Source organism: Dermacentor andersoni, chromosome 1 (genome assembly GCF_023375885.2).
Source record: "Dermacentor andersoni chromosome 1, qqDerAnde1_hic_scaffold, whole genome shotgun sequence".
NCBI classification, from domain to species: Eukaryota; Metazoa; Arthropoda; class Arachnida; order Ixodida; family Ixodidae; genus Dermacentor; species Dermacentor andersoni.
Window position 1 is genome coordinate 347,455,291 of NC_092814.1, and position 72,089 is coordinate 347,527,379.

General features: G+C 47.0%; 2 protein-coding genes across 2 annotated transcripts; both read right to left on the reverse strand.

Annotated features, from left to right (window-relative positions):
- Positions 1-252: 252 nt before the first annotated feature.
- On the reverse strand, positions 253-15,456 carry LOC140215370 (sodium/nucleoside cotransporter 1-like). The gene is made up of 4 exons (XM_072285962.1): positions 14,362-15,456; positions 11,620-11,778; positions 7,869-8,049; positions 253-467 (listed from the first exon to the last, which is right to left on the reverse strand). The coding sequence occupies exons 1-4, from the start codon at positions 14,551-14,553 to the stop codon at positions 397-399; spliced, it is 603 nt and encodes a 200-aa protein (XP_072142063.1). The 5' UTR covers positions 14,554-15,456; the 3' UTR covers positions 253-396.
- Positions 15,457-17,401: 1,945 nt separating this feature from the next.
- On the reverse strand, positions 17,402-39,409 carry LOC126516561 (sodium/nucleoside cotransporter 2-like). Its single transcript, XM_072289325.1, has 7 exons — positions 39,383-39,409; positions 38,846-39,231; positions 33,199-33,340; positions 30,710-30,892; positions 29,855-30,016; positions 23,314-23,439; positions 17,402-17,533 (listed from the first exon to the last, which is right to left on the reverse strand). The coding sequence occupies exons 1-7, from the start codon at positions 39,407-39,409 to the stop codon at positions 17,402-17,404; spliced, it is 1,158 nt and encodes a 385-aa protein (XP_072145426.1).
- Between the last annotated feature and the right edge of the window lie 32,680 nt (positions 39,410-72,089).

Genomic DNA, 72,089 nt, shown 5'->3' on the forward strand with positions numbered 1-72,089 from the left:
CGCTGTCGGTACATAAAGGAAAATAAACGAAGACGCGCGGTACGGAAACAACGCCAAAAAAACACAAGAAGAAACATTTAATTAGGACGTACTTGACCAGGAAAAGAGCAAAATAGGTTCGAAAATAAATCCGGTACATTGTAGAAGCCAAAAGAGAACACTGCGTCCAATAGGGCGCGGTCGTGACAGCAGCGTTGCTGAAACCGTCCACCAAAGGTATCGAAGCGTTTGCGTAAGAAAAGAAAAAAACTATCGCGTCGAAGATAAACTTTACTGAGAGTGTATAAGTGCAAAAAACAACAACAAAGGCAGGAACAATGATCTGCTGATAAGCAGCCGTATGGGTGATACTGTAGCAGACGTGCTGTTGAACACGTTCGCAATGCATGTCATATGCTAACTGTCCAGGAACTCCGTGGTGTTGAACATGGTGGTCTCGGAAGGAATGCTCGTTGGGGTCAAGGCACCTGCGTCAGAAACGGCGCTAAAATTATTTATTTGTTTTTTTTTGCACTCTATACGTGCAAGTACAGCATGAAGGAGAAGAACAAAACAATATAGTATGTAACGCTCAGGCAGCGCACAGATATTAATGAACTATAGAATACAAGAAAATACAAAAATATAACACCAATTGGGCATACAGAAACATTTTGGGAAAAAAATACAATGTAATAAACACTACAGTTTGCCTAATGCATTCTTGGAGGGATCAAATTTAAGGTTGATCGTGAAGCCGGAATGTTTTTTTATATTTATTAATTTTTCGAAGGATTTAATGCAAGCGTTTGATTTCATTACTGAGTGAAACTTCAACATTTCGTGGGCGATTTCTTCGCAAAGAGATGCGCGTCACAAAACGGATACAGTGGGGCGCAAGAGTACAATAAAACGAGTGCTTTTTTTTTTCTTTTTTTAGTCTCTATGCAGAATTTTTAAAAATCGCCTGTAGTAGATGACACAATTCTAATCCTTGAACTGGATTACTCAATGAGGCGGACCTTACTTGCACGAGAAAAAAACTGCAAAATCAACTAATTTACGAGGCTGCACCAATGAGGCTTTTAAATAATCATTTCGAAGCATAATAGAATTTACAAATGGTAACCAGTGAGTTCGCAAGAGGGTTTCCGCTTGGAATGAGTTTTCAGCTTGTTTCCAGATATTCATTTCCAGCGCGTGAGACAAGCTACATTGGCGCTCCAGTTACTTTTGTGCTTCAATGCATGAAACGGCACTTGGTTAAAAAACAAAAAGTGGAGAAACGGTGCATTTTATTGCAAGTTAGACGGTGCGTGTGTAGAAACTGGCTATCTTTCTACAATGCCTGGTACGGAGGGTTCCTTTGAAGAAAAGCAGAGTGATCCAGCGCTGCGGCTGGATCACTCCAGTTTATGTTCATGGCTAAGCAGAGCACGGTCGTGTAGAACGTACTGCAAAGATCGTCTCCCCATTTGTATGGCCTAGAAGAGTTCGTCGGCAACAAGAAAGCCCCTGACATCATCTGGTAACGGTCGTGGCCTGCCAGCTAATCGCTCGTAGCAGCGCGTTCCATCGTTTATCAGCGGCAGCTCGAATGCCAAGGCGCCAGATCGGCGTCATCCCCCTCTCATAGAATTGCGTCTTACGTCGACAGCTGGGGACGGCCGTTTAAGTATTAAAAATTGTCTTTCGCTTACTTTTGAGACACGTGCCGAAATTTGCACCTGGGCTATTTTTTTCACACATACACGCCTGTTGTCGACTACAGCGCTCGTTTGTGGAGCGGTGGGCGTCAATCGTAAGCTTGCTGACCTTACGAACGTTTGTAGCTTGGTGAATAGCGTCGGCGCAACCGAGCGAACGAGCGCAGCGAACGATGAAAGCGAACCCGGGGCGCGGCGACAGATGAGAGATGGTCATAGGGGCCCCGACCAGCCTGAAGACCACTCGTCCTATTTGCTAGGGTAAAAGTTTTCTACCACTACGGCGATAGCGAAGAGAACGCGAGGAGGAAGGTGCAGCGGAACCATGAGGCGGAGGAGGGGGTTATGACGAAAGCGCGAGAAGAAAAGCCTAATGCCGCGCAAGACGGGCTTTGCGATGACGGTGTCTACGAGATGGCGCTAGAGTAGCGTGCGTCGTCTGGGACAGATTGTCCGCGCCAGCATCGCGAAGTGAAAACACGTATAGAGCTGTGTTCAAATTTCGCATTAGCGAGTATCGTAATCGTCGGTCAATTTTTTTTTCGTAAGATTTTTCGTACGCTAAAGCTTGTCCTTAAATTGGATTTGCGAATTTTACCCCTGGACTGCGCAACTTCATAGCAGAAGAGGGCTTGTAGCCTTGCCGATGGTCGTATGAAGCACACGCTATAAATGTGGGCAGACTATCATCTCTAGATGACTATATTGGTAATGTGCTACATAATTCAACTCCAGCTAATCCAATGCGACAAGCCGCATTTATTATCCCAATCAAAGTCGTAACCTGAAGAAAAAATCGCGCTATAGGCAGAGGGGTCGTTTATACCGTCTCTTCTACTATAGAGTCGTACGCACTCCCTGCATAAATAAGTGCTGCTTTTTTTTTTGTCCAAATTGTATACGACAATTTCCAAACAAAAAACTATTTTGTATGGAACATCACTGCGCCGAAATCCTTCGTCAGCAGCTGGCTGGACAGGGCGAACTCGAGGGCCAGCCGAACAAGCCCTGACGAACTTATCCCATCACTGAAATGGAGACATGGTTTACCGCTGCGAGCTACAAGAGGACGACAACTGAGACTGAACTATATTTCACATTGCAGAACCTACGGCCCGCGTGGGGTGCTTGTTGTTTTTGAACGCATGTTATAGGGCGTGCCGAGGATGTATTATTTATCATGAATGTTCCCAGGCTATAAAGCCCGCGCACATAGACGGGCATAAAGCCACGTGGAAGCAACACGCTCGCTAGTGCTGTTCGACATTTAATGTATGCACGTTCCTCCACAGGGCACTTGCATAAAGCCGATAACCCTGTGCTGCAGTCACGCGACGCTGGTTTTCGCCCGCCATTGTAAGGGATAGACACGGCCAGGCTGCAGTAGCCAGTTACCTGCCCCACCGCGTGCTTGTAAGTTCCAGCGTTACTTCAATGAAATCCCGCATATATACGTGCAGCTCGGCGTTGCTATGCAAGCACTATGTCTACGAGCAGTTCTGGTCGCAAGGTATGCCGTTCGCCCTTATTTCACACTATTGTAACAGTTAGGTGCAGTATATAGTTTGGATTCACCAGTCAGACAGTATATTTAAAAGAATGTCTGCAGTGCACACGTGGCTAATTATTGGTTCTTGAGCTACGTGGCACAGTCGTAATGAGCTGCGTCACCCGCCTAAAGCCATGTATATGCGATACCAGTCACGTTCCTTGATCCAAGTACGATATGCTGGGCAACGATGGCTTCATTAAGCCTAGCCAATTGTGTGGCCATGTGGCATTTGCGATACCATTTCGGTCGTGCTTTATATAGAGACGGAGGGAAAGGAGGAGGGGATGAAAAGAAGGAAGGAAAGGTAGGGATGTCAACCAGACGCATGTCCGGTTTGCTACCCTACACGGGGGCAGGGGCTTAAAGGATGAAAAGGAAGGAGAGGGAGGGAAAGGCACACTCAGTGTGAACACAAGCGGTTCTCCGGGAACGCACAAGAATGTTACACCAGCACACAGGATATCGCACCATGCCAGACTGCTTTGTTTCTTCCTTTTCTTTTTTTTCTTTCTTGTTGGCGTAGCTTGCTCTGATGGCCGCCATGGCTGCACTTCGATGGGGGGAAACGCAAAAACGTCTGTGGCACTTAGATATGGGTGCACCAGATGTTCCATATTAATCAGGGGTGATCGGGGGCCTCCGCTACGGTATGGTTCACATTGAGATCGTGGTTTTGGCACGTAAAACCCGAGATTTCTTTTGCAGTGGAGCTGTTAGAACCTTTCGTAAGCCTCCAGAAACCTGGAGGCTTACGAAAAGGGTTCTACTTAAATTGAGGACGACACAACGAGCTATGAAAAGAAGAATGAGGGGTGTAACGTTAAGGGATAAGAAAAGAGCAGATTGGGTGAGGAAACAAACGCGAGTTAATGACATCTTAGTTGAAATCAAGAAAAAGAAATGGGCATGGGCAGGACATGTAATGAGGAGGGGAGATAACTGATGGTCATTAAGGGTTGCGGACTGGATTCCAAGGGAAGGGAAGCGTAGCAGGGGGAGGCAGAAAGTTAGGTGGGCGAATGAGATTAAGAAGTTTGCAGGGACAATATGGCCACAACTAGTACATGACCGGGGTAGTTGGAGAAGTATGGGAGAGGCCTTTGCCCTGCATTGGGCGTAACCAGGCTGCTGCTGCTGCTGCTGATGATGATGTTTGAACCTCGATGGGTTTCTCTTGGTTTCTCTTGACGTCCACAGCTTCACTGAGCTGGGAGAGAGAGCTGAGAGAGAGTGAAAGCAGAGTACAAAAATAGCGTCGCGCAGCATACAGCGACGCGGCGAGGATGGGTGTAGCCTAGCAGGGGAGAAGTAGCGAGGAACACGGCCTGCATACGTGCCCTCTCCTGTGGCACGCGAGGCAGGGGGGCAGGCGAGGGAGGAGGGGCGTTCTTCTCCGGCAGATGCTGCGGTGCCTCGATGTCCTCCTCGCCCACCAGAGTGGAGACAACCGCGGCGTTTACTATGGCGTTGGCCACACAAATCGCAGGCGCCGTAGTAGACGCCGTAGGGACACATCGCCGGCATTCCTGTGTCTTGTGTGTGGTTTGGGACTACCTTACTGGCCTTCCTCCAGCTCCGCTGGTCTCTGGTGTTTGCGGTAGCAGAGACACGCATAATTTTAATCTGTAATGGATCATGGAGTGATAAAACATTCGACAAACGTTGTAATTCCTGCAATCAAGGCCTCTAGCTCCCGTTGCCGCTTTCGTTTTGTAGTAGCCAACGACGCCGTCGTGGTTCAAGTGCACATCATGCCAGGGTATTCCCCCTATCCCGTTGCGGGTAACCAAGCTAGCCATCACAGAGCCACGTTTGGCGGCGAATTCACTCTACGTCAGTAAACTCGAGAGATCCGTAGTCGAAATCACTCAGTGCGAGTACGTCCTACGGTCGCCCGTATGTCCATCCTTCACGATGTAGTGGAAAGAGTTGTCGCAGAGAGTTGTCGGCATTACGCAAAAGCTAGAAAGTTATCCACACATATTTACGTTCGACCTAAGCGCGAACGCCTTGGCTCCTTCGGCCTGGGGACTTTTTTAAAATGCTCGTATGCCTCGTGCGCTCGCGTTCGTTCATTCGCAACTCGGTGACATTATTGCGTAAAGCTGCCCTCCTTGACAAAATATTACGCACATGCCGGGCACGGTTCTCGCGTCAAGCAACCTGTGCGCATACGCAGAAGCGCTGCGTGGTCAAAGGATAAGCGGCAACCCAGTGCGTGCCGTCCCGTTTTTTTTTTTTTTTCGTTTTACAAAACTAAGCAGACGCTTATTTTGACAACAGGGAAGGAAGGAAAACAAGACATTGTTGTTCCTTCCTGTCGTGTCGTCAAAATGAGTGTCCGCCAGACCCTTGGAAAGACTCTGCTCGTGCGTCGGCGATTGTGGGCGCTCTGGTTCTTCTGCCGGACTTCGTCCAGTCAGCTGTCGGCGATGGATGTCACGGTATACGGGTCCGAAACAGCCGCTCGACTTCGGGTATCGCGCACTGCTATCGCGACAGGCTTCGGACGGGAAGGGCACCTCAGGCCGACCGCGCGAGCTTGCATGCCGTCTGACTGCGCTCACCGCGGCGAGGGCCTCGCCTTGATTGCGAATTGCTTGAAGTGTGTCGCGTGTGCGTGCGTCTCCTGAAGTGGGCGACGTGCGGGTCGCGGACGGTTCACGCCACGAACGGTTGTTTCCCCAGAGAGTGGAGTGGTATCGGGCAAAGTTGGTCCGCCAGAAACGGTTTTTTACCGCGTATGCATAACTGCTGTGTGATCCTTTCCTTTCGAGGGTCTTCCGCCGTACCGCAGCTCAGGCTGTAGAAGCTTAGAGCATTCTCGTTGTTGTTCATTCATGATCGCCGGGCATTTTGCTTCGTCTCTGTCGGAGCTTTGCTTTTTGCCAGGAATGAATTTGATATGTTCCGATTCGTCATTATTGTTTCTGTTTATTTTTCTTTGTTTGTCTCCTTTTCTTTCTTTCTTTTTTGACGCCTGGGTCAGGGCTCACGAATCATCTGTCAGCATAAATTTCCAAAACAGGTGTCCAATAGCTGCGCTTCTAATATAATGACGTAAATAGACTTTGGACGCATACTAGATTGTCGTTCATTTGGACGCATGCTGGCCGGATTAAACTATCTTACATAAAGAAGCAAGAATGCATCATAGAACACAACGATCCTTCGATCATTCCAGATTGCGTTCAAACAATATGCGGCAGGTGAGGGACGCAGAGGCACCGACAACTCAGTGAGAATTAATACTGAAACTATTGACAGCACGAAACGGCATGAAGTACACAACAAAGATACACACACAGGCGCTTGTTCGTGTATCTTTCTTGCGTATTTCGTGCCGTTTCGCGCTGTCAGTACCTTCAGTATGGAATACCAACATGCCCAACGTGCCGTCCTTTTCGAGGACTAATATCACGCTTCCTGCTCGACTGATGTTTGCGTTGTTGAAGTGGGCGCGCAACAGTATAAGCATTTTCTTCCTTGGTGGCTGACAACTGTGCGAATAAACCACAGTCGAGGCGATGTGAGGAACCAAATTTACATGGCTAAGAAAATTGAATTTTGACTATTTTAAAAATTTATTGTTGCCTTCAGGTACACATAAACTTAAATTTTCTGGTCAGTCTAAGCACAAAGCGCTTGTTCGCGGGCCCGGCAAATGCCAAAGCTAATTCCATTTTAACGTGATAGCGTTAGGGGCCCCGTGTCGCATAAAATTCGATGTTGGCAGAATTTAAAAAAAAATTAAATTATGGGGTTTTACGTGCCAAAACCACTTTCTGATTATGAGGCACGCCGTAGTGCAGGACTCCGGAAATTTCGACCACCTGGGGTTCTTTAACGTGCACCTAAATCTAAGTACACGGGTGTTTTCGCATTTCGCCCCCACCGAAATGCGGCCGCCGTGGCCGGGATTCGATCCCGCGACCTCGTGCTCAGCAGCAATGTTGGCGGAATTGTCCGTGAGCAAAAATTTCCACGTGCATTTAGGTATACGTATTTGCCACGCCTTACTATATGACATGCGGTATATGCGGGCTATATTGCCACATCATTTTGTTACTAAAGTTGCTCATACCTTGTGTGATATTCTTGACAAAGTTATTCCTCGCAAATTTGATAATGACATGCCGCAAACAGGTGTCGTGAAAAAAAAAAAAACGCCGACAGCGCACGCCTTTTATGGTAAAGATTCCGAGACTGAAATATTAAAAGTGTGAAACAATAACAGAAACCTGAAAATGATGCAACTTTTTTGGCGCGGCTATGGGGGGGAGTACCTCCGGGATAGGCCTGCGCAAGTGGCCGCTTTTATACCAGAAAGCTCGCCTTCGTGCATAGCGCTCGCTGCGAGCGTTTCCCGGTAAACATTACGGTCACATAAGCTTCAGACACTCTAGCTGCAGTTGGCCGGAAGAAGCAGCCATGGATCTTTGAATGCTATCGTGTTCCATACTCTTAAAGGCGAAGCTTAAGCGTCATCAAATTTTTTTTCTCGCGCGGAATAAGCATTGACTTCATTGTACTTCGCTATCTCTCGACTGCGACTGCCCTTATCAGATGCCTTAGTTTCTTTATCTCAACATCGGCTGGAGAGAGGCTAGCTCTGAAGATTGTGCAGATACCTGCCACGCAGGCGGTCATAACGTCGCAGAGCGCACCGGCGGCCACCGCTCGCAACCCGATCGCCGACAGGTCCTCCAGGCGCCGCTGTCCCCAGGTGGACCAGGCGGACAGCTGGATGCCCAGGGAGCCCAGGTTGGAGAATCCAGCCAGCGCGAACGTCACCATGGTCAGCGAACGAGACTGTCAAGAGAAGTGACATGCGACCGCGTCGGGCTCCAGCTGCAGTCACCGCGGCATGATGGTCATTCGCGCAAGAGCGTCTGGTGATGACCGTCTTGGGCACGAAGTGGCCTGGTTTTCGCACACTCGAACGTTCCTCGCCCTCGTTGGCACATGTCATGAACACAGGGGTCGAACTCGCAGTTTTTCGTTCGTAAGAACTTTTCCGGATTGGGGGCCTGCTGCCTTCGCTATATAAGGGTGTCTTTTTTTTTTGTGTGTGTAGCTGTGCCATTCTTTTTTAAAAATTGCCTGTGGCAGATAGCACAATTCTAACGCTTGAACTAAATTACTCGATGAGGCGCCCATTACTTCTACGAGAAATCGAAATGATTTTTATTAACTACTTTAGGACGCATATTTCAATGTACGAATTGTAGCGAATGAATTTGCAAGGTGTATCGACTTGGAAAGAATTCTGAGGATGGCGCCGGCTTCGAGATATGTGCTGTCAAATTTCGATGAAGATGCACAGTTGTTCAACTTACTTTTTACGAACACGGTGTTTTATGCATTGAAGAGAAAAAGTAAATGGTACGCCAACGCATATCGTCGGACACTTTGAAAATTATCATTTCGAAACTGGCGCAGTCGTGAAAATTAGTTCCAAATGGACACGCCTTGCGAACTCACCGGCTACAACTCGTAAATTGGAATATTTGCCGTAAATTATTCAATTTAAAAAAAAGATAACGTGTGTATTCTGTTAATTATTCAATTAAGCATTTTTATTTCTCGTAGAATTAAGTAATGACCGCCTCATCGTGTAATTTAGTTCAAGGGTAAGAACTGTGTTGTCTGCCACAGACAATTATTAAAAATTCAGTGCAGCTTAAGAAACGAAACTGGTATTTAATAAGGTCGCTGTCATAGCTCTTCTTTATTTTTTTACGGATTTAACGCAAACAGTTTTTACAGCGAAACTATTAAATTGGTAAATCGGTATTCTCACGACAGAGGAATCTGCTCCGTCTGACGTCACCCAGTGACAGAGGCCCCTCAGCCGCTCCTACATTCTTCACTGTCCCACACAGAAGGACGCGCCTCTTCCTTCTCTCCCGCGCGCGCTTTTTTCACCTTTACTGAGGTTCACCTTTACTGAGTGATTTGGTCCTATAAGATAATTTAGCATGAGAAAAATAAAAATCATACCGGCACACCGAGGCCTCGGGACAGCTCCCGAGTTTATGTACTATCTGCCGGGCCGGATGGAAAGTGAGATTTTGCGCAAGTACTACGTGCAAACAACGCGTGAGTATTTAGTATATCTTGGCGGCGTCTCCAGCACGCCAAATGTGCAGCGGGGACACCAAAGCTGTGACCTTGACTGGTCCACGGTTTAGGGGCTCGGCGTGTCGGGGGTGTATAAGATCGACTGTCGGCGATATTTAGTATGCGAGCACCACTAGAGTGCCGCGATGCGGGCACTCTCCACTCGTAGAGCAGTGTCGACGACCTCCGAAGACACTTTCCCCCTAACTCGGATACAGCAATTCCGTAGATTTCCCCAGATTTTTGTAAGACACGGTTGCTTAGTTTGTCAATATGGTTTCTCTAAATATATTTTTTATTGTACAAATGGGCTGCCAATGCATATTGTTACATTTATTGATGAGCTGGTTTTAAAGTTTAATATACTCGCTACATTCCAGCTAGAAGGATGTCGCAATGCAAGTTGTACGGTCGACCGATTCTTTAACAGTCCTGCAAAAGCGTCGACTGGCCGGCCGGTCAGCGCCTCTAAAACAGCGGGAAGCGACGAGGTCAGCAAGAGCAAGCGCACGCGCACCAAGTTCACTGGAAGCGCAAGTTTCGTGTGCTATACGCTATTTCCATACTAGCACTACACAGCCTCTGGCTCGATTAACTCGGTGCAAGCTCTCCGGCCTATCGGAGATAACGGCTTCCAGAGAACTTGGTGCGCGTGCGCTTGCTGACCTCGTCGCTTCGCGCGGTTAGGAGGCGCTGACCGGCCGGCCAGTCGACGCTTTTGCAGGACTGTTAAAGAATTGGTCGACCGTACAACTTGCATTGCGAATGTAGCGAGTATATTAAAACTTTAAAACCAGCTCATCAATAAATGTAACAATATGCATTGGCAGCCCATTTGTACAATAAAAAATATATTTAGAGAAACCATATTGACAAACTAAGCAACCGTGTCTTACAAAAATCTGGGGAAATCTACGGAATTGCTGTATCCGAGTTAGGGGGAAAGTGTCTTCGGAGGTCGTCGACACTGCTCTACGAGTGGAGAGTGCCCGCATCGCGGCACTCTAGTGGTGCTCGCATACTAAATATCGCCGACAGTCGATCTTATACACCCCCGACACGCCGAGCCCCTAAACCGTGGACCAGTCAAGGTCACAGCTTTGGTGTCCCCGCTGCACATTTGGCGTGCTGGAGACGCCGCCAAGATATACTAAATACTCACACGTTGTTTGCACGTAGTACTTGCGCAAAATCTCACTTTCCATCCGGCCCGGCAGATAGTACATAAACTCGGGAGCTGTCCCGAGGCCTCCGTGTGCCGGTATAATTTTTATTTTTCTCATGCTAAATTATCTTATAGGACCAAATCACTCAGTAAAGGTGAACTTCAGTAAAGGTGAAAAAAGCGCGCGCGAGAGAGAAGAGGCGCGTCCTTCTGCGTGGGACAGTGAAGAATGTAGGAGCAGCTGAGGGGCCTCTGTCGCTGGGTGACGTCACACGGAACAGATTCCTCTGTCGTGTGAATACCGATTTACCAATTTAATAATTTCTCTGTAAAAACTGTTCGCGTTAAGTCCGTAAAAAAAAAATAAAGAACAGCTATGACAGCGACCTTATTAAATACCCGTTTCTTTTTTTTAAGCTGCGCTGAATTTTTTAATAATTGTCTGTGGCAGCCAACACAGTTCTTACCCTTTAGCTAAATTGTTACCCTTGAGCGCGGTATTGTTAAAGAATCGGTCGACTGTACGTGCTAGCACAGCCTCCCGCTTGGAGCCATATTCGCAGAAGACGTCAGCATGTTGTTACGTCTCGATACGGCGATGAGAATTCCTTAGGCGTTTACCACGAGGCCGTACTGTCATCAGCGCACGCCCAGTCGACGACGTGGGGGCCGGCATAAAGTGTGACGCGCAAACAAAGGGGCGCACTTCGAGGCGACAACAGCTGCCGCCCTCCGTAGAAGCGGTAACTACCGCGAAGACCACTCTACCCGACCGTGACTCAACCAGGGTCGCGGTCGGGTTTTAAACGCATTGGCGTTTAAATTTTGGTGACTTAGACTCACCAAAATTCTGCTTAAGCGGGCTCACTCGGACTCGTAACATAATAACATGCACCACCCAATCGTGCTTGCTCAGACTCACTGGTCGGTATACGAGTCTCCGTGAGCCGACTCAAAAGTGAGTTTGCCGACCTGTGCCTCTACCAGTACGCAGAATAGCACTATTCAGACATTTCGGTGAGGCAAAGAACGGCGGCAGGATAATCAGCTGTTCCTTAATTTCCCCTCTCCAGTTTGGACGCGAGAGAGCGCACCGATATGAGCCTCGCCTGGGCGTAGTTGCTCAGTTCCATGAAGGCGACCATTTCGTCCACGTAGGTCTTGATGCCGACGATCCCTGCCACCAGCACGTACTCGCTGTAGGGCACCCCCAGAATCAGTGCCATTGGTTGTAGCATCAGGCCCACCAACCACTGCACACACAGAGTACACGGAGCGCCACTCCTTTACATGGCCGCTAATATACACCAGTCCCCCTGCGTTATAACCTTGCAGGTTTGACCAACTGTAGCGCCAAGAAAATGCAGGAACAGAACGCGAAGCACACAGGTTACGATGCTAGACTTCAACTCTGGTTTCGAGTCGTACTTTTATTATTATTTTTTTTTTGGGGGTGGTATGTTTCAATCATATGTAGCACGCATAGACTGACCTAACTTTCTAATCTCGCAGCCGTTGTGCTTCACAGAAGCATGCCGCAAAACGAGCAGATGCTATTGCGTGAGGGCTCATGTGATTCTGCATTTTTGTAAACTACCACTAATTAGTAATGTGAGTTCATTTTTTGTTTCTTATATTTGGGGGGAATTTGTACGGTGCATGGAATTTAAACTGATTCGCATCGCTGATGAGACGTCTGCAGTTGTTCATTTACTTGCTTTTTGTTGTCATACTGTGTTATTGTATGTGTTCGTATCTTCCACTCCTGTAATGGACCTTCATGGGCTGACAGTATTATTAAATAAAATAAATAGATAAAATAAAAATAAATAAATATTTAACGGCTATTCTTCAGACCAGTATATGTTCTAAATGTGCTGCTAAGTTAACCGTTGGAAAGTTAACTAGCTAATTGTTGATTGCGAGATAACAGAGGAGAACACCGCACAAAAAAAAAGACACTGGGAGCTTCAGATGGCAGCATGTACAGTTAGTTTTATCTGCACAAAAGGCCTCGCGCTTTCCTTGTAGGGGGAGATGTGCCTCAGAGATCCATTTTCATTAATAATATAGGTAATTAGATAAACTGTAGAACATTTTCTGCTATTTTCGACTAATAGTTTACCTTTTAACTAACTTACATGGTTATTTTTCTGTGCTTCCTGAAATTGAGAAAAGTAGGGTTTCTTGTGCAATGTTTGAGCTTCATACCAGCAACAGGGGAGTGTCATAAAATAGGCTATACGGATTTTTATAAAGGAATAACTGCGAATAACCTTCAAAAATATTTTATTTTAACCTCACTATTCAAAATATAAGCTTAACTTTGGTCATCGAGACAATGATGATTGGTTTCCTAAATTGCACATCACCAAGTTTACTGCAAATTAGAATAAAACCTATATACTTGCAGTTTACGCATTTCTGTGTATGCGCATGCAAAATTTGACCGAGATTGAGTCACATTATGCACAATAAATTTTGCGCACAAGTACTAAAAACAGCGCAAGAATGAAAAACGAGAAAAACGAAGTTGAATGTTTCTAAACATGCTGAATACTATAGCATGTTATCAATTTGCGTGAAATGCGACCAAAGTGCAGACTATTCTTTCCAGCAGAAGTGCAGGCTTCAAGCTCTCCTGCTGCGCAGGTGGTAGGCTCAGAACCATTGCGAACCTCCTCCTCCAGCCAGCCTTTCATTGCTACACTGCAATGACGAAATTTAGCTCCAGCTGTCTGTGTTCCAGGGATTCTTTTGTTTCTCCCTTGATCTTCTCTGGTTGCTCAGAGCGATTAACACACAAGGAGGAAAGAAGCCCAACTCCTACCTCATCAAAGCCCTTGTGGCCTTTGGTGAACCACAGCTGTACAAGTGGCCATCTGCGCAACCTTGCGTGAAGAAATTATTGTTTTTGGACGCAGAAACCAAATTTTGTGTTTGAGAGACTCGGCAGCATTTTATGACATGGTACGACTGCAACAAAACAACAGCTTTCACTTGTAGGCCTCTCATATGTGGGAAGCAGGGGCTTCGCCTCAGCGCTGGTGAAAAGTGAAGATCTCACTTTTCGCCTCATCTCACTGCTGGTGCTCGCTTGTGGTTACACCAAGAAAGCTCACCATCTGGACCAAACTTGTAGCTGTGAGCCCCGTCACTAATGAATAGAAAACTGTGGCCCCTACAGCTACCATGCCTCGGTTATATATAGGCTAATTTTGCGCATTTTTCTGGTGGGATCGTTTGCTGGAAAATTGGGTCGTTAGAGGACGTTGGCTTGTTGAAGCAGGATTTGGCAGTAAAAGTCCGAAAAAATGATTTGAAAAAATGTAATTATTCGAACCGCATCTCCCCTTAAGTCTCTCGCATGTGTGACACCGCTGTTCGGCAGCTGGAACACACGGGGCATTTCGACTGTTGAAATTCAGTACATAATTTAGGTATGCTTACTAAAGCTTTCTCAACATTTGAGCAGCTGCTCAAGCAACACACGCTCGAGCTGGTGCCTCTGTCGTAGAACCGTCTTTGCGGACCCCCAAGTTCTATTATTGTGCATTCATGATAACTTCATCACAGCGACACAGGTCAAGGTAAGTGCCTCAGCCGAATGCGTACACACGTACACTTTAGGAATGCAATAACTACAAAAAAAACCCTCATTAGGTATGCAGAATGCAAATGAGACGTACATTCGGCATTTCTGTGCGAAGCATATACAGGAAATGCAGCTCTCACCTCTAGGCGCCATGCTTAGGCGGCCAAGCATTTGAGGCTTTTTTTTTTTTTTCAGAGTTTTTCGCATTCGTTCGGGCTTCTGCAGGCGTAACTGTGCATACCTGGACATCGACGACGTGCCATCCTACCGTCTCGGTAGCCTGGACCAGCGCGGAGTTGAGCAGGTCCAGGAAGGCGATGATGCCCAGCAGGTTGACGCACATCAGGGCCAGCACGCGCACGTTGTTGCGAATGGCGTAGAGCGACGCCTCGAGCCAGTTCTTCTCCTGTCGGCTGCGCGCGTCCAACAGCATGCGCTGGCATTCACGACGAGCTCGTGTTAGCCTAGTTCTGGGAACATGCGACAACGACAAGCAGGCCTTCTTTCTGGGGTTACGCAATGAAATCGAAAAATCTAGTCCTCGAGCAATTTAGAGATGACGTGGTGCCACTAATGAACTTAAGAGACAGTGAAACTTTAGCTGCGCCTCCCTTTTTTTTTTTATCAATTCAAACAGTCGAGGTATGAACCTGGAGGCGGGGTTTTGTGGCTTGTGACAATAAAGTGAGATGAGGAGAATGGATGGGATAAAAGGCAAAGTGAAGAACAAATAAAGTGGTGAGCGCAGTGACTAAGGGGCAGCGAGCGGTTTGATTTTTTTTTTTTTTTTTTTGTACACCAACAGACAATGATGTCAGGGAAAGCATATAGGGGGAAAATGAACTGTTGTTTTAACTGAAGTGCAGGAATATTGAGGAAAAGGGAAATGTTAGTTGACGAAAAGACAACTTCGCACAGGTGGGTTCCGAACCCGAGCTTTCCACCGGTAACCACCGGTGGTTATGTTATTGGCTGAGTTTATACTTCCGTCGTCGGGACACTTATGTGCTCGAAAAAAAAAAAGAAGACACATGCAAGGCGGTAAACCTCATCAAACCGCAATGGCTTGCTGCTGAACACGAGGTCGCGGGTTCGATACCGGAATATGCGAATGGGCGTACGGTTTGGTAATCCATACTGGATAGCAAACCGACGACGACGAGTCGTCTAGTCTTTTTGCTGGCGCTGTTCTATTCACTTCTATACCGCGCTGGGGCGGCCACATTCGTACATGTGACGTAATGCAAAAACGCTCGTGTATTTACATATGTAGATGGTCGTTAAATACAGCCTCGGGTGGTCGAAGTTGTTACGAAGCCCGACACTACGGCGTCTGTCATAGGCCGCACGTTGCGATGGGACGTTAAACCGCTCTTACGATTGGCGTTTAATGCCCATTCCTAATAACAAGATTGTCCAAAGACTCTGCCGTGCCTCATCGGAAAGCGCAGGGTAGCGCCCAAATTTCTGCGGGAGACTCGGGCGGTTCGATCTGGCTGTAGCTGTAACAGCGATGTACCAGCCCCTTGGTGTGTGTGTGCGGGAAAAAGGGGAGGCACTCCTTCCGCGAACTGTGATAACTCAACGTTTCCACCACCCCGGGGAGCTCGACGATTCGGAGACAACTGGACCAGCGGGTTACCGCCAGCGGAGGCAAGAACGTGCAACTTCGCCTAAGATAGAGAAAGCAGCCGCCAGTCACCGACCGCACTGAGTACATGCCACGTGACGTTGGCGTCAACGAACGCCCGCCTATGATTATGGCGCGCCTACTTAAGCCACCCCGCAATGTATCTTTTTTGTATTATATTCTTCCCTACTTCGTTACGATGGAATAAACAGTGCAAATTTCGCACTAGTGATCATCTCGCACCTGCCTGGTAGCGATGGTCTACCGGACGCCTGCGGCCTGCCGACAACGCCAAGCTACCGAGAAGTGCCGGTCGAGGTTAAAGTAAATGGCGTCGGAACACCGCATAATTTTGTTTCACCTTGAAGCCACAAGGGGCATATCTTGGTGGCGTAACAGCTTCTCGAACGCTTCGGAACACCCACTAGACAGGACGCCAGTTTAGTATAATAAGGCAACTGCAGGAGTGTTCAAGCGCGCGTTGCCAATCTTTTGAGCGTTTATGCGTTCGAGCGAATGAGCGTTTACGTGTGGTTATTGCTTCGGTACTTCTATTTCGAATGATCAACGTGATAATGATACTAATCATTGGGGTTCAACATCTCAAAGATGCATGGTGAGTTTAATGAAGGACGCCGTTGCGGTCGAGGTGCCTCTTAATTTGGAACATATGGGCTCTTTATCGCGCACCCGAAACCGGCTACGCGAGCGTTTTCTAATCCCCCCCCCTCCCCCACTCCATCGGAATGCGGCCGTCGAAGGCTAGAATTGAACCAGCAACATGTTCTGACTATTAGAACGAGCACAGTCACTGAGCAACCTGAGGGTTCGTTTTTAAGTGTATGGTGAGCGGTTTCTTTCTATATGTTATCCTTTTTCTTCGTATTGCACTGTGCCGGAAAAAAAAATAGCTTTGCTGTTGCATTCCGATTAAAGACATCCGCCTCCCTCCGCCAATACAATATATATATATATATATATATATATGAATGTGAGAATACGTTCTCGGTAAGACGAAACCAATTAAAGCGAATTTTCGGATGCGAGAAGCATTGCGTCAATGTGTGCTTGGTTTTACATAGAATTAGTGGCAAGCAACTTTCGCTTAACACGAACCTCTGATTCGGTTAGGCCGAGCTTTCGCAGTCGCCACTGAATCCTCCTATTTGGCTCAGTGAGAGGCCAGGACCGGCATACATGCAGGCAGCGACTATGCTATAGCTATGCACGAGAAAAGAAGGGTGTTTACTAAGGACATGAACAGCTGCGCCAACGTCAACTATAATGTGGAAAAGTGCAGCTCTGACACAACAGAAAACAAAAATCAGAAGGTTTTTGAGGTGTCTTCATAACGTTAATTATTTTGAGGTCTGCGGACAGTACGTAAATGTACAGCAAAGATATAAGCAAGCATATGCTGATGTAGCGGAGCCATACGAGCCTTTGAATGGCGTAAACCTGTGATCAGAAAGGGGCCATACAGTCCCTGGCCGTCTTAAATGGTGGAAGGCGGACGCAGAAGCGCTGGGCTTCTGCATTTACACGGCAGGTAGCGTGGCTGCATGGCACGAATGTGAATTTTCTGCCCCTCTTTCACTGAGACAGGAAATGCGGAATGCAACTTTTCGTAAAAAAGTTGCTCGACGCCCTCTCACGTTTTCATTCTGAGGAGGAACTCGAAGGAGCTGTCCGGGTGCTCGATTTCTGGTAGAAGCATCTTGGAGGTGACCAGCACTGCGGGCGCCGACATAACGCACGCGCTGATGAGGGACGCCACGTCCACCTGTCAGAGTCAAACGAAAGGTAAGGCGAGACGAACCGAGGAAAACCGATAATTACGACACAACACATTTGCGGGAGTCTCTCGTTTTCGCAATGACTGGAGGATTCGAGCAAATGCAAGTTTCGCGGAAAACGCGCAAGGTGAAGGAAGCTTCACGCAAGTTGGAAATACTCATCCGCCGAAAGTTTCTTCGTAGCTGCGGCCTACTTTCGGGTGTATGTGGCCACTTTCCCTTTCACTGGAAGGCGCGTCTCCAAAGGCCATTTCAAAAGTGAGTGGTGAACACCGCACGGAGATGAAATTTATTATTAAATTATGGGGTTTCACGTGCCGAAACCAAGATCTGATTATGAGGCACGCCGTAGTGGAGGACTCTGGAAATTTCGACCACCTTGGGCTCTTTAACGTGCAGCTAAATCTAAGCACACGGGTATTTTCGCATTTCGCCCCCATCGAAATGCGGCCACCGTGGCCGGGATTCGATCCCGCGACCTCGTGCTCAGCAGCCCAACACCATAGCCACTGAGCAACCACGGCGGGTGAGACGAAATTCACCTTGGCTTTAAGCCGACATGTATAAATAATTCCGGTTATGAGGCGTCCAGCAAGGTGTGTTGCGTCAGCAACGGCGAACTGTGTGCGATTTGTCGAATCGTTGGGGCGTTAGAAGAGTGCGGGTGTAGGCCAGTCGGTGAATCATAATTTATTATTATTTGTTTTGAAAGCATATATACATCTGACATAATTTTTGGAAAGTTACCGCAAAGAACACCCACGTGTTTTTTGCGGCAACTTCCAAAATCAAGTTACGAACCCGTGGTAATCGCTATAAATTGGCGTCCGAAGGGATTTTTATTCTTGCTTTTCCTGCTGAAGCGAACAAAAATCCTTGTAGTTTGAATCTGCTACATATATACCAGCGGGGCCAACTGGGCGGCAACTTCCAATATTGTATGGAGTAGGATTGCAGCGCGTGCAGACGACAACGCAAGCAGGCACACGAAAGGCACGGACGTGGCGCTAACTTGAACATTTCCGAGTACCATGCTTTCTTATACATTCTGCCTCAAGCATAAGCGAACATGCATCATAAATAAGCGTAATAATGTGATGTGTGTTCCTTTTCTATGCCCAATGTCTTTCTTGCGCTCTACGTTTTGTAATATATATATATATATATATATATATATATATATATATATATATATATATATATATATATATATATATATATATATGGGCCAGCTTTCGTCAGAGTGACATGTAACAAGACATTCGCGGCCTTTTTTAAACATTCCTAAAATGTTACGACGCATGCGCAAAATTATTCCGCAGTAAATCGATACCTTTATACATTGAAGACACACAAACTGCGAACATGCATAATGCGCGAGGTAACGATGCGCACCGCGTCCACCTATAATCACCATAAGAGCCTCAATGCGTATGAAGTAGAATAGTGATGCGAGTAATGCACGACGTGAATTACGGATCGCAATAACATTATGCGCCCATGGCAAAAAAGACAAGCGAAATAGCTATATATAGGACGGCGGACAATACAAAAATAGGTACAACGCGTTGTGTAAACAATCAGAAAAGCGCTGAATGCGCCGCAGTGAAATCAAACTTAAGTATAGCGGAGGGCAGGCCAGCGTGCGCGCTTGCGTGTTCGTTTATTCCGATTCCTTGATTATACGTTTATACGGTGTCTTGACTGCCAGTACCGTTGCCTTGATTTTATCAAAGGAGTGACCAGGCATCGTGATATGTTTTCATAGGGGGCAATCTTGGAAGTGTCTTGGCGTCAGACTTGTGGTTATTAAATCGCCTTCTAAACGACGTTTCTGTTTGACCAATCTGTTGCATGTCACAGGTATCGCATTCAAGCACGTATACTACGTTGGGACTGTTACACTTTCAATTGCCCCTCTTTTTTACCTGGATACCAGTGGACGAGCTGGTGATGATTTGCGTCGTTACCACGCGCGCACACACCTTGCATGGCGAATTCCCGCGAGGAGCACAGCCATCGTGTTTACGGACCGCGAGCTTTGAAGGTGAAAGGATATCGCTGAGGTTTCTGTACACGACCCTCGGCTGTTCTGGAAGAATATTTTAGGCGTTCCCTTTGTGTTAGGATGTTGCGGTGTCGTTTCGATATAGCAGCTACTTTTGGTTCCGACGCAGAGTAAGTCAAAACGAGATTAGCCTTGGATGTATTGGGAGACATCGGATTGGCGTTAACATCGACCCTGTTGAGTTGGTCTGCGCGCTTTAAGCGTCATTATATAACCATTCCCGGTGGGTATTTCCGTTGAATTCTTGGCAGTTTGAAAGGAAATCATCGAGGTTGGAGCATATTCTTTTAAACCGATGTTCCTGGCTATGAGGTATTCCCGTCTTGCTATGTCGGACGTGACTTAATGGAAAAGTAAGATTTGGTGCCTGTCGGTTGGTTCGCGGAAAAGCTTTGTAGAGAGCCGTCATTGGCAGGTTATGAAAGTAACGTCAAGGAAGTTTAGAGCTATTAATGAGTAATGAAGAGGGAAGGTAATGGACGGATGGGCACCATTAAGTATGTTAATGAAGCTTAAAAGACCGGCCTCCCCATGTGGCCAAATCATGAAAATGTCGTCTATGAAAGACTTATAGAAGGATGCCTTTAAAGGCGAGTTCAGAAAATTATCTTCCACAATGCCCATGAATATATTAGCGTTGTTTGGACATATACCTATGCTACCCATAGAAGTTCCATTAATTTGGACTTAGTGTGAGTTATAGAATTCGAAATTGTTTAACCAGGGCAAGCTTCATGAGAATACCAATAGTTTCACCGTCAATAGGCTTGTCAAAATTACATTCCCCATAGACCTTTCATTAGAGCGGAAATGCCATCGCTGTGTGGTATCTTTGTGTACAGAGACGAAACATCAAGTGTCACCAGAATGCTACCGTCGGGAACACTCACGTCCAAAATGTGTTTCTTAAAATGATTTGTGTCCTTTATTAATGCAGGAAAAGTGGGCGGAATATTATTTATGAGACAATCCGCATACCTACCCAGATATATGTTCAGTTACGGTAACTATGGCAGAGATAATGGGGCGTTCCGGGTTGTTAAATTTATGTATCTTAGGCAGGAGATAAAATCTGCCTGCTACTGGACTAAGTGGAATTAGTGAAAGGGTTGGCGTTTCATCTATTTCTTTTTCCTTTTTTACCAGTAGCGTAAGTGTGTCTTGCAATTTTACTATGAACTCGTTTGTAGGATCGGACGGGAGCGGTTTGTAGAAGTTATGGATCTGACAGTTGCCTTGCAGCTTCGCTTATGTAGTCACTTAGATTAAGAATAAGAATAGCGCCTCCTTTATCAGCAGGCTTAATTATAAACTAAGTAAATTGATATATATATATATATATATATATATATATATATATATATATATATATATATATATATATATATATAACGAAGCCCTCTTGCTGAGAGAAGATAATGCTGGCACTCTGATTATTCCTGCTCATGTGCCCATATTTGAATTATTTATTTGACAATGCAATACACAGTCTGCTAACGCATGCGTCACCAACCCTGGCGATCCAGTCTGATTCTATAATCAGGCGACTTAAGCTGCACCTGTATGTCCCTAGAATGATCGTACCTTCAAAACGGGGACTACAGCTACATTTTAGGCAATGCAAGAGACAGAACACCGTCTGGCGGCTTTCTTGTTTACTTTGTTACTCTGTTCACGCAGTTTATTGATCATACATCTCCCTGTATGGCCTATGTAGCTTTTTCCGCAGCCTAGTGGAATGCAATATATAACGCCTGCACGACATTCGATATACTTGTTACTGTGCTGTTTTCTGTCACATATTGCTTTTGCGACTTTTCCTGGATTTCTTTTCTGGCAGAGGGCATCTAGTTTGTTCGGCGCAGAAAAGCCCACATTGATGTCTGCTTGCTGGCCTGTTTTCTTTAGGTTATGCGAAAGACAGTGAATACACAGGACCATACAGCAATATTTCCCTTGTCAATGTTGGCACCCACTTCCGTTGCAGACACGCCTTCCCTCTGATGTGCCTGTTTGAGCTGGCCTTTTTGCAACAGATACCAGGACATGCCTTGGATATCCAGCCTCGCGAAAGCGTGTGGCCTGCAATAGTGCATTAGATGCGGTCATGATTTTTGTAATGCGTTTTTGAAGCACATACTTGCTATCACCCTTTTCGGCAGATTAGAATGGGATGAATGGAACTGTAGGAGAAACTTATTAGAAGAGGCTTATTAGCATTATAGTCGGATACAACTTAAGTCTGCAGTGAAGCCCCGCCCACGCCCTCATAACCACCAGCCACTGTTCCACCGCGAGGGTGCAAATAGTTCGTACTTTAAACTTTCCCTGTTACCTAAATAAGGCGGTAACCACAAAAATAATATTATAAGCGTGTAATTTTATACGGTTCTCACTCGTCTATTATAGTAGAACGGGGAAGCCTAATTAGTGAACTTAAATAAAACGCTTCCTTCGCTGCAACTATTTATTGTCAAGTTCCACTTAAGTTGGCAGTGAAATTTCATGAGTAAGACGGTGTCAGCAGTGAAATTAACTGTACCGCGAACTTTTGAAGAGTGAAATGTTCAGACTCCATACACTTTGTTCATGTCTGTTGCACACCTCATCGCTTCCGCCGATGAAAAAATTTCTTCAAGAACAGCAGACGCTCAGGAGGTATCAAGTACGACGCCGTTTTGAAATGGTAGCATGACGACTATTTTGTTTACTTCTGTGATTGGCTGGCGGAGTAACAACCCCGCGCGCTCCCTGTGTCTTTGTTGCCAACTGCCGTTCTTTTTTAAGTTGTGTACTACTATAGGATTATATGACCAGCGAGTGTGATCGACATTAAAGATGAAGTTTATATCTAGGAACCTCGTCGTTGCGTTAAGAAACATTTCGCAGGTTAGTTCAAGTGGACAAAGGCAGTCGCGTACAATATTAAAAACACCAGCACATTCATTCGGAATGTGCTGATGCTGTTATGTTATTCGGTTACGTGCAGTCAACTATACTTGACTCCCCATAACGCTGTTTAGCCCTACAGGGCCAAGACATAATTGACGTACCTAAAAAATTTTAAAATAGTTGTCCCTTCAATACGTTCAGGCAAGCCTCTGTCTAAATCTGCAAAATAAATGTTGCTTAGAGCAGGTGCTAGGCACGGCCCTATACGTCCCTACCCCGACCCTATCCGCGTCTGTGTCTTCCCTGTGCCTTCTTGCGTCCTCCCCTGTATCACCAGGACATGCATGCGTCATGCGGACGTGCTACAAAAGTATTCCAAGATGCCATACCAACAAGCCCGCATTGCAGCACTAACTGGTTCGAAAGCCCCCAGCGGCAGCTTCAAACAGGGCCGTCATGTGACTGCGGAACGCCGAGATTTTCGGAGCAAAAGGAAAGAAGCTTATGTCCGCGTTAAGGTCCATAAATGCGGTATGGCGCACAGCCCCCACAAAGTACAGGGCTCCGGGTCGACAACGTGGAAGGCAGCTCGGGTGGGTTGCCTTCACGCGTAGTATGCATCGCAAACGTCCGTCTGTCCACTTCTGCAGGATGAGTGCCCGAAAGCTTATCCTCAAGACAACCATCTTGGCGGTCAGCCTTTTCTGGGTGTTCAATAGACAGCCTGTTCGCACTACAGTGAGATGGACGTATACATCTATACATCTATACGGAACAGCCGCTATTCGACAATGTCTCAGTGCGCACCTCGTAACTGATGAGGGCCGCGAACGTGGCTGCAGATAGGCTGCCGAAGCCCGACGCCATGGCCGTGTGCAGCTGGGACAGCGTCATGTCGCCCACGTACCCGCGCAGGATCCACGGCAGGTCGTTCTGCGCCGAGCAAACACCGTGTCAACTCTCTGAGAGAAGTTCGTGTAAGGCGAAAAAAAAAAAAAAGAGTACAACTGCAGCGCCACATGCGTGACAGCGCTGTCGGAAAATTGCACGCCTGAGTTTGTATTCACTATAGTTGAAACCGAATGCCTTGACGACCGACGGGTTCGAGAGTACCTTTCTTCGCAAGCATGAGAACTTGTTGCTGAGCGAGTTGGTTGAGATCATCGCTCGACCTTTCGTTTCTTACTCTCCCTCCTAAGTCTTCATTTTCCTTTTGGGGCAACCATGTATTCATTACTTCATATGCATGTTCCTTCACCGCAACAATCCAAGGAATTGCACCCAGCAGTCATGTTCCATTGCGGATATGTTCGGCCTTGTTGGTAAGACGCACTGAAGAGCGCAATAAAGGACACGGACAAGACGGGGGGGGGGGGGGGGCTCGTGTATGTGTCCACATGCTTGTCCGTTGTTCTTTACTGCGTTTCAACTTTATTGAGCGTGTTCCTATGGCGTGCACGAGCGCCATCCCCGTATTAAGACAACACTACGGAATATATATATATATATATATATATATATATATATATATATATATATATATATATATATACGCAGGAAAGAGATGACGAACTTTCTGGAAGATTTCTTTTACTTAACGTTTTCGGCTGGTCAGAGTACTCTGACGAAGGCTGGTCCACCAGCCGAAAACGTTAAGTAAAAGAAATCTTCCAGAAAGTTCGTCGTCTCTTTCCTGCGTATGTTACGTCGGGTCCCGCGTGCTGAACTTTGAAGAAAACCCCTATATATATATATATATATATATATATATATATATATATATATATATATATATATATATATATATATGTGTGTGTGTGTGTGTGTGTGTGTGTGTGTGTGTGTGTGTGTGTGTGTGTGTGTGTGTGTGTGTGTCAGAGAGCCGAGAGGCTTGATAAGCCAGCAAACACACTAAAAGAAAAAAATTGATGGCGCACCCATCCATTGACGACGTTAATGCGATTAGCAATCTTTCTTACGATAGCTATGTAATTGGTAGTGCATGTGCTTTATAGATTACGGAGATTACTATGATGATTATTGTATCCCCACGCCATCCGTGAATCACGTAACCTTACGGGCACATCAGCTGGAACACGAAGGGGCAATCTCCTTGGCACCCGCAATGCTGACGCAGTATATCTTATTTTAACCACTGCACCTCTGTTGAAACAGCATCTAAAATTGCATGTAATGGTACATCTAAAGCGCACAAAATTGACATGTTACTCATAAATCTCAAAAAAATGTAGTAATATGGATATACAGCTTTTGCAAACCCCTTGTACACAACGTAACCAATTCACGTATAAGATACGAATTGACATACCAAATTTGTCCGTTTTGACTGTTATAATAGATGCCGTTTACAGAACCACGGTATCTGTTGTTGATGCAGAGCTATCAGTTTGTAAACGTCGTACTTCTATTTTTTTCAAACCTTCGAATTTTTGAACATCTCTTTAACAAAATTCAGTCCCTAAATCGAAATTCCGCTTCCAACAGTCACTAGAAGTGAACTTTCTCTCTCAAATGCAACACATTTCATTAAAATCGGTCCAGCGGTAATCTCAGAAAAATGTGTTTGCGTATTACATGTATTCGAATCGGCCTCGTCGGAGTTGGGCCCGTGTTAAAGCCTCCTCTTCAGCTGAGAGATCAGCTCCCACAGTCGGCAAGTCGTCTTTTTTAGAGGTGGGCGAATATTAAATTCTTCTAATACGAATTGAATACGAATAGTATCAAATATCGAGTGCAATATCGAATAGTCAAACGCAGACGCATGTACATACAGCAGAAATATTTATTTCAGATTAATTAGCTATCACGCGCGTGTAGTGACTAGCGAAAAAATAGACAGCTATCACTTAATAAAAATCAGTTTTAAACACAATGTCACTAATTGTCATTAAAAAGCTGCACAAATAGGCTTTCAACATGAATTCAAGTGTCTGACGAAAACTTGTGTCGACGGGACCATTCATAGTCAGGGGCAAAATGGATGCTGACGTACCCCAAACATAAATCATGATAAGATGTTTCGGCACACGTACGGGAGCCTTGTACACAAAGAAAGGAAAGGGAATCGGAGGATGATTTATGTACGCGTACATAATCATTTTACAATTTTGTTTAATTTCTTTGCAAACAAGGCTCCCGTGCGTGTGCTGAAACGTCATTATTTAGGTTTGCTGTATGCCAGCGTCCATTTTACCTATAGGCTTTCAACATCTATAAAGCCTGGCTCTAAACAAGTTTTTCTAGAATGAATGGCTGTTGTATGACTTCTTTCCAAAAACTCTAAACACGTGGTTGCCGAAAAGAAACAGAAGTGGTGGGAAAAAATCTGCTTAGAGGGACTGACAACCAATTTTCATGATACTCATTTTTTTTTAGTGAAATGGAAAGCTTACCGGTCAGAGTGTCTAATCATGAAGTGCTAACGCGGAAAACGCCGTGGAACATTTTTATCAGAATTTTTCGATCTGCAGTGAGGATGCATTCGTTCACTGAGAGTATACTGAAAACGGGGATAGGTAAGCGCGATAGCGATTATACGCCGGCATTAGTGGGGATGCAGACGACAAGTGTGGCCGTATAGCTATGATAAAGTATGATTTTGTTTATCAAGTCGTTGTTCCTGCGATTCATGTTTTCCGAATTGTTAAATGACTTCTGCGAAAATAGCTACGTGTTTTCGTGGTTTCCTGTTCAAACTGCTTTGGTATTTAACCAATCGGATTGAAAACGAAACGACGCCTTCACACGTGATACGGAGTTCAACGTGTTGCCGTAACCACGCGTGTGTTTCTGATTTCCGAAGCATAGAATAATGCGCGAGTGTCTAATAATATACCAACTGCAATTTTAAGCAATAATTATGATGTACTTAATAACAGTCGACTTCGTACAGTAATCTCATAGAATGCATCCGAAGTACCAAGATTTCACCGCCAGGTCTCGCCGCTTGCTGGTTTTTGAGATTTTCTTTGCCATTTTAAAATTATAATTACTAGTTAAATCGCGAAGAGCGTGCTGGATTCTTATCACTATAAATCACGGTCATTTCATTTCCATCAATGTCTCACAACACATTCTGGCCGGTTGTCAGTCCCTTTAAGGAAATTGGTGCCGTAAATACATGTGATAGGAGTGCAAGGAAAAACAATCCATGGCTGTAGCCTAAAAAAGAAAACTGCCACACGAAACACTAACTGACAGACTACAAGCAATACTCACTGGTAATCATGTAGGCTACCGCCGCGAAAATGAAAAGAAAATTTGCATTACCCATTTTGTTTATGCATTGCTTCGAAAAGTTTGGCGCTCTTTCACTCCTGACAATTTGTTTATAGATAACTTGGTGTGTAGCAGACGGAGAACAGTGTCAAGACTTTAACAGGTTCATTTCAAATATTCGAAAATGCTGAATAGTTTATTTTCGAATACAAAAATGAATAGATAGTATGTATTATTCGATTCGTATTCGAAGCTTCTAATATTCTCCCATCCTTAGTCTTTTTTCTACTTTAATTTCCTGTTTCCTTATTAGTAACTAGAAACTTATCGGAAATTTGACCTGTAATCATAATTAAGTCAACATTTCAGTTAAGTAAACAGGTAATTTCGCGCTATGATTCATTTTGGAATCATTGTCTGTCCCCTTCGTATGGTTAATCATTTTCAGTCATTGATTATTTAGCTTGCACAAGGGCACTTCACAGTCAGAAAGTGTTGTTAATTAAAAATACATATCATGCAAGAATCCTTCCCTGGAGAAGGTCGCTACAGCAATAGCAGTAAATCACGGCCCGGACACACAGAGCCGTTCACAGAGCCGGATTTAGAGAGCAGTCTGGAACAGCCTTCCGTACCACATCGCTGCTGTCACCAACACACCTGCCTTCATGTAAGAAATAACAGTATTTTAACACATTTTAATTTATTGTGTTGCCACCCATTATGTAACACTTTGCAATGGGCCTTTAAGGAAATAAAGTGAAAACGGAAGAATACGTGAGAAACATAAACGAAAGGCGCCGGCCAACTGTTATAGATCAGCAACTTGATCTCAAGAGCTCCGGTCAGAGAATACTACGTCAAACTTGGTAACAAAATCCTTACGAATCGGGCCCTTAATTCGCAGGGTTTGAACCCGGAGGTATGTTGTCGGACTCACACGACTCTGCTCAGTCAGACGCAGAGCCACCCGGAGCTCACTCGGACACAGACTTCGCGAGTCTGAGTCCCAGTGAGCTCCAGTGGACGCCGGTGGTCGGGAGTCCGAACATGAGCGAGCCCGAAAGAGCAATCGGATGTGTGAGTTTGGCTTGGTGAATCAAAGTGAGTCCGCGAGTGACTTCTTTAGGGCGTAAATCCGACTTAGTGAGTACGAAGGGGGCATGAGTGAGCGTGAGTGAGTCGAAATACTTATGAGTGAGTTCCAGTGAATATTAACTTTCGTGGAGCCTTGATCAAGTACATCTGACTCACGCGTAATTTCAAGCCTTTCTTGAGTTCATGATACTACGTACATGCTAGGTAGAATTACCGAGCTCGACGTCGCGGTTCAATGATGGGGGTGAAATGCAAAAACGCTCGTGTACTTTGACTTAGGTACACGTTAAAGAACCCCAGTGGTGCAAAATCATTCCCGAGTGTCCCTGAGGTAGAGCTCGCATGCACCCTGCTGCATCTATGTGTCTCCACGACCGGCGTCGACTGGAACAATGAGAGCCGATGTTAGAAAATGTGACAAATGGAAGGAAATTGAATTTTACGTGCATATAAGGTGCCACCTAGGTTATCCAGTGAATTGTGCTGATGCTGCAGCTATGCACTGATCAGGAAACATATTAAGGCAAGTTTAAACTGACGAAATATGCTACAAAAACTCTTTTTGAGTTATTTAGTGGCAATAAGTCATTTGACCAGAAAAATGAAGGTGAAACTTTCATTATTTCTCTTATTTTCGCATTGGCACACTATGCATGTGACGTCACGGATTTCAAAGTATATTTGTCTTATTTTTGTCGCTCCGTGAAATTTTTTTAGACCTGCTAAGTTCAGTCTTTGTTTTTTTCTGAATTCACCGTAGTCCATCTTTACTGATACTAAGCACGAGGTCACGGTATTGAATCCCGGCCATGGCGGCCGCATTTCGATGGGGGCGAAATGCGAAAACGCCCGTGTACTTAGATTTAGGTGCACGTTAAACAACCCCAGGTGGGCCAAATTTCCAGATTCCCCCCCCCCCCCCCCCCCCCTACGGCGTGCCTCATAATCAGAAAGTGGTTTTGGCACGTCAAACCCCATAATTTTTCGTCTTTAGTGATAGAGATTTTACTGTGCCCGAGCAGAGACTGACAAAATCGATGACGTCATGGCGAGCTGGTGTGAAAACATCGAGCAGGCGTCGCCACCAGCCTCCTATTCCAGTCATTTCTCTCCTCACGGTTAGAGTGGCATTTTCGTCATTGTAAAGATGTAATTTACTTATTTCTGCGTAGTTGCATGGCGCTGCAGTACGGCCAACGCAAATCACAAATTGCGACTTTATACAACACTCTTAATCGAGCAAATAGCCCTACAGTGAGCCGATAATTCCCAGTCCGCGTGAGTTGTGACCCTGTATTACGGGAATTTCAGTTAATTGAATTTGACTCTGCAAAAAGAGTGAACCTGTGATTTAATGAGTCTAATGAGTTTAATTAATAGTCCATAAGCCCGTTAATCTGGCTCAGCCAGGATGAACCCAATCTCGGCCAGCTTGAGTCCGAGTTAACTCGGTTGAATCGTGCCTTTGATGAGTCGAGCTGAACCGCTGAGCACGCTAAGCTAAAATATATTTCGTCAGTCTGTCGGAGCGAGTGATATTCGTTTGCGGACCCATGCACCCGTGGGTGACCAACTGCAATTGCCTCCGTTCTTGCTCCGTTTCTCTAACGTATATATCTTGTGCGACGGGAAAAGAAAGAAAGATAACCGGTCACATGTCAACACATCTCCCTGTTGTAATCGCGGATTTGAAAGAGACAAAAAGCTAGAACGCTTCATTTTTTCGTCTTAGTTTGATGAGTACCTATATATTCTTACCAATGATTCGGTGCCGAAAGGCGAACAAGGCTACAGGGAGCGTCTGGAATGGCAGACTGCGTTGTCTGGCTAGCGAGGCGCTTGTGGTACGGAAACAAAAATGCAGTGCAGCAAAGTAAGACCAACGTATATTTACACGAACAAAGACGAGCACTGTGCCGCTGCCCCAGATTCCCAAGACTGCGTCACTTATTCGGTATAGGCTGGACCTGGTGCTCCCCATGAGTCGTGCGAGAAAGCCCGCGGTGCCCACCTGTGCGGCGACGATGTTTGTGGCGACGCAGAGGGCGTCGCATGGCGACACGCCAGTGCTCCAGCGCAGCGAGGCGGCAACGGACAGAATGGCTTTGCGCAGACAGCCGTAGTAGGCGACCAGGGACATCAGGAAGGAGAAGAACACGGTCATGGTCATGATCTGCGCGACGCGTGGACAATCCGTGCGTATACACAAAAGGGCCCGGCCATGCGTGAGCGTTTACATCAGCGCCGCTCAAAAGGAATCCGGCCATTGACCGAGAAACAAAAGTCGCAAGATCTTTCACGTGCACATATAGTACCTCTTCCATCAAAACACACAGCTCTGTCAAGCTTGTCCCCTCAATAATTAAAGGTCACACGTTTTCTAGACATCTTTTCTCGAGTGACGACATTAACGCGCGAATATTTTAACACCTGAAGCTTCATTTAGCATCTTGGCAGGGAACATATGGAACGCAAGAAGCCGCAGGGACAGGAGCGAAATTAAATTATCCGTACATATGTAGTGTTGTGTCTCCAGATAAGAATAAAACACGGAGTCCCCTTTATTTACTCGTTCAGCGTAAACTTGTCATGGAGACTTTTGGTTGTGCGGTATGAGTATTCTTAGTGCGATCTTCTCAACTAACCAGTTGAGCACATTATTAATGCTGACAAATGCACGAAATGCACGTGCGAGGAAAAATCATTGACGCTCACAGTTCCTCGCAAGACCATAGCAACGCACGTTAGACCAAAGCGGACTAGTTTGAAACGTACGCCTGTGACCGCAGAAACGTGAAGGCCCACATACGGAGGGTAACAGACAGGTCTCGTGCGAAACGGAGCGCTTCGTTCGGCCAGTGCTCACGTGGAAGGCGAAGACGTGCGGTTGTCGCGGCATCGATTCACCGATGACGCCCGTGGCCGCGTGGCCGAACGCGAACTGGGCGCCCACCCGCGAGTAGTTGATCACCGCCTTCAACTTTGTGCCCAGGCACGTCACCACGCCGCGTCCCACCGACGAGCGGATCATGATGGCGCCCAGCGCGAACTGTATCAGAATGCCGGACAGCACCACGTGCCAAGAAATCTGGACATGACACGGTCACCGCTCTCATAGCCTCTGATTGATTCACAAGCTGAAACAACTCAGTAACACATTCGCATTAACAAATACAACAAGAAGAGACTCGTCTCTCTCGCCCGCGTGAATAAATGTTAGTGCATAGGAAAGAACACGAATGCAGCCATCGCTCTCTCAACTTGGTTCAACTATTACTATACCAATCGTTTCCGCCTCAACTGAATGTCTGCGGTTGCGGTCATGCACTCCTCTTCCTCCGACTCTTCTGAGTAAGCAGCTCACGTAAACTGCGCACTGAGTCAGCCACACAGGGAAGTCCTAAACAAAACGCACGAACCAGGATCAATGAAACAACGGAATAGTGCATTATATTCAGCGGATTTTTTTTTTTCACTTCATTTTTTCTTACTTATTTAGACATTCGGTATGTGCCACTGGGTGTGTGCCTCATTATTACTTAACTCTCTATAAAGGGTACACAAAGTGGGCACGTGCCACTGTGACGCAAAGGACGTAGAAGCCTCAAATGTATTTACACGTATATGCCAATGTGAGAAGGAATATATAAGTTGGGACCTTTGCAGTGCATAAACATAACCATTACATGGCATTACAAGTTGTATATAATGAAAGTAAACATAATTGTACGCATCGTCGTTATGTATAGCATTTACTTTACCGTTTCACTAAACTTTCGCGTAACATGTACTCCAACACGCGGGCTAGATCTGCACAATTCTTTATGCGCACACAGTCTCGCTTCTCTTTGTAAACGAGGCGAAGGTTGGTGCAATAACGCTGCTTCAAAGCTACATTATATTGGGGCGCGTGTTATTGCAATTAGACATGGTTTAAGTATAATGTAGCACTATAGATTTCGCACACAACTTCTTAGAAAGAATTCTGGCGCTATAGTTCTTCAACTGATGTGGGTACCATTATGGGTATGCGGCCTAGCCTTATCGGCTAGGTTGCAAACGCACTAGCGGTGTCAGATAAGAAGAAGATATTGTTCCATTTGTTCAATTCGAACAAGCGTCGCTAAGACCTGCGAACACGCTAGTGTAAGGTCATTTGCTTGCGTTTATCCGTGACGCCGGCCTGTTAGACACGAGATCTATTTCATTTGTATTTTATTGCGATAGCAATTATAGGGACACTACGGGCGAATTTCCGCTGTCGCCGTCGCCGTCGTTGTGATGTTCCGTATAAAACCCAACTACGATAAGGTTCCATCGCGTTTCGCGGCACCGTTTGCTGTAGGCGTGAGGAAAGAAAGGTGAGAGGGTGAGGGGAGAAGAATGGTGGATTGATGGGCGCCATCTTCCTGCTCGCCCACTGTGGTGCGCGAAAGGGGGGAGGGGGCTGAGCGCGCGCTAAAGGGGAGAAAGGGCGGCAGGTCTGCGCGCTAGCCCGGACGCTGGTGCGCGTAGTTCGGCTGAGCGCGGTCAAACGCAACCTCTTTTAGAGGTTATCTGCGACGGGTATAAAGACATCAAGAGCCCAGATGGCTTGTGGCTTCGTGTGCGCTATGTTCTCGCCGACCTAGGCTCGGAGGTAGCGTAATCCCAAGTTTCTAATACGCGCTGAAGCTAAGGCAGCAAAAAGCGTTCGCCCGGCACTGCGGCCGCTCTTCATTACGGCATCGTTCTGACAGCGAGTGTCCGCGCCCATTGGGTGAGATCTTCTCATGTTTGCCTGTGTGCGCGTGACACCACGCTTGTTAATTTATTTAGTAAGCGAATGTTTGCTGCAATTTACACAGCCGATAAAACTAGTAAGCTTAGTTCGCCCACTGTCTAATGATTTGCTATCGCAATCGATGTTTCACCTTTCGGGCGAAACTGCGACTTCTTGTTTTGCCACTGTCGCTAACGCGGCATTATGGCCGGCCCTAATTGTTCATGCCAGTACCTTCTCAACAACCTGCATTGTCGCAGTGTTGCTGCAACGATGACAATGACATTGCGTACTATATATGTAGCTAATGTCACCGACAGCGCATCGGATTGCGCAGCAGCTTCGCGATGAGAACGGCTTCCATTACGTACGCGCTCAAGCGCAAAGCTGTCACCTCTTTTCTCTCTCTCTCTCTCTCTCTCTCTCTTTATTTTCTTTGTTTTTTGTTCCAGCAGGACTTGGCATGCCAATGGCGAAAGCCACTATACAGCGAACAGCGCTATACAGCGAACAGTTAATCCACGAAACTGACACTTATGCGCCGCGCGGAACAATAATTGCGAAGACTCGAACAAGGGTGGTTATACGCGCACCTTGCGCCTCTCGCACGAAAAGATGTAGCAGATGCCCACTATGGCACCGACGCCCATGGCGGACCAGATGCGATGCATGTCCGGAAGGCTGTCCACCATGATGCAGCCAGCGAGCAGGGCGTACAGCACGCACCAGGAGACCCTGCAAGCATTCGTTGGTGGCATGCCAGTGCGGAGAAGCGGTTCACTGACCTTGCTCACTTCTACTCACGTGACCACGCCATGCGCACCCGCGCCGGCGTAGTCATCTAGTGTGCTCGCCCGAGTCAGTGCCCACACTGATGTGCGCCGCTTGCGCTGACTAAAGAAACTCGTTCGAGTGGTCTGACGTCACTCTCGCTTGTGTTGTCTGATCGCCCGCTCAGCCGCAGCGGCTTGCAGTGTCTTCTGAGCGGCGCTCTTGCACAAAACCAGAACTATCTCGCTACTGCGCTACTGCGACATGCCCGATTGACCTCCAAGTCGGATTCAGAGCGAGCGCGAAACGTGCGAGTCCAAATCGGCAGGAGCAATTGGGACGACCAGTCGAGTATATATGCACGCGTTAAGTTATGACGGATGCAACAAGCCAACACCGCAATACTCCGAAAGGCCGTTTTCCAGGGGCTATAGTACCGATACAGCTATCGTTGCAGAGGAGTCGGCATTAAATTTCGCTTCCATCTTTGCTGTATACATTACTCGTGCAGTCAAACACGGCGTGAGGCCGCTCTGAGATTTTGGTGGTTGCTTCATCAATCTGTAGTCTCAAAGCGACACAGGAGCTATGAGGGACATCCCAGTGCAGGGACCTGGGTTAAGTTCGACCAACTGGGGTTCGTTACCGTGCACCCAATGCTCGTAACACGAGCGTTTTCGTGTTCCGCCCTCATAGAAATGCGACCGACGTCGCATTCCGTCAATCAGCAATATATATTTGATGCAAAAGCGAGTGAACTTTATTAGTGCAGGTTTCAGCCGACGGACTGATAAGTGACTAACAGCACTTAGGTATACAATGAAACAACTGACCTTAATGAGCACAGTAAAGTTACTTTCTTGCGTCGTCGGCCGTTTCTTTCGCTGCTTGTTGGTCAATAACGCGCAGTTTTACTTGCCAATACACAGTGGGCCATATTTTTTCTGAACACTAAAACAAAACTACAGACCAATCTGCGATATGCGTTCTCCCAGTTTTATCTAAAGTATTTGGGAATGCAACAAACGTTCCGTCGTGCAGATTTTTTACCAAGTATATACAATGTTATCAGTGATGCGCAGCATGGTTTCTAGAAAAGTAAATCTTGTAAAAAATATTTTTTTGAACTTTGAAAACAAACTAATTAAAGACGTCCAAAATAGGCTCTGTACATTTTGGGTTTGTATATCAAGTAAGGCACTTGGTTCATTACGCCATAAAGTGCCAAGTATAAACATAGCAAAAACGATGTGCGTGGAGTGGTTCTGAAGCTGATGAAGGGCACTTTAACCAACCGCCATCAATGGGTTAGTATAAATAACAGTGCATTATCTTGTGCCGATATAACCAGAGGACTACCGTAGGGCTCAACATCTGGCTAGATTTATCATTTATACAAATGATTTATGTCATATCTTCCACGTTCTGCCAAGCTAATAATGTATGCAGATGACACTAAGGCTATTTTTCGGCAGTGCATTCATTCATTAACCTTAAAACAAGGTAATTCATTACATAAATAAGCTACTGTGCTGCCATAGTTGAAATAAATTGCAACTAAGTGCTAGCAAGACAAAGATACATAATATTTGATCCAGTCAACAGACTATGTAAAGACATAATTTTTTTTTTTTTTCGAAGACAGACACTTAGAGCAGGTAAAGTTGTCATGAGTATGGTTGAACGGATGTTTGGCGTGCAATAGGCATTCAGAAAAGCTGGCGATAGAACTTATTAGAATTATTAGTTGCTTATAGAAACTCACCAAAGTGGTTACAAAATGCATTATATTATGCTCTGTTCACTTCTATAGCAACACCCTGCATTTGGATATGGGGTACAACCGCACATAGTAATTATCGAAAACTGATATTTGTGCAAACATCAGTTCTACGTGCATTTGAACAAATATCATGGCCTTATTAGGGACTAGAAAAATCAACCAATTTTTGAAAAATCTTCAGTTTTGAAAGTAACGCAACTATACCATTTCAAACTTTTACAATGGGTTCTACAAACCAGGCCTGGGTGTTTTCAGAATACATCAGGGGGTGCATATACAATATACGTCGGCAACGCAGAAAAACACTAGCACTGACGATAAATTATGGTAAACAATATACGGAATACCAAATACCTGCATTGCTATATATTCGCTTACACTGTCTTATAGGTATAGATGTTACGCATTTAGTACCAACTTACAGACACGTAAGTTATAAATTGAGTTTGTATAGCTAATGGAGTGTTTTGTATTTGCCTTTTCATACTTTAAGACTTTATGTCATTTTGCATTGTGTGATATACATACATTTCTTCTATTTCGCGTTATGTACAAGTCTGTGTTTCTATTGAGTTGTAGATTTCTGTGTGAATGTTGCGTGTGTGAAAGTGTATCTCCTTCAAAATTATTAGAGGTGCAATATATTATTGTTATTATCATTCTACTTCATCCGTCTGCATGCCAGACTGGAATAGCAGCAAAGGTCTTTTGTCAGGCTTTGTAGCCATTAGCCTCTGCTCCCGTTCCTGTGAGCAGGCAGGACAAATACAATTCAATGCAATTCATACATATGGCTAGACTGGTAGGTGGCATTTCGGAATAGGCATATATCTGACTTTCACCGAGTGCAGATTGTGGGCATTGGCAATTTTGACGACCTTCAATCGTAGGATGATATGCATTTGTATTATATAATTATAATTTGTTTTGTTTTGTTTTTTCACACATTGTAGCTGCATTCTGCATTTTAAAACTGCACTTTTTTGCTGCGTTTAGCAGTCGCATAACTTGCTTAAGTTTCATTCCACTATGTGTTTGCCATTTTTGTAGTTAGTATTACCAGTTCAACACTGGCTCCTGTGTGTTACGTTGTGCACGATTATTCATATTATTATTATTATTATTATTATTATTATTATTATTATTATTATTATTATTATTATTATTATTATTATTATTATTATTATTGGCATCCCCTTTGACACGGGGCAGTGACAAACAGTCACCTAGCCTGCTTGAGTTACTCAGGTGTGCTAGACGCGTGCTTTGCATTCTAGCATTTTTGTATGCATCTCTATATTTTTTTCTCTTTCTTAAAACTCTAGCTACATTGCACCCATACCTATGCTTGTAACGGATCTGGTCGCATCAACCTCTTCCTTGCCTTTTCTTCACCAATACTCTAAACGTCTCTTGCTTATCTCGGCTGCTGACGGTTGACGCTTCCGTCCACTTTAAATCCAAGCGCTTCTGGAAGGTGCACGTTACCTACGGGTCTCACTGGGCTAATCCCTTCGCACTCCATTAGGATGTGCTGAGTGGTGTCCGGATTTTTCACGCGGCATACACATGCCTCATCTAGTTGCGAATAATTGCTCCGGTATATTTTTGTCCTTGGGCAAGCAGCCCGAGCCTCGAATAGCAAGATACTTCCCTTCGTGTTATCGTACAGATTCTCCCTTCTAATTTCTTTCTTCTGATTCTTGTAAATCTCCATGGTCATTTTCGCTTCCATTCTTTGCATCCAATTCACTGTCTCTGTTTCTCTCACATTCTTTCTGGTGAATCCTGCTTGTCTGTTTTCACTTTCAATTATACTAGCACTTGGTTGCCAACTTCCTGGACCTCTTCCCCCATCTGTGTCCACGCTTTTCAGATGCACATACTTGTGCGCTTTAGCCACTCATTTATTTTTATCCATGTTCCCGCGAGGTCTTTCTTCAAAACTAATTTTGCCCTGCGCTTCTCTGACTTCAAAGAAGGCCCAACCCATGTCACCCTGGACCGCCTCATTTTGTGGCTTTGCCGCGTGCTGCCAAATCGAACCGGCCTACCGATGTTTAGTTAACTTCCAGTCCCGACGAGATATCCGAATTTTAAGCACGGGATGACTTTTGCGAACATTAGCGCTGGCACAATGACTACTTTCCAGATTCCACGCGCCACCTCATACTGTGTCCCCAAAGCGTTCTGCGTTTCATCATTGCTGCATTCCGCTTGCACTTTATTTTCACATTGTCTTGACGGACGTTTGGCTAAGCCTTTTTTTGTTCGTTTATGTATACGCCGAGGTATTTGTATTGCTTGACTATGGGTATGATTTGCTGTTGAATTGACACCCCATAATTACTCGTCTCATCATTAAGGATCATAATTCCCGATTTCTCTGCGCTAAACTTAAGACCTTAAGAGCTACATTTGTCGCTTCATTTCCACACATATCCGCAAGTCTCTGTAAATCCCTTGCACTGATCTCTGTAAATCCCTTGCATCAGTCCGGGGACCTTCTGTTGCACCTTTTGTCCATTACGCATGTAGGATAAATGAAACCCTAATTCACTGTTTTCCAGTCGTTTTTATCTGTCCTTAACGTAAAGCGCGAACAATAATGTAGACAGAGGACATCCTTGCTTCAATCCTTGGCGAATTTCCACCGCTACATTACATTTTCGACCTTCCCATACAACTTGTGCTCGGTTGTCTCTATTTTATCTCCCGCAGCAGCTCCGCGCTTTGGATTAGGAGGTGCCCCTGGCGGCACTTTCTACCTTGGGACCTCCTATAGCACTTGAAATTATGCATTTATCGCAGTTGTATCTTAGAAATAATAAACTTCGCAAACTTCACTTCCCGATTAAAAAAACGCATGGCGGCCTGACTCCTTTTATGAAACCCGCACTAATTTTCCTGATTGAATCGCATGCTACGCACACATTAACACAGAGCGCTCTGTTCACGCTGTAGTGGGAGACGGCAAACGCGTGAAAGCAGAAGCTGATTTTTTTTTTGTGTGTGGCAGGAAATAAATGATAGGCCACTTCGCGCACTCACGGAGTTTTTCCATCAAGCTGAGCATTATCGACGTTGAATGCTATTGAGGCGAGGAAGCCGCGCAACGCTTCAAGTGCACCTCTTAATTGCAGTTAGGCCCGGAAGCTGAACCATGACATATATAGGAGACTTCCTGCCATAATCTGCGACGTGAATATTTGAAGTAAACAGATTACCAGTTGCATGGGCCTTTTCCTATCGCAGGAAGGTTCCTCGTGTCTTCACGCCGAGACGGGAAACGCGTGGACGCAGAAAGTTATTATTTCTTTGTGGCAGGCATTAAAGGATAGGCCACTTCGTGCACTTTGCGTGTGTTTTCATTAAACTGAGCAGCAACAGTAGCAGAAGTAGCAACCCCACGTACATTCAGTCGTAGTGGAACGTTCGAAGAAATCGAATATCAAAGGATCAAATCGACGCAGAAATATTCGAAATTTCGAACATTCGCATAATCGAGTTCTCCAGTTCAACGAATTCCAATGGGTTTCGTGCGCTGAACGACCCATCAGCCTAGCTTCGTTTGTGCACTTACGTTTCTTAGTGCCCAAAGGAGTGCGCCGTTTAGGGCGCCTGTAACGGAACACGAACGGGGAATTTCGATCAGAAATACTCCCCGAGCAGGAGAAGTCACTCACGCGGCACACCCTTGTTCGGCGGCCCGGTCCAGCGCATGGTCGATCCTGGCACCGCGCTTGCGGTAAACACGGCCTGCGAGCCGCGCCACCTGCAGCAGCGCCCAGGCCGAGCACAGGGTGAGCGCCACCAGCGCCTGGAACCGGGGCTCCGAGCACCAGTCGTCCGACGCGTGCCACGACAGGTGCACGGCGCAGCACAGGTACGCGGTGTACAGCGTCACCGGGCACAGCCACAGGCGCGGTCTCACGCGACCGCGGAACGCCAGGGACCAGCGCGGCGGGGGGCCCGCGGCGGCAGCCTTTCGGTCCGCGTCGCACTCCTCGGGGTGTAAGGGGGACGTGTGCGGCACCTCCCGCAACGTCTCCTCCGGAGCGGGACTGGTGGTCTGCCGCAGGCGAACAGAGCGGCGCGCTGGTGAAGCAGCCAGGCCGCGAGTGAACGAGACAGTCTATACGGATCGTCTACGGTCGTCGGCGTTGTTTCCGTTTTCGCCTTTCTTCCTCTTGAGCGAGGGTGTTCTCCGTGTAGGTATATACCTTGAGGCACGCAGACCCTATGGTCATTAAAGAGCCTACGAGCTTCGCCACCACACAGGATCTGCTACCGAAACAGCGGCGCACCCAAATGTGTATCAAGAGGGAGTGTGGAAACTGAAACGGTGTGCCGCCCTTTTGTAATACTTAACCGCATTTGGAAAAAACAAAAACAAAAAAACGTTCTTCCGAATCACTTTGGCGGGTGGTTCTGAAGCTTTCACGGTCAATTGTATATACTTCTGAAACGATGGACATAGTGAAACTAACAAAATAATTGTACGGTGCTTGCCTCTTTTTTGTTTGTTTTTGAACCATATTGCAACTATGTTTTAGAAACACCTTGCACACTTCCGTGCCTCATATGAGGCACTATGAACATCTATGAGGCACGGAAGTGCATCATAGATGTTCTATAGTAACGATGCTTTCCTATCTACAGCGCTGAATCTGCTTGCGGAAAATTATTGACGCAGTCTGTTCAAATATTATTAGCAGTGGTTTAGGCAAAAATTCACGTGTTCTATCACAGAACAAAAAAAAAAGCGATGGAACTGATTTAGAGAGAGGAAAAGAACGCGGATTTTTTCCTCCATTATGGGTGGAAGAAATGTGGCGTCAGCCGAAATTGTTAATGCTTTAGTGCGATTCTTTTTTCACTTCGCTGACTATGAGATTATAGGTACTGTGCCCTTCGCAATATTTGTCTTGCGTTACTCTGGTAATCCATGTATAGTTTTATAACCGAAGGAATTTTTAGTGCTTTTAACGAGCATCCTTTAAAACGCTCTTTGAATTCGCTCTAGTTTCGGAATAATAATGTAGGGCCGAATTCACAAAGCTTTTCGGTTTTCAGTGCTCTTTGTCATTGGCTAGCCTTCTTCGTTAATTCTATGTCCGACATCATGATTGGCTACAATTGGCTCCTACGAACAATTCTAGCGTAATATCTTTTTGGGAATACGAGCCTAGATTTTTTTACTTGAGAAATTAATCGTAAGTAAGCTTGAATATCTTACCTTTGTACTGAGTACGTGCTCAGCGTTTGCCGACGTCCGCTGCCACTATCATCGCCTTTTCCAAAAAATGAATATTGAAGAAATCGTCCAGTTACCTCTAATAAATATTGTTTTCATTAACTTATGGGGTTTCGATGAAATACCTGTTGCTGCCTTCAAGTAAATATGTACTCGGATATAAGTATAACTACAGCGTGAGAAGGAGTCGATATATATAGACGGAATTCCAAACTATGATTTATTTTATTTATTTATTATACCCTCAGAGCCAAAGGAATTACAGAGGGGAGTGGTTACAGCAATAAACGAAAAAAACATGAAAGGATACTGTGACTAAAAAAAATAAGTTACAAAGGCTTCTGTTTATGCAAGTCTAGCTACGGCATCACAATATACTAAATAAGTGGTCATAAGAAATACATCTTATACAGAGTGCCCCAGCTAACGTTAGCCAAGGTGTTCAAACAAGAAAAAAAGATAAAAATAATCACAATGCAACATACAAATTAAAGACCAATGGCTTTCGGTGTTCAGAGATCTGGCGACATAACACTGTAGGTCTTACAATCGTATGTTGCACCGTGATTTTTTAATCTTTCTTTTCTTTGGGTACCTCGGCTAAGGTTAGCTGGGACACACGGTATACACATATTAGCAGTTGGTTATATATTGAAAAAGAAGAAAAAAAGAATACATCTGGTTATACAACGTCAGCTAAAGCAGTTCGAAATTTTTGGTTATCATGAACAGATACTTCTTCGGGACGGCCGTTCCAGTCAACGGATGTGCGATGCAAAAAGGAATGGAAAAAAATTAAACGACGATTACGATACACGCTAATGCGAAATTTGAGCGCAGCTCTGTACGTGTTTTCGTTTCGCGATACATTGAGGCAAAGAATTTGAGAGAGACATGTAACAGAGTCGGCGATCATCGAAAATATGATCTGCGGGTCAAGCGCGTCGGCTTTTATACAGGAATTGTCGAAGGTTCCAGGGTAATCGCTGGTGCCACGTGGTTTCCAGAAAATACCACACCGTTCGTGTCGCGCATACAATCAGATTACAAAACAATCACAAACCATGGCAATCGAAACAAGCGCGAACGAGACCAAACCAAGCAAACCAAACAAGCGCGAGCGAAAGCTGACGCGAGCAGACGATAGTACGATCCGGGGGAGACCAGATACGAGTAGGCACCGAGCGGTCGGGCTGGCCCGCATGACACCAGTTTCCCGCGCGCACGTCACTGAATTGGCCGCTCTCGTTCGTCCCCGCCGTTCGCGGCACGCGCCTTTCTCTGCCGCTCCGCGTTCACTCTTTCATCTTTCGCTGTGCTCGTTCGTTCGGTGGCGCCGCCGACGTTCGCCGAAGGAACGGGCGCCTAAGAGCTCTAAAAGAGTTAGTGCGACGTGATTCACGAGCAACCTTATAACGATGATCAATTCGAGGAGAAGAGCGCTGTGGTAGAGAAATTATTTCGTCACGTGAAGTGGAACGATGGTAACGCTTGTAAAAGATAGCTAAACACGAGCTTTTACGATGATATTGACGCGTGTACTTATCTTTATCGGGCGACCACGTTTCGCCGCCTAACAAATGTAATCGCACAGCGCTGGATGCGCCTGCATGTATCCGAATTTTCTGGAAAGTTATCGATGCTTCTATCCGGCTGTCTGTTGCCGCCGAACCTTATGTTATCTGATTTCGTCACCTGACCCGAATGGTGTAGAACTTTGTGGAAGGCACGCGGGTCCGAACGATTAGTCTGGAACATTCGACGACTGTTCTTTAAAAGCCGACGCGCTTGACCCGCTGATCAGATTTACGACGATCGCCGACTGTGTTCGCCGCTTTCGTTGTGCTATAAGTGTAGCCTGTTTTGTGGGCACAGGTTCGCCCAATAAAATCTAGTTTTGCCTTTCACAGTATCGCCACTGTGTTCTTAACGTCACCACCACGTGACATCTGGTGGAGGTGCTTTTCGTTCATGTACCGGACGCCCCCGACAAGCCGTGATCCAAGCCCGGACCGCAAAGAGAACACCAACGTAGTCCCGGAGCATCGAGGAAGCCGCCGTCTTCAACAGCTGCCCCCGGAGCACGGACTTCTGCCTGAGAAGACCAAGAAGATTGTGGACAAGGCAACCCCAATGGCAGCCCCAGCGTCCCCCATCGTGCTGCAGCAGCCCAGGGAACCTCCGACGTTCCGCGGATCAACATTTGAGGACCCGGAAACCTGGCTCGAGACGTATGAGAGGGTCGCTAGGTTTAACAGTTGGGACAGCGACGACAAGCTGCGGCATGTCTATTTCGCACTGGAAGACGCCGCCAGGACCTGGTTCGAGAATCGAGAAGCCACCTTAACGACGTGGGACCTGTTCCGAAGCGGCTTCTTGCAAACGTTTACAAGCGTCGTGCGAAAAGAGCGAGCCCAAGCACTACTAGAAACCAGAGTGCAGCTGCCAAACGAGACGATCGCGATCTTCACGGAAGAGATGGCCCGTCTTTTCCGGCACGCCGACCCGGAAATGTCAGAAGAGAAAAAAGTCCGCTTCCTGATGCGGGGCGTCAAGCAAGAACTTTTCGCAGGACTTATTCGTAACCCGCCGAAGACCGTAGCTGAGTTTTCGGCAGAGGCATCGACGATCGAGAAAACCCTGGAGATGCGCACCCGGCAATATAACCGCCAGGGGCTCACGCCGCAGTACGCCATCCAAGGACTGGATTCCGGCGACCTTCAGGAGACCATCAGGGCCATTGTGCGCGATGAACTGCGCAAGGTCCTGCCTTCGTCGCAGCCCCAAGTGGCTTCGATCGCCGACATCGTCAAAGAAGAGGTGCACCGATCGCTTGGAGTTCCCGAGCTGCAACCACAATTACCGCAGCCCCATCCAGAAGCGATGACATACGCCGCCGTCGCACGCCGTCAAGGTCCCCCTCCGCGACCACGCCAGGGCCCTGCAACGACGCAATTCCGTCGTCCGCCGCCGCCGCCGCCAGCACGCCCACCCGTCGCCCAGCGTACCTACGCGAGGAAGACGGACATTTGGCGAGCCCCCGACCACCGCCCGCTCTGCTATCACTGCGGAGAAGCCGGCCATGTGTACCGCCGATGCCCATACCGCGACCTGGGATTGCGAGGGTTCGCCGTCGACGCACCACGCCCTCGGGAAGGTCAACGCCCTCGTGACATCGCCGACTACCTCGCCGCTACTCAGTGGAGCCCTCGACGACCGTCCCGTTCGCCGTCACCAGGCCGCTACCTGTCGCCACAGCGCCGACCATACACTGGCCCAGCCCGGGGTCGGTCCGTCAGCCCATATCCGGAAAACTAAAAGCAGCAACCGATGGAGGTGCGGTTGCTGTTCGTCGAACTGACGAAGATCCTCCGCCGCCGACGAAGACGCCGAAAAGACTACCTCGACGACATAACAACGACGTCACACCACCGTCCCGACGAAGTCTGGCAGGAAAGAACACGCCGACGAAAGACCACTTGACGACGCCACGTACCAACCACAGGTCAACTCGACGCAGCCGTGATCCGACGCTGAGGCCTAACTGTAACGCAAGACAAAGAACCACCGACCTCGACGTGCTTCTCGACGGCCACGCAGTTACCGCCTTAGTAGACACAGGAGCCGATTACTCCGTCATGAGTGGACCCATCGCAGCCCAATTGAAGAAAGTTAAGACTGCATGGGAAGGCCCGTTAATTCGGACCGCTGGAGGACACCTCATCACGCCGAGTGGAATCTGCACGGCAAGAATTACCATTCATGACCGGACTTACCCTGCCACCTTCGTTATCCTGCAACAGTGTTCACGAGACGTCATTCTCGGCATGGACTTCCTGAACCAACACGGCGCAATCATCGACCTGAAGTCGAAGTCAATAACGCTGTCGGAAGATCAAGCGATACCGCCGGAGAGCCCTCGTAGTCACCACGCCTTGAGTGTGCTCGAAGATCAAGTGAGCATCCCGCCTCGCTCCAGCATTGTTATTTCGGTCGGCACCGAAACACCCACTGACGTAGAAGGCGTCATCGAAGGCGACCAACGTTTGCTGCTCGACCGTGAAATTTGCGTCGCAAGAGGGATCGCTCGACTGCACGGAGGAAACACGAAAGTGTTGCTGACAAACTTCAGCCAGGAGTTCAAGCACATCAACAAGGGCACGGCGATCGCATACATCGAGGAAATTCAGGAAACCAGCGATGCCTTTGTCATCTCGGATTCTGTTGCATCTACCCCGACGACCGTGGTTCCCGAGCCAGACTTCGACATAAATCCAAGTCTCCCCGTGATTAAGCAGCAACAACTCGGAAGTCTGCTTCGACGATACAAAGACTGCTTTTCGACGTCATCGAGGATTCGACAAACACCAGTCGCAAAGCATCGCATAATAACCGAAGAGTGCGCTCGACCACTACGCCAGAGCCCTTACCGAGTTTCGACGCGAGAACGCGAAGCTATACGACAACAAGTCGATGAAATGCTGCGCGACGACATCATCCAGCCGTCGAAAAGCCCGTGGGCGTCTCCGGTTGTTTTAGTGAAGAAAAAGGACGGAACCCTACGTTTCTGCGTCGATTATCGTCGACTGAACAAAATCACGAAGAAAGACGTATACCCCCTCCCACGGATAGACGACGCATTGGATCGGCTCTGCAATGCTAAATACTTCTCATCGATGGACCTCAAGTCTGGCTACTGGCAAATAGAAGTCGACGAAAGGGATCGCGAAAAGACCGCCTTCATCACGCCAGACGGCCTCTATGAATTCAAGGTTATGCCATTTGGACTGTGCTCGGCGCCTGCAACGTTCCAGCGCGTGATGGACACGGTGTTAGCAGGATTGAAGTGGCAGACGTGTCTTGTTTACTTGGATGACGTCGTTGTCTTCGCCGGAAATTTCGACGATCACCTTAAGCGGCTTGCGACGGTATTAGAGGCCATCAAGTCATCAGGGCTCACTCTGAAGTCGGAAAAGTGCCGCTTCGCTTACGATGAGCTTCTATTCCTAGGCCACGTCATCAGCAAATCTGGAGTACGCCCTGACCCGCAGAAGACAGCTGCCATCGCAAAGTTCCCGCAGCCAATCGACAAGAAGGCAGTGCGCAGATTCCTTGGCATGTGTGCCTACTATAGGCGCTTTGTCAAGGACTTTTCACGTATCGCTGAGCCACTGACACAGCTAACTAAATGTGACGTCGAGTTCAAGTGGGAAACGCCGCAGGCCGACGCATTTCAAGAACTCAAACGACGCATGCAGTCGCCGCCCGTACTTGCGCACTTCGACGAGCACGCCGATACCGAAATCCACACTGACGCCAGTAGCCTAGGCCTCGGTGCCGTGCTAGTCCAGAGAAAAGATGGTCATGAACGCGTGATAGCTTACGCTAGCCGGTCGTTGTCAAAAGCGGAAGGCAATTATTCTACGACTGAAAAGGAATGCCTCGCTATCATTTGGGCTACAGCAAAATTCCGCCCTTACCTCTATGGCAGGCCATTCAAAGTCGTCAGCGACCATCACGCGTTGTGTTGGTTAGCTAACTTAAAGGACCCTTCAGGACGGCTGGCCCGGTGGAGCCTCAGACTACAAGAATATGACGTCACGGTAATATACAAGTCCGGAAGAAAACACTCCGACGCCGACTGCTTATCACGTGCCCCCATCGATCCCCCGCCGCAAGACGACGAGGACGACGACGCCTTCCTTGGAATAATAAGCGCGGAAGACTTCACTAAACAGCAGCGAGCAGACCCGGAGTTAAAAGGCCTCGTCAAATACTTGGAAGGGAACACCGACGTTGTCCCTAGGGCATTTAAGCGCGGGTTGTCTTCGTTCACGCTACATAACAACCTGCTGGTGAAGAAGAACTTCTCACCAGTCCGCGCCAGCTACCTTCTTGTTGTACCGTCAGCGCTGCGTCCAGAAGTACTGCACGCCCTACACGACGACCCAACCGCTGGGCACCTCGGATTCTCCCGGACGCTGTCGAGGATACAGGAAAGGTATTACTGGCCGCATCTGACCGCCGACGTCGCCCGTTACGTCAAAACATGCCGAGACTGTCAGCGGCGCAAGACACCACCGACAAGGCCAGCAGGGTTACTACAGCCGATCGAACCTCCTCGTCGACCATTCCAGCAGATTGGGATGGATTTGTTGGGGCCGTTTCCGACGTCAACATCCGGGAATAAGTGGATCGTCGTGGCAACGGACTATCTCACCCGCTTTGCTGAAACTAAAGCTCTACCGAAAGGCAGCGCAGCCGAAGTGGCGAAATTTTTCGTCGAGAACATCCTGCTGCGACATGGTGCCCCAGAAATCCTCATCACCGACAGAGGAACGGCTTTTACAGCAGAGCTCACCCAAGCCATTCTGCAGTACAGCCAGACAAGTCACAGGAGGACAACTGCCTACCATCCGCAGACGAATGGTCTCACGGAGCGCCTGAACAAGACCCTCGCCGACATGCTAGCAATGTATGTCGACGTCGAACACAAGACGTGGGACGCGGTCCTGCCGTACGTAACCTTTGCGTACAACACGGCGGTGCAAGAAACAACACAGATCACGCCGTTTAAGCTGGTTTACGGCAGGAACCCGACGACGACGCTTGACGCCATGCTGCCGCACGTAACTGACGAAGAGAATGTTGACGTCGCTAGCTATCTCCAGCGCGCCGAAGAAGCCCGACAGCTCGCCCGCCTGCGAATCAAGAGCCAGCAGAGGACCGACAGCCGACACTACAACCTCCGACGACGCTTCGTCGAGTACCAGCCTGGCGACCGTGTTTGGGTCTGGACCCCGATACGCCGACGAGGACTCAGTGAGAAACTACTCCGACGCTATTTCGGACCGTACAAGATCATCCGACGTATTGGCGCACTGGACTATGAGGTCGTGCCAGACGGCATTTCGCTATCACAGCGGCGCCGCTCACGACCTGAAATAGTCCACGTTGTGCGACTCAAGCCGTACTACCAGCGATAATGAACTTTGGGACTTCGCGTAACTGACCTTTGGACTTACTTTCTTTTCGTTGTTTTGTTACTTATGTTTAATAAGTGTCCTTTTGTGTTTTGCTCTCTTATATTTGTAGCATCGGGACGATGCTTTTTAAGAGGGGGGTATTGACGCGTGTACTTATCTTTATCGGGCGACCACGTTTCGCCGCCTAACAAATGTAATCGCACAGCGCTGGATGCGCCTGCATGTATCCGAATTTTCTGGAAAGTTATCGATGCTTCTATCCGGCTGTCTGTTGCCGCCGAACCTTATGTTATCTGATTTCGTCACCTGACCCGAATGGTGTAGAACTTTGTGGAAGGCACGCGGGTCCGAACGATTAGTCTGGAACATTCGACGACTGTTCTTTAAAAGCCGACGCGCTTGACCCGCTGATCAGATTTACGACGATCGCCGACTGTGTTCGCCGCTTTCGTTGTGCTATAAGTGTAGCCTGTTTTGTGGGCACAGGTTCGCCCAATAAAATCTAGTTTTGCCTTTCACAGTATCGCCACTGTGTTCTTAACGTCACCACCACGTGACAATATGAAAGTGGCGCGAGGGCAAGCATAGCTTTTATAGCAGATATATTTGCTGTTCATATAAGCGTGGTTTTTTAGCTGCACTGATATTTTTTTTAATTGCTTGTGGCATATAGCACAATTCTAGCCCTTCTTCCGAATTACTCGATGAAACAGCCATTACTTCTACGAAAAATAAAATGCCTAATTGAATAATTAACGTAATTACGTTAACTGTGTATTTAGTTACTTTACGGCACATATTCCAATCTACGAATTATAGCCGGCGAGTTCGCAAGGCGTATCGACTTAGCGCGAATTCTCAGGAGTGCACCAATCTGAAGATATTCATTTTCAAAGTATCCGACGAAATGCGTTGGCGTTCGACTTACTTATTTAGGAAAGCGCAGTTTGATGCATTGAAGCACAAAAGTAATTGGAACACCAATGCATTTCGTCGAACACTTCGAAAATTAATATCTCGAAACTGGTGCAGTCCAGAGAAGTCATTCCAAGTGAATAGGCCTTGCAAACTCACTAACTACTGTCCGTAGATCAATATATGCGCCGTAAAATAATCAAAAAGATCATTAGCGTAAGTATGTTAATTATTCAATTATTCATTTTGGTTTCTTGTACAAGTAATGGCCGCCTCATCGAGTGGTTTAAATAAAGGATTAGAATGGCTATCTGCCACAGGAAGTTTTAAAAATTTGGTGAAACTAAAAAAAAAAGCACCCTGTATAGAAACACAAGATGAAACGAACTGAGCTATTATGAACAATTTCTAATGCACTAATTACTTTTTCCTTAGTATACTGCCACACAGCGCTTGCATACTCCTGTTTGGGACGTGTTGGTGTCTTATAAAGAAGTAGCTTCAGAGACGAAGAGGCGGTTAAAGGGTTATGACGTAGGTAGCCTAACATGCAGTTAACATTTTTAATAGCGTAGCTTGTATGCACCGTCCATGCTGAGTCGTGATGAGCACAACTAAGTATTTATATGAGTCGACCAATTCCGGGGGAACACTGCTTACGTGATATGTATGCTTGCTATTTTTCGTTCGTGATACACGCATAACTTTTTTCACTTGTTAACGTTAAATTACATTAAGCAATCTTTGCACCAATTAGTTATAATAATAAGGTCAGACTGGAGGCGGTTAGCTTCATCGGCAGTAGCACAATCGTCGGTAAAAAGGTGAATGTTATAGAAAACAACGAGGAATGGAGGTCGTTAATTAATATGTTAACTTTCATCCGCACTAAACTCAAATATGCGTCACCAATTTGGAGCCCCCATCAGACTTGCTTGATTAACGCATTAGAATCTGTGCGGAATCAGGCTGCGCGATTTAAAACTTATAAATACGATTAGGACACAAGTATCAGTAGCATTAAATGTTCTCTTCAGCTTCCGGCCTTGTCAACTCGCCTCACGATTGCACAACTGTGTCTTTTTCACGATCTCTACCACAATTTTCCCCAGCTGCGTAATACACTTCTTTTTCCTCCTCAGCGCACTTCCCGTCGACTTTTCAACAGCTTAAGCGTACAGTATTTTCATGGAACTACCACCGCGTTTTATAAATCTTTCCTGCCCATCACAATATAGCACTGGAACGAGCTGCCACAATGAATAGTTAAAGAGCGCGATGGCCTAAAATCTAGGCACTTACTGACAGCCCATTTTCGAACCTAATCAGCTTACTCACACCTGTGCCACGTCTTTTTAATTTATTTGTTGCCTTTAGCGTCCATACCACTTTTGCTATCATGACTACTCTGTAATTCTGTTCATGCTTCCCCCCCCCCTTATGTAATACCCCGAAAGGGGACTTTAAGGGCTAATAAATGATGATGATGATATAAATAAGGAATATGAGAGACCCTAGAATTGACCCTTGTGGCACACCGGAGGTTACATCCCTTAGTAGCGAGTTGTAACCACTTTTAGCAATAAATTGCATGCGATTACTAAGGAAACATTCAATCCACATCGAGAAGTTAATGTCAATGTGCAGTTAGTTTAGTTTTAAAAGCAATAACTTATGGCAGGCTTTATCAAATGCTTTTGCGAAGACTAAAAAGATGCATTCTACTAGTAATGAACGCTCAAGGATACGATGCAATTTGTGCGTAAATAATGCAAGCTGTGTTTCCCAGGAGAACGTTTTTCTAAATCCATGGTGTGCTGTTGTGAAAAAAAAATGCGTTAGATTCTATAAAGTTAACAATATTCGTGAACATTATGTGCTCTAGTATGTTACAGCAGTTGCAAGTAAGTGAGGCTGGGTGATAATTAGCCGATAAATTCTTGTTACCTGCTTTGTGGAGAGGAACCACTTTCCCTATTTTCCATTGGCTGGGCAGATTACATTTAAACAGTGACTGCTCAGTTTTGTTCAAATACTCAAATTAAAAGCTTTAGTATTGTTTCAAAAATGTTGCGTTAACAGATTCCTAACCGGACGAGGAGTGTTGTTTTAGTGAGTCGATGAGTGTTGCACCACCAGGAGTCTCGAAAATCACTGGAGCCCTAGCCACGTGATCGTACTGCCGAGTAGGCGGTAGGCAATTATTCCAAGCGATGGATAAATTTCGCACAAATGTTTCGTTAAGGGTAACCGCGCAGTGTTCAGCAGGAATACGAAAACCGGTCGAGTCTTCCAAGGCTACATGCACGTCACACGTAGAATTAATTACGCTCGAAATTTTTTTAACGTTAGTCTTTAACACAGACGGAGGTACATTAGATAGAAAATTTGATTTATCGTTCATTAATGCAGGTACGTATGTTTCAAGTGTATCCTTATGAGCAGTTCAGCGCGAATCAGTAGGCGAGTTTCTTTTGCAGAGCAATAAAGGCGTTTTCTACGGTGACATAGGCGCTTGACGTGAATATTGTACTACGGCGCACGAAGCTTAGAAATAACGGTGCGGGATGGAATATACGTTTCAGTCAATTCATCAACTTTAGTGGCGAACATATCCCACTTCTTTTGAATTGAACGATCATCGAGATTCAATAGCAAGATGACAAGAAATGCTGTTAATTCTTTATTTAAAGCAGCGATGTTCGCCTTTGTATAATCACGTATTTTTTTCTCTAGTTTTGTTTTGTTTTGTTTTGTTTTTTGTTTGGTTTTATATAGCTGGACTGTCAATAGAAAATGCAAGTATAAGGAGTGATCACTTATATCGCAGGTGGGTAGGCAATGGCTCGGATTATGTCAGGGTGAGTTGTCGAGACCGAGTCAAGAGTGTTCGCGGCGTTAAGTGGAATGCGTGTCGGTTGTTCTACCAGTTGTGACATTGAAAAAAAAAAACGGTACATAAATCGGTACATAAATATCGACTTCGAACGAATTCTAAGCATGGCACCAATTTTGAGATATGCATCATCACACTTGCGGTAAAAAGCATTGTTGTTCCCCTCACTTCTTTGCGCAAGTGCTGTTCTATGCACTGAAGCAAAAAATTAACTGGAACGCCAATGCAGTTCCGTGGGCACCTTGAAAATTAGTATATCGAAACGGGCATAGTCCTGAGAATTCATTTTAAATTGTTATGCCTCGCATACCCACTAGCTACAATTAATATATTGCAATATGTGCCGTAAAGTAATTAATTAAAGAAGTTAACTGACGTAATTTTGTTAATTATTCAATTAAGCATTCTGATTTCTCGCAGAAATATAGGCCGCCTCACCAAATAATTTAGATCAAGGATTAGACTTGTGCTATCTGCCGCAGGCAATCTTCAAAAAACTTGGTGCAGCTAAAAAAAACACCTATAGATGTATTGGTGTTATAGATGCAAGGCCCTTAATAAATTGACGGATTAGCACTCATCGGCTTGAGTCGTGCAATGGCAATGCGCTTCCCAGAGTTATTGACGACTAAAATAGCGTCATTTTGCTATTCATTATTGTCCACATCGTGTTTTCTCGTCTAAGCAATGTCAGCCTGATAAGGTTATCTTTTAGAAAATGCGCAGTTGGCCTATCGCCACAGGTGATTTCTGAAAACATTCGTAGACTAAGGAAAGCATCCAGAGTGAACACAGGCAAAACGTCAAGCGCATCAAGCGAACGCGCACTGTATGCCACTCGGGAGAACCTGCGTGATGTTGAGCTTGAAGCACTTGCGTGGCGAAATTCAATTCACGCGACATGCTGACATTCAACGACAAACCGGCACATCAGATATTTAGAGGGGCGCCTTACCACTTCAATGCCGTAGTCGAATTCGGGAGAGAGATACTTTTTCGCATGCATGGCAGTAGTTTCCGAGTGCTCGAAGAGGAATGTTCGAAGGCTGGTTGGTGCCAAGTAAAATACCACAACCCACTGCCATGGGATCGGATCACGAATGTGTCTGCAGTGGGAGACAAATGTGAAAAGTGTTTCTGCTATTGTTTATGAAATTAATATTATCAGTAAATTATTATTTAAATCGACATAACAAAAGAACGTAATGCGTTGGTCTGTTGTGTTGTGAATTTCAACCAGCGAAGGGCATCTTATTTTTTCTCTGGCACGGTACCAAAGAAAGGAAATGCACAACGGGGCAGCTAAAGTGCGCAAATATTTGTACCTCAAAAGCGTGCACCCAGAATTGAGGAAGGCGTCAAGAAAATTGGCGACCAAGTACAGCAGGGCCGTTGGAAGTGTAAATGTTGTTGTTGTTGTTGTTGTCCTGTGTGGCCGTGGCACATACCCACAGTGGGGGATTGGCCTTGAATCTGGTGGTTAAATCAGGTGCAAAAAATAATAATAAGGGAGTCAACAATTTGAACATTGGAGTTTAAAAGTAGGCGTTTTGTGTTTGGAGAAAAAAAATATAATCACAAGAAAACCGGGTATAAAAATAATAATAATAGTAATAATAATAATAATAATAATAGATAATAACTAAAACAAAGCTATGGTGGAAAGGGAGAACGATCAGTCTAACATGGAAATAGACAACCCGGAGTCATGAAAACAGAAAATGAGGGAAACAGAGATGGTATAAATTGGATGTAAACAATGGAAACGAGAATTGGCGGCGCATCCATCCTGCAGATCGTTGGCGTCGTTAATATACCCTTATGGTGCGTGTTTAATTGGTGCCGAATGTGCCGCACCTGCAGTGGCACATACCCAGACCTAGGAAGCGCGCTATGAAGCGAGCTCTCGGCCCACGGACAACGAGAACTCGCAGGCGGTTCATAGTTCCAAGTGAGCCAAGCAGGCGTCAAAGAGAATTCATTGAGGAACACCACATACTCGGCGCGTACCGCACTTCAGCAGGGACGACATGCAAAAGACCTCCGTGTACCGTGCATTTGGTGAACGTTAAAGGGACCCCATAGGTGGTCAAAATTAATTCGGAATCCCCCACTACGGCGTGCCTCATGATCATACCGTGGTTTGGGCTCTGTTGGGGGTCTCGGTGCTGACGCCCGTTATTGCCAATGGGTCGCAAGCCCCAAGGGTAGCGTTGGCCTGGCGGCCTGGGGCACTGGAAGCATCCGAAGGTCCCGGCAAAGCAAGAGTAGACTGGTAACAGAACAACTTGTTTATTCTAACATCGCAAAAGAGCGGCCGGTCAGGTCGACCGAAGTGGAGAGACGGGAGAGCACGTAACTCAACAGAAGAAATCGGAGCCTCTCTCTCGGCGTCCGGGGGCAGCTGCTCTTATACTCTCGGCGTCGCGGGCCAGAAGTAAGGTCACGGGATGAGCCCACGCGACGGCGGAGCATGAGCCCACGCGACGGCGGAGCATGAGCCCACGCGACGGCGGAGCACGGTCGAGCCGAGAGACATGTTGAGACGAGTGTAGTGACGCATCGCCAACCCGCCGACGGACAGACCTCCTGGCTCCTCACTTGGGGAGCTCCGCTCCCCGGCTGCCGCGCTTTGACAAGCGTGGGCACACACACACACACGCACACACGAAGACACGTGGCACTGAAACACGCCTGGACACGCTTGGCGGGGAGGCGTTGCGGCGGCGTCGAACGGGCCAAAATGTCCGCCGCTTTGAACGAAGCCACGGCGTCCGTTGCATCCGCGCCGGCATTACCGCGCGTTGTAGGCGAAACGTAACAGACCGCCCCGCCGGGGGAAGGAGATCCCGATGGTCAGGGGACTGCATCCGCTGTCCGGAGGGATGTCGCTCGATGATGCTCATAACCGAAGTCGGGCGTCCTTTGGCGTTTCTTGAGCGCAGCGCACAGAGAAGGCCTCGTTCTCACGTTCAGGTGCACACAGGACACTGCAAAGTGACTTCGGGAGAGTTGACATTTTTGTTCTCGTTTCCGGCAAGCGTTAGAACTACGCCGAAAGTCAACCGCTCAGTCAGCAAGCACGGCACAACCCTCACTAAGCCCTGCCAGGCTCTTTCCCCTTTTATACTGCTGCCTAGTTCCTTACAGTAGTTTAGCAGCACTCAGAACGCGTCCACAAATCGGAAAATTCCACTAGAAAGCACATCATCACTTTGAAACACTACACGAAAGCAATAGGTTAAAAATCCTGCCTCAGGAAGAAAAACATCAGTAACAAGCAATTTTGAGGCTGATTCCCACGTTAGGGGCTTCGACTTAAACCATCGGCGTTACCGTTGAGACTCCCCTTTTTGTAACGCACCTCAAAGGAATATTGTTGCAAAGCGAGGCTCCAGCGCAGGAGGCGGCCATTTTTGGGAGAGATGGTCTGCAGCCATTGGAGAGGGCAGTGATCCGTCTCAATGATAAACCTCGAGCCAGCTAGGTAACATGACAATTTCTGAACGGCCCACACGATACACGCACACTCTTTCTCGGTGGCGCTGTACGCCTGCTCACGACTCGTCAGCTTACGACTAGCATACAGGACGGGGTGTTCTACTTCTCCATTTTCCCGTTGGCACAGTACAACGCCCATGCCTCGCTCACTAGCATCACACTGAACAACGAACCCTTTTGTGTAGTCGGGCGATCGTAGCACAGGCTGGCTTGTTAGGGCGCTCTTTAGGGCGCTAAAAGCTCTTTCCTTTGTCTCGTCCCAGACGACTGTTTGCGGCTCTGTCTTTCTTAGAGCATCCGTTAGGGGAGCCGCGATATCAGAGTACCTGGGGATGTACCTCTGATAGTAGCCGGCGACACCTAAGAACGACCGAATATCGGTCTTCGTGCGCGGTTGCGGGAAGTCTCGCACAGCGGCCACCTTTATTTCAGAGGGGCGGCGACGACCCCGACCAATCACGTGTCCGAGGTAGACAACCTCGGCCTGTGCTAACTGGCACTTGGGAGCCTTGACTGTCAAGCCCGCATCGCGCAGGCGGGTTAGCACTGCCCGCAAGTGCGCCATATGCTCAGGCCAGGATGCGGAGAATATCGCTACGTCGTCTAGATACGGTAAAGCGAATTCTTGCTGTCCCCGCAACACTTTATCCATGAGGCTTGAAAAGCAGTATGGCGCGTTCTTCAAACCAAAACTCAAAACTTTAGGACGGAATGTCCCCATTGGTGAAATGAACGCCGCATACCTACTAGCCTCTTCTGTAAGTGGAACCTGCCAATAACCCCTGACAAGATCTAGGGTGGAAATAAACTGAGCGCTACTCACTCTCTCAAGGCGCTCCTCGATGTTAGGGATCGGATAAATTTGATCCTTAGTGATGGAATTAAGCCTGCGGTAGTCGACGCAAGGACGAGGTTCCTTGCCCGGTACCTCAACTAAAATCAAAGGGGAGGTATAATCACTCTCACCCGCTTCAATAACACCGAGCTGTAGCATTTTCTTTACCTCAGCCTCCATAATATCGCTCTGGCGGGGTGACACCCGGTACGCCTTGGATCGTACTGGCTCTGGGGAGGTAAGTTCTATGTCATGAGTAAGGACCGAAGTCCTACCAGGCCTCTCAGAGAACAGACCTTGAAACTCTTGTAAGAGCTGGTGTAGTTCGGTTTTCTGCTCAGGCGACAGCGATGCTTTACTTATTAAGTCACTAATGACTTGATCGGTGTCTTTCCTGTTCGTCACTGAGCCTAGTCCCGGAAGATCGACCGGAAGCTCTTCTAACTTTCCCGCATCGGGAATTTCCTCTCCAGTATCTGGTGCCTTTAACGCTACAGGCTCAATTTTATTCAGTTCGGGCGTGCTCTGAATACCAGCTTGCTGCGCCTCTGACCCTTTTTCATCGTTCAACAACGTCGGCCCCGCAACTACCGCCTTTGCAGCGAGCTCCCGAACCTTCGATCTGGTTAAGGCCTGAACGCTAGCCTCACCAAACAAAAGCCCCTTCTCGCGCAGGAGGTGATCGGACCTGTTCGAAAATAGGTACGGGTACTGGGGGGGCAGCATAGATGACACTGCGGCCTCCGTCTCAAGTGCTCCGAAAGGTCCTTCAATAAGCACTTTTGCTACCGGCAGACACACGCTATGAGCTTCCACTGCTTGCTTGATCCATGCGCACTCGCCCGTGAACATATCGGGTTCTACGTAAGAGGGGTGAACTACATCCATTGTAGCTGCGGAATCGCGAAGCACTCGGCACTCTTTCCCGTTCACGAGGAGGTCTCGCATGTAAGGCTCGAGAAGCTTCATGTTCTCGTCAGTGCTGCATAAAGACAAAAACACGACTTTTGTTTTTGTTTCTGGACACTGCGCCGAAAAGTGACCCGGCTTCTGGCACGTATAACACACGCGCGCTTGCCTCGTCTCGAACCACTTTCTGCGTTCGGCTTCGGTTGCCGCCGTCTCCTCACTATCGGTCGGACTGCTTTCACTCGCATCCGAACTACGTGTGTCCCCCTTTGCTCTCATGGGCGTGAACTTTGGCCTCTCAAACTTGGAGCCAAATTCACCCTTTTGACCGTCCTTAGCTCCACGAGCCCGACGCGTCACAAACTCCTCGGCTAGCTCAGCGGCTCGAGCCACCGTACTAACGTCTGGCCTATCCAAGACCCAGTACCGCACGTTCTCAGGTAACCGACTATAAAACTGTTCTAGCCCGAAACACTGCAGAACTTTCTCGTGGTCACCAATCGCTTTCTCTTCTTTGAGCCACTCCTGCATGTTTGACATAAGCCTGTACGCAAACTCTGTATATGACTCACTTTTGCCTTTCTCATTTTCCCGAAACTTCCGACGGAACGCCTCCGCTGACAGCCGGTACTTTTTTAGCAGACTCGATTTCACTTTGTCGAAATCCTCTGCCTCCTCTCTATTCAAGCGAGCGACTACGTCGGCCGCCTCGCCGGGTAGCAAAGTGAGCAAGCGCTGTGGCCACGTTTCCCGAGAGAACCCCTGCTTCTCGCACGTTCGCTCAAAGTTAACCAGGAACAAACCAATGTCCTCTCCAAGCTTAAACGGCCGCATCAGGTCAGTCATTTTGAACAATACTCGTTCTCCTGCACCGTGTGCCTGACTTCCATTACGAGCGCGTTCCATCTCTAACTCGAGACGCTTCATTTCCAAAGCGTGTTGACGGTCGCGCTCTTCTTTTTCTTTCTCTTTTTGTTCTTTTAGTTCGCGCTCCTGTCTTTTTGCGGTCTCCCTCTCCTCAATGGTCTCAAGGCATTCCGACAGCTCGTCATCCTCAGCTTCTAACTCAAGAATAGCCCTTAGCAGTTCTGGTTTTCTGAGTTTGTCTGAGACATCCAGACCCAACTCTCTTGCAAGTTCCAGCAATTTCGGTTTGCGCAACGACTTCAAATCCATGGCTGCTCTGAATGCTGCTTTCTCTACTGTCTACTATTGTCTTGCCGCAAACTAACCCGGCAGCAACGACAACCACAATTACCAGCTCTGTTTCTGACACTAACAAAAGCCTGGCAAAACTCAGAAGAAGAAAGTCCCGCACTCACCAAACCTCGCAGCCAAGAATTCAGCGCAGTCGTTCCGCTGCAGGCAACCAGTCATCACACAGGGCTCGTTGCACTGCTCCCGGATGGTCGTTGTGCTGCTCAGCATACATTCAACCGCATCTCTTCGCTGCTGGCCTCCGTTGTCGCGATCCCACCGCTGCCACCAGCTGTTGGGGGTCTCGGTGCTGACGCCCGTTATTGCCAATGGGTCGCAAGCCCCAAGGGTAGCGTTGGCCTGGCGGCCTGGGGCACTGGAAGCATCCGAAGGTCCCGGCAAAGCAAGAGTAGACTGGTAACAGAACAACTTGTTTATTCTAACATCGCAAAAGAGCGGCCGGTCAGGTCGACCGAAGTGGAGAGACGGGAGAGCACGTAACTCAACAGAAGAAATCGGAGCCTCTCTCTCGGCGTCCGGGGGCAGCTGCTCTTATACTCTCGGCGTCGCGGGCCAGAAGTAAGGTCACGGGATGAGCCCACGCGACGGCGGAGCATGAGCCCACGCGACGGCGGAGCATGAGCCCACGCGACGGCGGAGCACGGTCGAGCCGAGAGACATGTTGAGACGAGTGTAGTGACGCATCGCCAACCCGCCGACGGACAGACCTCCTGGCTCCTCACTTGGGGAGCTCCGCTCCCCGGCTGCCGCGCTTTGACAAGCGTGGGCACACACACACACACGCACACACGAAGACACGTGGCACTGAAACACGCCTGGACACGCTTGGCGGGGAGGCGTTGCGGCGGCGTCGAACGGGCCAAAATGTCCGCCGCTTTGAACGAAGCCACGGCGTCCGTTGCATCCGCGCCGGCATTACCGCGCGTTGTAGGCGAAACGTAACAGCTCGTAAAAACCCGAGAATTCAATTCAAGAACGTCCACATTCTAGAAGCGCTGGGATCAAAAGCGGGGGGAAGTATTAATTGATCTGAAAGGGAAAAAAAATGGCATCCACCCGAATTACGGCACGAAGCTACAAAGGAAAGATATACGGGTTTCTCAGAAAGAAAGCTCCGCATTGAAGAAAAATTCGTCCTAGTCCGGGACTCGAACCTGGGACCAACGCCTTGGTGCTAACATTAATGTCCACTACTAATAGATCTGTGGCCGAGATAAGCAAGAGAGCCATAGAAGCGGGGTTGTTACAGGCAGAGGTAACTGTACAATGTAGAGATAGAGGCTTTAATGAAGAGAGAAAAGATCGAGGAGGCATAGGCAAAATGCTAGACTGAAATAGGTGCGTGTAATCAAACCTGATCAGCTCAAGCTGGCTATGTGACTATTTGTCGCCGCCACGTTTGGAAGGAAATGCCAATAGAGATCATCATCTTCGTTAATGCCCGCGGGCTACCTGCACTCTGGTAGCGTGATGGAAGCGGTGGGCTTCTGCTACGCGCTGTAAATTCTCACTTGCACGTGTATATGCCAGCCTCGCATAGGTTTTTCTCTCAATGCGAATTACATTCTTTGCCTACTTCAGTCGTTTTGAGCCTATCTATCTAGATATCTATCCATCTAGCATCTTGCGGCAACCGAGTCCCTCAAGTTGGCTACTTGCTTGCGCCACTAGGTATGTGCTCCTGGCCGTGATACCATCGTGGTCATTCCAGCTTGATGATCTTACTCCTGTCATGCCGTCGTCACACCTTCTACCCTGTTCACAGCGACCCAAATTTTCTAATAGCTTGTGCCACTAGGCATGAGCTTGTGGTCGTGAAGCCATCGTACGTCGTTGCATCATGGTCATTCCAGTTTTGTCATCAGACTCGCCTCACGCCATCGTCGTCCCGCCGTCGTCATGCATTCCTTGTCCCACCGCCATCGTGATGTCGTCGTTGTCCTTCAATCATTATCATTAAAGATTCGTGATCTGATTTTCGTCATGCTGTCGTCGTCATAAAGTCTACTCCGACCCAGTTGTTCAAGTCGTGTTATTTTTTGGGCCACTAGGGTTCGCGGTCGTGTTCGCGTCTGGGTAAATGCACCGTCATTATTACAGTCTTAATTCGAAAGCATTATATACCCCACTGCGCGAAAATCCGGCGTAGTATGTCGGCGGCGTGACCGAATGATGGTACCAAAAATGGCTGACGGCAAAGAGTAAAGCCACATAAAAAAACGCTCGAATTGACGTCAAACTTCTCCGTGAGCTTCCCAGTAAACAAAGTTAACTAATGACTTTGAAAATAATATTAGGTAAATTCCGCTCTGGGTGGGAATCGAACCCGGACCTCCTAGGGTGCGAAACGAGCACGCTTCCCCGACGTCATAGTGGCTCCACGGTTATGGCTGGCTAAATGCGTGCCTACCGCGTGCGTCATTGCGCACGTCACGTCGCAGCCAATGGTTAGGAGGTGACGCCAGGTCATGAATGTATGAGCGTATAAAATACAAAGAAAAATTGGCTGACGATTACGCTTCTTGGTTATGCGATCCCTGAGCGCAGATAGTGCCTTATTTCAACAAAATGAAACCGCATACAGAACACGCAGTGCCGAACGGAGGCGGTTCTTGGTTTCGGATTGGGCAGCGCACACCGCGATCCGCCGCTATCGAGCCGGCGCTCCGGCGACGTGCCATCGCGCCATCTTAAAATGGGTCAATGCCACGGAGGGGGGGGATTAGCAATTATTATTTAATGTTTCTTCTGAGGTGGGATGAGGAAACAGGGGGAGAACAGGGGTATTGAGTAGAGGTAACGCACTCATTCACTCACAGATAGGCCCCAATGTGGCCGCACAAAGTTAGGGTGGGAAGTAGAAGTAAGGGGACGAAACGCTATAACTGTCTGTCGAGTCACCGCAACGGCACTGTGCCAGGTAAGGGGAGGCATAGGGCAAGAGTGGAGGCGGGAGAAGGGCAGCCAGGCGCAAGCACTGCCAGAGGCGACAAATGCCACTGAGGAACTCGCCCCGCAAACGGGGAAGTGAGAGACACGGCTGAGAGGCGTACAGTCACGCGACGCGGAGACGGAGAAGCGGAGAGACGTGGATCACGCGCGAGGCGGCAAGGAGCGCCCGCCGCCGGCACCGCGGCAGTGCCACGATAACGGGAGAAGTCACGGAGAGGACAGAGTGGACGGTAGCGGCGGGAGTCACCGCAACGGCGCCGCGCGGAGGAAGGGGGCGAGAGGATAGACGAGAACACGTGATCCGGCTTTGGAGGACAAGGGGAAAGCAAGACTCGCACCGCGTGCGAGAGATGGCAGCAGGAGCGCGCGGATGATGACCTTGGTTACGGCGAGGCCGACGGCGACGCGAAACGCGGGAACAGGCGCCAAAGCGCTGCGCTCTAAAAGCATTAAAGGGACAGTAAAGGCAAATACTAAGTCGACCTGGCCTGTTTAACTACCTTTCCAGAAACCTCGCAACGCTTATTTCGTGCCACGAAAAGACTTAGTTTACGAGAAAATTGTATCCGAAGGGTCTGAATACCTTTTTAGAAATTCAAATCTCCCGCCATCCAGCCGGGGGAGTGGTGACGTTGCATACGCCATCACCACCCTTTGCTGCCGTCGGCGAGTAAAACGGCGCCCGACAGACGGCAGCACCGAGCCACGACAGAGCGGCGGATTCGCCGCTGCAACTGCTTTTTGGTCAAGTGGCATAGACCTTTCGGGCATTCCGCGACATCACATGGAAGTTGAATTCTCTGCCACTTGCAGTTTGTGCGACTTTCGCGAGCCAGCAAAACCAGCGCAGCACCGCACGATCAGGAAAGTATCGAAATGCGAAAGCGTAGGCGGCGCAGAGTCGAGCGAAAACGAAACCTTTCAACCACCCGCGTTGTTGTAAACGGTAATTTCAATGAGTTCCTTTTCCGAAACATGAAATGGAACTGGACAAGCAGCATTTTATTTAATCTTATAATACAATACGAGGATGTTTCTTGCAATGAGTAGTTCATTACTAGTGAGAGAATTTAACTGAGGAGTGCTTTCGTCATCGGGTAAGTGCTTGAATGTCCCGCGGGAGTCTCTAATCATGTCCTGCGTTTATCTCGATTTCTTCATTATTAAGGCTCTGTTCGCGATAATATTGACGCCTTAGAGATTCTCGAGTACTAATCTATCACTTTAGCTTGACTTAGTATTTGCCTTTAGTGTCCCTTTAAAGCACAATTGAACGCCGCTGAGATCGAGTTACGAGCTCCTCGCGGACAAGCGAGCGCGTTGAGACGCTTGACGCATTTTCATTTGATCTTATCGAGGCACAGTTAAAGCGCAGACGAGGGCTCGCGCGGACAGGGAACGTGCAGAAAAAAACATTTCACCAAAGCGACTATAATGATTTCACATTCCCACATGTAAGCGGTCTTAAGTGTCTCTGCGGAATGTTTCTCATGCGACTGTCGTCATACCATGTTCATCGCATCATCCTCGCCACACAGTCGTCGTCATACCGTCGTCGTCATGCTGTCGTTTTATCATTGTCGTCACTTGAATAACGTCGTCCCATTGTCGTCACGCCACTGTCGCCATACGCCTTCGTCGTTCCATCAACGTCAATCTTCGTGATTCTGTCGTAATCATACTGTCGTCATTCGATCGTGATTATTACGCCCTTGTCATGCCTTCATCGTTAGTCAGTCGCTATCATGCATCCGTCGTCGGACCGTCGTCATCGTGCCGTCGTGGTCTTTCCAATGTGATCACACCAGCCTTGTCATTCGACTCTCGTCATGCCGTCGTGAGTCATGCCAACGTCTTCGTACAGTTTTCATGACACATTGATCGTTATGACATTGTGACCATACCCACGTAGTCATCGCATTGCCCTCATACCGTTGTCACGCCATCGTCCTCATTGCATCGTCGCCATACTTCGTCGTGATGCCGTCGCGGTCATCACATCGTCGCCATTGTAACTTCGACATCCGACTCTCGTCATGTCATCGCCGTGAGCCATAGTCGTCACACAGTCGTTGCTATATCGTTGTCATCATTCCATCGTCGCCATCAAGTGGTTTCACGATCATCGCTTCAGCGACATCAAAAGCGCCTTAAGTGTCGTCATACCATCTTCGTTCATGTATCGACGTCATTCCCTGTTCGTCGATTCTATCCTAATCAGAATCTCGTCATTCAATCATAATTAGGCCACCGTTTTCCTACCATCGTCGTCATTGACGACGTCGCGCATCTGTCGTCATAGCGTCTTCGTCGTGCCGCCGTGGTTGTTCCATCGTCGTCACGCCATTGTTGTCATACAGTCGTCGTCATCTCAATGTCGTCATGCTGTTGTCGTCATCATGCCGCCCTTTTACGTCCCATCACAGCGCTCATTCTTCGTCATTCCATCGTCACTGCGTCGGCGTCATACAGTCGTCCTCATGCGGTCATGCTCATAGGGGACCTTGGCAAGCGAGTGCCATTCATTGCAAAGTCGGATGATATCGCACTATTTGGATTGTAGCCGAAGCAGCAAAAGACTCGCAATTACCACTATACGTTTTAAATAAACGTAACTTCAAGAACACGGTGTGTCTCGCTACACTGCTCGGACGCTATTCGCATTACCGTTGACAGTCATCATGAGATGAATTCCGCCGTAATTTTTCTTTAATGAGGTAGCATGTCATTTTACTTACACTGTATTACACCTTGTGTTCGAGCTAGGGTAATAGCGCAAGAAACCAGGTCCCAAAGGGTGGCTTTCCGATTTCGGTGGGCCCTCTTTTAACGCCGTGGTCCCGCTGCCCCATGGCTTACGTTTGGGACGGTGTTTTATCCCGCTTTGGCCTCTCCGGACCCTGAGCTGCCCCGAAATGGTGTTGCCGAATTGGTGTCCACATTTTCGGGTGCTGTGGCGCCATCTTCAAAAATACTCGAGAGGCAGGCAGAAATGCGAAGCAATGCCAACAATGCCAGCAGCGCCGTCTGCGTTTTTACAATGGTTCGGAAAGCGAACCGTTCCCTTGCCCTCACCAGTTGATCAGAATGGCGCTTTTGCTAAGGAAAGCACAATTGTGCTCATAAAACGAAGGTGAGCGAAAGTTCGCATTCCAAACATTTATAAGCTCAAACCCCTCCTAGAGAGCACGACCACTTTGGCTCGTAAATTTTCTCGATCCAGCTATACAGTGGACTTATCAATGTGTTGGATAACGAGCTGAGTCAAGCCAAAGCGCACTGAACACGCCGTCTTCAAGCCGTCTTGCTTGTAAGCACATGGAACAATTCGGCAGATACACTTAAAACCGCTTGCGTGTGGGAATGCGTAAGCATTGTAGTCCTTTTGGTAGATGGATGGATGCAAAACTTTAATGAAGGTCCTGGGGTACGTGACTCAGCGCGCTGCGGGCCGCTCCCACGTTGGGACAGTCAGGCCATGCCCGACCGCCGCATCGTGGGCCCTCTGGACAGCCCACATTCATAGATACAAGTTTTTTTAGAGATCCAAATAAAGCTATAAATATAATTAGACTCAAAAATATACAAGGCCGAATATTCGTTATGTAAGAAATCGTAGTATCGAGCACGTGTTTCTAAATTCATTAGACACATTCCTTACATAATAGGAAAATCTCGAAACCGCAAGTGAAAGCGGTCTGCAAACAGAAGAGCCAGCCTATGCATTAGAGATGTAGATGCACTCTACTATACGACACATCTTTATTTTTATAAATACGTTATTTATTGCTACATTTTAACTACGTTTCAATCCTCTCCTTGAGCTATAAACTCAGCGCACGAATTATAAACATGATGCGAAATTACAGGATTCATCAAGGTGCCGTGTGTATTGCGGGACAAAACCCAGCGAAGCCCAGCCAGCGTTGCCAGATTGGAAAGTCGGCACGACACCAGAAACTCGCTAAAATTTCCCCAGATTTCACCAGAAAATAAGATTGCTTTTAAATGCACAAAAATGACCAAGAATTAACATTCGTCAAGCACTCATCTTATTATTTATATAAAATCACGATGAGAAGCCTTTAATTATCCCTTGGAGCATCGTAGACGCCTGAACGAAACCTGCGTAGCATATCGTCTGTGATAGTGAACTTCACGCAACACCCCTCTCTGGAGGCCAACGTTGTGCGAATTCGTGCAATGGAATCCAAAGTTTTCAGCGACATCTTGTTCCTGTACTTCGTCTTAACACACGTGACCTGACTGAAGACTCGCTCCACCACTGCATTCGACACTGGGCAAGAAAGACATGCCAGTGCATACAATGCAAAATCCTGGTAGGGTTTTTTTCCCCATGGCAATTTTAAACTTGAAAATTCTAGCCCAGAATGTTGCAGAATCCTCAGGAAGTTTCCCGTCGAAGACGGCCTGCGCAACAGGTTTTTGTGACAGCGAAACGAGCGGAGCGTCAGCACGTGTGTCGGCTGGCCACTTGACGCATTGCCGGTGGCCCGGCGTTGCTCTTCCCGTGCTTCCCACGGTAAATTCATTCCTCCACTAGAATAGCCGGTGCCGTCTATTGAAACGACTTATAACTATACGTGCGTTGAAACCTAGCGCTAGCCCCATCACACGCTAGCATAAACCTTAGCTACAGTAAGCTTTATATAGTTCACTGTACCCTAGCAGTAGCACAGCAACACAGGGATTTCATGAGGAATAAACAAATACAAATATAGGCCTTAGAATCGTGGCGGCCGCAGGCGCTACCTAGTGTTAAATGTTTGGATGAGCAGCGCGGGTAGACGGTAATTTCGGTAGAGTGGTTTTCCCCAGATATCCCCAGATTTTGTCTGGTGTAGTAGTTTGTTGGCCTGGCCACCAGGAGCTCTACATTTTCACCAGATTTCAGAAATCTGGTGGCCAATTTCACCAGATGGCGACGCTGAGCCCAGCTTCTCCCGCGGGAAATAAAGCCCGTGCTTTCGTCAGCACGAGAGTATCGGAAGTTCCGACACTTTCATTTTTCCTTCTAAAACTCCGTTTCCGGTGACTCTGCACGCGTTCTATAACTGTCTAAAAATGACGATAAAAATTTTTACAATATATTTACATATATGTTAGATAGATAGATAGATAGATAGATAGATAGATAGATAGATAGATAGATAGATAGATAGATAGATAGATAGATAGATAGATAGATAGATAGATAGATAGATAGATAGATAGATAGATAGATAGATAGATAGATAGATAGATAGATAGATAGATAGATAGATAAACTTTATTTAAAGAGCAGACGACGATGGTCGTCCCGACTGTGGGCGGCGTCCTCAGTCCAGGACGCCGTGGTCCCTCGCTGCCCGTCTCGCTCTGTCCACCCGACGAAGCTGGTCCTCAGGGCACGAGCTGGTCAGCGGGTCCTCCCGCTGCTCCGCGGAGTAGGAGGCTGGGGGATTGTGTGCAGTGTACACACGTTGTGAGCGCACTCTAGCATGTGATGTATACATCACATGCTATAATAATCGACGAAAACAACGTTATAGCGAAATAAACCAGGTTTATTAAGTGCGTGGCGCCAAGAAGAGAAGCGGATGACTAAACTTCTCGCTAAATCAAATGGTACATAGACATATTCACGACATATATAAATATATAGCACAGTCTAAACGGAGCCGACCCAAAGTGTACCACTGGGGTTTCCGAGAGAAGGAATCATGCGAATGATTGGGCGCTATTATGAACAACAGTGTCAAGAGAAAGGATATTACCTACATATACTGAGACCCAATCGGGGCGACTGGGAAGACCAATGTAATATCCATGGCCGGTATGGCAATCTCCTTTAATGTTCCAGCATGTGAAATGATGCACGAACATAAAGATTGGACGGATAAGGACTTTATATGCGAGTAACTTGGTATCTGAAGTCGCAAAGCGCAAGGTGCGCTTAAGGAAGTATAAACTGTTCATTGCTTTTTTGGTAATGTTTTGTACTTGGGTTTTAGAGCTTCATTAAAAATTCGCCGGCCAAGTTCTGGAGGTACTTAAACAGAAAGAATGTTACTGCTAGTTCGCCTACACGTGGAAAGCAGCAAGCTGACTCATTTAACAATTACTTCCAGTCGATACTCACCGCCGATAATGGTGTTTTCGGAACATTAGCGTGCTACAGTAATGAGTCTACACAACTTTCTGGCGCTCCGGTCATAAGTGTACCTGGGATTCTTTCTCTGTTGTTGAACCTTGATGAAAGAAAGAGTTGTGGTCCTGACGGAATTCCAAACTGCTTTCTTAGGCGCTATGCCGAACCAATCAGTGAATATCTCTACCTCATATTTTCTAAGTCACTTCAGGACAGCTGTCTGCCCGCTGAATGGAAGGTAGCAAAAATTGTGCCCATTCACAAATCAGGCGACGTAACGTCCCCGTCCAATTACCGGCCTATATCCCTCACATGTACCTGTTGTAAAATTCTTGAGCACACCTTATTAAAATTTCTTAAAGAACATACTGAGACAAAAAACATCATTCGCCAAAACCAGCATGGCTTCAGAGAAGGGTTGTCCACTGTTACCCAACTGGCAGAAATCTTTCATGACCTCGCAGAGGGAATCAATCATCAAAGTCAAACTGATATAATTTTCCTTGATTACTCAAAGGCTTTTGATCGCGTGGCACATGCTAAACTGAATTTCAAACTAAACAAAATACTTGGCGATGGTCCCGTTACGAGGTGGATAGCCAGCTACTTATCGGAACGCCGACAATATGTGCAATACAATGACCATGCTTCTGATATCGTTCCGGTCATTTCTGGCGTGCCGCAGGGCTCTGTGCTAGCGCCATTTTTGTTCATTTTATACATAAACGACATAACATACCACGTTGATGTGAAGGTGCGTCTCTTTGCGGATGACTGCGTGCTATACCAAAAAATAAACACTCATGCAGACCAAATAAGGTTAAACACAGCTTTGGGCAACGTCATAAAGTGGTGCAATACATGGCAAATGGCAATCAATATGGAAAAAACTGTAGTGATGTCTGTCATAAATAAGAAAACAAAACTTAATTTCCCTTACGGTACTGGCAACGGCGCTCTCAGAACAGTAACTGAAAAGAAATACCTTGGTGTGATTATCTCTGATAATCTCAGCTCTAAAACCTAAGTACAAAACATTACCAAAAAAGCAATGAACAGTTTATACTTCCTTAAGCGCACCTTGCGCTTTGCGACTTCAGATACCAAGTTACTCGCATATAAAGTCCTTATCCGTCCAATCTTAGAATATGCAAACGTCGTCTGGTTTCCATATATGCAAAAAGATGTACACATGCTCGAATCAGTTCAACGAAAAGCTGTTCGTTTTATCTACCATAGATACCGGCGCACTGATTCTCCCACAGAGCTGCTTTCCTACGCAAGCCTAGCCACCTTATCAAGCCGCGTCACGCTCCATAGACTCAAGTTTCTTTATCAATTAATTCATAACGCATTTAACATGGATCCTGCTACTTACATTAGTTTTAATCGTTCTAGAGAAACACGTCACAAGCATGACTACGATTAATGAATACTCTTGTGCTAACAACACATATTACTTTTCCTTCTTCCCTCGAGCCATAAGAGAATGGAACGGCCTAGATAAATCTATAACTGCGCAGGATTCCTTGAAAAAGTTCGCTGAGCTCGCAGCCTCGTCAGTCTTGTCAACAATCCAGACCTGATGATCATGTTCAGACTGTATTGATTTTCTGTTGTTGCCCACTCGGTGTGCAACTGGCGTATTACTGTACTGTGCTGTATACTGTTTGTATTGTTGCCCGCTTGATGTGTAACTGGCGTATTACTGTACTGTACTGTATACTGTATTCCTGTATCTCGCTGATAAATCCACTCCTGTAACAGTCCCAGTGGGACTAACAGTATGTTAAATAAAAAAAAAAGTCTCATCGAATGCTATTTTTTGTTCAGATCGTCTGCGATTTCCGAAGTCACTATTAGATCTGATAATAGTCGTTTCCGTTCGAATGTGACGAATAACAGTGGTTCGAATTCTCGAGGGCGTGTCCGAAGCAAGTGAGGACTGTTAAGAACAATTCTGCTGCTGGCGAGTCGCGGCTGTTGCGCAGAGATCCGCCACTTCCTGAGCGAATCAACGCACGGGGTTTGATAACTTCTGCTCATAACACGTCCCTAGCTGTCAGTCAATACAAACGCCCCGTTTCGGGTATAGCCTGTAAATCTGCTAACTCGATTCAGGCAAGAAAGGTTTCTTTTATTTTCGACAGTCTCACATGCATGTTTTCATCCCATTAAAACTCAGTGGTGCATGTTGTAGCACGCTTGATTATCTCCTTCAACGAACAAAGCAAATCTGCATGTATCTCTAACTGTATGTGAGGTATGCCGTTCCTTTAACTGCTTCATAGTTGTCGTTATGACAGTGCACCGGATACCTGAAAGCAGCTGTTTATATGCAAACGAGCTGCTAGCTCAGTTGAGTTGACAAAACAGTTCGGAATGGCATTACATGCAGGTTTGAAATATAAGATAAGCAAAACCTGTTTTTCTGGGAAATCAGACTGGAAAATAATGTCATCTTGTTTAAAGACCTAGAAAAGTGCCGAAGGACACAGCTACCTTGTTTCTTTAAATAAACAAGTTCTGGGACTTTACGTGGCAAAACAACCATATACGGTTATGACGCAACTGAAGTGTTTGAGTGTTCACCGTCTAGGGTTCTTTAACGTGCACCTAAATATAAGTACACCAGTGTTTTTTTTCCATTTCGTTCCCATCAAATTTCGCGACCTGGATTGAACCCGTGAGCTCCAATTTAGAAGCCCAGTGCCACAGCAACTATTCTCACTAATTAAGCCATTCCGCCGGCTTTTTCTTTCTTTTTTTTAAGCATGGACTGGCAAAAAATTGACCGCTGCTTACGGGCCAAAATTAGTATATAGAATATAGTTAAATAAAACAGTTTTCGGCGCCCGAGGTCCGACCCAATAAAAGACGTCGCACCAATTACTCCGCATCCTGTTACGCGAGAAAAACGCAAACATGAACGGACTGCTGCACTGGATTTTTTTTTTTCTCAGTATACTTCCCGTAAATCTGAGAACAGGGTAACGGGGCGCTGGATGGGGCAGATATGTTTTATTTGTTAAAGCATCAAACAGCAATCTTACAGTCACTTCTTTTTTTCTCGTCAGCGTTTCTCAAACACTACTGATGGAAAACTATATGCGCAAGAACACAACAGGAGAGACACATGCTGCTTGTAGAACAAGCAAAATAATTGTCCTCCAAGGCAACTACAATAACATAGGAGAATGAAAGCCGACAATGCGGCCGCAATGCACGCGCAGTCACCGCGCGACACAATACCACAGAAATGAATTTATTCTTAAGACATAAATACACGTCACACGTAATTAGGAACACAATCTTAGTGGTCTGATCGCAAGCAGCAGCGCACGAAAGAGTACGAACGACCTCGACGAGCAGGATCGCCAGCAGTTTCCAACGGCGCAACCTTGATGCGGCCGAATTTATTTGGACAGGACATGGACAGGAAAGGAAAGACGAGCGTCTTTCCTGTCCAGGTCGCCTTTTTTGCAACGCTTCTGCGATCCCCTTTGCAAAAATTCAGGATCGCCAGCCAGCCTCTCTGCACAGGACCCTGATCATGATAAGGAAATTTACAGAAGAATAAAAATGGGTTAGATTGCATACGACAGGCATTACCAAATCCTGACTGTGAGCTTACCACTGTCGTTGAAAAGAAAAGTGTACATTCGCTGCATTCTACTTGTGCTAACATATGGGGCAGAAGCTTGGAGGTTAAGAAAGAAACACTAGAACGAGCTAAGGACAGCACAAAGAGCGATGGAACGAAAAAAAATGTTAGACGTAACGTTAAGAGATAGGAAGAGGGCGGTGTGGATCACAGAGCCAAGAGAAAAATGAGCTGGGCGGGCTGTATGTAAAGCGTAGTGTAGACAACCGGTGGACCATTAAAGTTAGAGAATGGGTGCCAAGGGAAGGGAAGCGCTGTCGAGGACGGCAGAAAACTATAGACACTTCTTATGCTTACAAATAGGCTTTCCACAAGACTTTCGGTTAAGCCCTCTGGAACAACGCAAGTTACAATAGCCTATAAATTTACACAACCCTCCTGCTGGCATCAGTATTGCTGTAAAGTTGGAATGTTCGACAAGTGAATTTTAATTTTCAGTGCAACAAAAAAAAAAGCCCATACATGAGACCGACGCATTGCGCACTTTCTTTTTATCTGAACACATGAATAATATGTGCCTACAGTGAACTATGCGACAAAATATTTCCGCTTTCTTGGATAACTTGACTGAAGAAATGTATGACCGGAAGTTTTCTGGAGTCATGAATGCACTGAATGCACTGCGTATGGCGCGGCCGCGCAAGCCCTATCTAGGAAGCTATCTGCAATGGGGACAGAGTATGCCGAGTGCTGTTCGCTTATTTCACGTTGAAGCGCTCGAGAGGCAGCGCGAAGGTCAATGCGCTCGCTGCTGCTGCCGCGCTTTCTCATTCCAGCGTTTCGACAGCGAGTGTACGCCAATCGCCTCTTACTAATTTCTATTGCGGACCTGTTTAATTTCTCGCTGCTATCACTGAAGCCAAGGGCTTCAAGGAGGCCAAAGGAGCCTAAACCGACCGCTAGGTAGATATCTTCACGTTCTAAACAAACAATTCCATCGTTTCCCTAACTTTACCGTGGCAAGCATATGCTATATACTTCTTCCTTGGAGAACCTTGCTTTATAACTAAGCGTTCTAAGGCATCCTGATCTCCCTTCGAAAATTAAAGGGCAACCCTTTCAGTTATGATAAAATGTTTATTTCCTGATTTTGTTTTTTCCTCTTAGGTGCTTACTCATAGCAAGTTCTTTTTTCCATTGCCGCCACCGCATGAAATTGTCTCAGCTTCTCTGATTTTGCGTTTGACGTTCTTTGCTGCCCAACTCGGATGGATGGATGGATGGATGGATGGATGGATGGATGGATGGATGGATGGATGGATGGATGGATGGATGGATGGATGGATGGATGGATGGATGGATGCTATGAGCGTCTCCTCGGACACTTCGCGCCATTTGGCGGAGGGTGCGGCAGTATATAGGTGGCACTTGGCGGTGGCATGGCAGAGGCCGACAGGGACACAGGCACTCACATCCCACCCCGTTTACGGCTAATATTATACCTATTTTATTGCTATAGCAATTACATGGACACTCCAGGCGCATTTCTGCCGTCGCTGTGGGCGTCGCTGTGAGGTTTCGCATGAAATCCAAGGGCGATAAAATCGTCGCCGGGCGCCGTATGCTGTATGTGCGAGTGAAAACATGCGAGGGTGAGCCGGCTATCGCGGCTCATACTCGGGCAAGGAAGCGAGGAAAGTGGGGAG

Bases quoted from the DNA above. Each gene is read 5' to 3' on its own strand.
- LOC140215370 (XM_072285962.1), bottom strand. From the start codon at position 14,553: ATGCTGTTGGACGCGCGCAGCCGACAGGAGAAGAACTGGCTCGAGGCG. The intron at 8,050-11,619 runs GTGCGCTCTCTC...TTCTCTTGACAG, and splicing joins CCCAGGCGAGGCTCATATCG to TCTCGTTCGCTGACCATGGT. The intron at 468-7,868 runs GTATCTGCACAA...TTTCTGACGCAG, and splicing joins TATGACCGCCTGCGTGGCAG to GTGCCTTGACCCCAACGAGC.
- LOC126516561 (XM_072289325.1), bottom strand. From the start codon at position 39,409: ATGACCATAGGGTCTGCGTGCCTCAAG. The intron at 39,232-39,382 runs GTATATACCTAC...CGCCTGCGGCAG, and splicing joins TAGGGTCTGCGTGCCTCAAG to ACCACCAGTCCCGCTCCGGA. The intron at 30,017-30,709 runs GTGAGCACTGGC...CGCGTCGCGCAG, and splicing joins CGCACGTCTTCGCCTTCCAC to ATCATGACCATGACCGTGTT.